This window comes from Anomalospiza imberbis, chromosome 2 (genome assembly GCF_031753505.1).
Source record: "Anomalospiza imberbis isolate Cuckoo-Finch-1a 21T00152 chromosome 2, ASM3175350v1, whole genome shotgun sequence".
Taxonomy (NCBI): Eukaryota; Metazoa; Chordata; class Aves; order Passeriformes; family Viduidae; genus Anomalospiza; species Anomalospiza imberbis.
This window is the reverse complement of record NC_089682.1, coordinates 66,524,970-66,585,917: the sequence shown is the minus strand read 5'-3', so window position 1 is coordinate 66,585,917 and position 60,948 is coordinate 66,524,970. Positions and strand designations below refer to the sequence as shown.

Here is a 60,948-nt window from a genome sequence, read left to right as displayed (position 1 = left end):
AGGGGCTGCTGAGTTAGTCCCCTTAAGTCAGATTCTCACTTCCCCACAGAGTCCAGGGAAAGTGCTAGGTGCCTTTGGAGGCATTTGAATGGGTAAGCAGTCCAGGGATGAAAACAGCCTGGGCTCACTCTGCTTGTGCTACCTTTGAATTGCTTTAGCTCTTGTGTACTTACAAAACCAACAGCAGTGAAATCTCACATCCAGCAACAGGGGAACTGGGGGCTTTAATTACTTTTTCCCTCTTATCTGAGCTCAGTTGGGATGAGAGAAATATGTGCTGCTGCGCAGCTCAGAACAAGGCCTCTCTGCTGGGAATCTGAGCTGCAGGATGAGAAGCAGAGCCTAAGGCTACTGTCTGCTTGTCTTGAAATGTGTTTGCACTGCTGAACAGGAATGCCAGGGATGAAGCTCAAGGGTCTGGTCCTTGCTGTCCTCCTTGTTCAAGTGTCAGATCATTCCTGAGCCCTGTCTCAGGACTTCTTCAAGACAAATTCTAGGCAAATAGTTCAATTCTAAAGCAACTTCCAAAAATTACTAGGGGTGAGACCATAACAATTTGGTTATCACCACCCTACCTATCCCTCCAACATATCCCATCAAGTTTTGTACCTTCAGAGGCAGCTGACGTGCTTTTAGAACATCTGATACGTGTTCTTATCTTCATATTATTAAAAACTGGTGACCCCTGACAGACCTGTCACATCATAATGTTTTTAACTGAAAAAAAAGCCTACAAAAATGTAACTATGTCTTAAAATCCTCATATCCCTGTGACCTTAGGGGCTAAAAGTCAAGCACTTGTACCACCACATATCTGGTCTGGATGGACCTAACCCTACATGGTGTGGAAATAAGCTGATCCCTTAGAGCCAGGAATCATTTGTTAGACCTTCAGTTATTTAATTGGTGCCTGGTTTCATCTGGGATACAGTTACTTTTTTCTTAGTAGCTGTCACAATGCCATGTTTTGAACTCAGTATGAAAATAATATTGATCACACACTGATGTTTTGGTTGTTGCTGATCAGTGCTAAGCCAAGGACTTCTCAGTTTCCCAAGCTCTGCCAAAGAGCAGGTGCACAAGAAGCTGGCAGGAGACATGGTCTGAACAGCTAACCCAAAGTGGCCAAAGGGATAATCCACACTCTGTTTACAAACTGTGGCAGTTGGCCAGGAGGCACTGATTTGTTTTGTAGATAAAGGCAATTTTTTTCCTGGTCAGGACATGGTGATGATGACTGGATTCACCTCTGCCTCTCTATCATTAAATGGCTTTGAGCCTAAGGCAAGAGGTGGGAAGTTTCATCACACCACCATGACTCAGAAATCCCTTCAAATTTGCAAGCCAGAGGACAGACTATAGGGGACATTGTACCCAGAAGAAAAAAGGATGGACCAAAGAATTTCCCTGTTTCTTTAATGCCAGTCCAGACCTTCTCCCAAGCTCACTGTTCCCCCCACCCAGGAAGGAGCAGGAGCTGCCCTTCTGTTGGGCTGTGCAGGATGGGGACAGCAGAGGAGAATCCCATCCTCATTCCCCTTCGGTGGCACAAGGAAGATCAGGAATAAGACAGCAAGCCACCAGCCACCAGCACTGGACACCAAGGCTGTGGGAAGGCATGGCACTCCCAGCCAAGCCTCCAAGAGCTATTAGGTGGTGTAGATGCTTTCATGGGTGCAGTGTTCACAGCCTGCTGGCTTCCACACAAGGCTGGCAGACTGTGTCAGCAGGGACCTGGCTGCGCTTTCACTAGCACTCAAGAGCTTTATGAATGAGGCAGATGTGGATAATAGTTAGTCTCCTGGGAAACTGCTATTCTAAAGCTCTGTCTGAGTGTCCACATGCAGTTTCTAGGTCAGTCTACTTAGAGGACTAAGATGTCCCTGGAGCTCTTGAAACAACTAAGTGCACGCATGGCTCAGTGCTGTGCAGATGTATCTGTTCACATCCAAGAGCCCTACAGCTTCATGCAGCCATTGCTAAGCCCAGCATAAGCTCCCTGCTCAGTAGCTTCAGTGCACAATTGTAGCCTGAAATTTGGAACAAGCAGACAAGTCTGTAGCTGGCAATGATATCATGGTCTGGTAGAGCAATCCATTCATGACTTCTATGCAGTTCATAGCCAGACTGTTTTAATCGTGATCTACCCAAACTGCATCAAAATACATCTTGAAGTTTCACATTTAATATGCAAATATTTGAGACTCCCCATAATAAAATATTCATAAAATATCCTGAGTTGGAAGGGACCCATCAGGATCATTCTGGACCTGCACAGGACACTCCAAGAATCACACCCTGTGCCTGATAGTGTTGTCCAAAGGCTCCTTGAACTTTGTCAGGCTTCCTGCTGTGACCACTGCCCTGGGGAGCCTGTTTCAGTGCCCAACCACCCTCTGGGTGAAGAACCTTTTCCAGCCTAAACTACCCTGGACTCAGCTTCATGCCATTCCCTCATGTCCTGTCACTGGTCACCAAAGAGAAGAGATCAGTGCCTGCCAGAGATAAAAACCATGTTTGTAGCAGCTAGTCATGGCTAGTTAATATATTCATTAAAGAAATTAGAAGTTTATGCTTCTCAGAAAACTGTGATTTTGAAGTCTCTGGATTCTCCCAACATTTTTCTATAAGAAGGGTGGAAGTAAATAAAGCTAGCTTAGAGATGGTGTCTGATATCCTTTGAAAATGCCAGAGAGACAATGGAATTCCTGGAGTTACAGGCATTGCTATCTTTTAAGCAGCTGCCTTTTCATCTCTATCAGATGAGAGAAGAAATTCATCCCACACTGACAGGAGAAGAGGTGGGCTGGCCTGCAGTCAGAAACAACACCAAACAAAGCTGAAGTTCCTTTCTTCTGTGCAGGAGAAATTTGTCATCTTTTCCTTGCATGATCTCAGTGCGCTTAGAAGAATTGTCCTCCTTTTATGTGTAAAAGCAAGAGGTGGTTTCAAGGATTTGTTTTCCCCTGAGCACTATTCAGAATAGCACAAGCTGCAAATACATCGTATTTGTTCCCTTACGAGGTCTCTGCATCTTTCTACACAGAGAAAATGAATAAAACACTAGGAAAACACATACAACGCCTGTTCTTGGGCTGTGCAGATCTCCTGCAATGAACAGCTGTTCAGTGCCATGTGCAACACCTCCCAAATTCAAAAGGTATCAAAAACTCCAGCTACAGCAGGCAAACACACACCAGATGGAAAATTGAAGATAATCTCCACCCTGTATGCTTGTCTCATTTTATCAATACTCAGATCCTCCCTTTACACCCACCGAGATGGCATCTGAATTCAGTTTATGCACCACTGGCTGTATTAGAACCCTCTGGTCTGCAAGAGAGATGGGGTAGAATGGAAAAATACCCATGAAGACTGGATGGCCAAGTTAAATTGCCCAGAGCATAATATTTTTGGCGTATTTTGCATCATACTGCACTTTGTGTGCGCAGAACACACCCCCCCCCCCCCACACTGATTTCAGCAGCACTGGTGAATGCCAGATGTCTGTCCAGAATCCTAAATCAGACATGAAGAAAATGAAAAATAGCTAATTATTGGAAATTACACTGTACCACATTAAGCACATTGTAGCACACACAGTGTATGATACACAGTTTCCAAGGACACCATTTCTAGGGCTTTAATCATGTCCCCCTCTTTCACGCTGTCCAAGTCTCTCTGAGACTTGTACCTCTGCTGGCCACCAGCCACTGTTCATTCCTGGACAGGCTCCTGAAGTTCACTGTCCAATCTATCTCTTGTTTTCCTTTTATCCAGTCCATCCTTCCCACTCCTTTGATTTAAATCAAACAGCTTCAACTTCCTGCATCCTCTCCTTGTGCCCAGATTCAGGATTGAGCAGAGCCTGGAGGAGAAAGGTTTGCCAGCCAGTGCAGGGGTGCAGGATCCAGAGCTGTAACTGCAGGAGCCTCACTTAGACCCACCAGCAGCATTTGAGATGGCATTTGAGGATTTTGTCTACTGGAGTTACAGCCATGTTCTTCACATATAGCAGGATGACAACTGCACTCAAAAATGGTGAATTTTAAGATGTTTCTTTCAGCTTCAGGAAGAACATCTTACTGAGGTACTCAGCATTCTCAGAGATTTAATTGCTAGTACGGTGCTGGATTCTGCTGTCGCTGGAATGGGGAGCATGGTTCACAAGCTCTGCACAATTGGGAAATTGAATAGAAGAATAGAATAGAATAGAATAGAATAGAATAGAATAGAATAGAATAGAATAGAATAGTTCATATGCAAGGGACCTACAATGATCATCCAGTTCAACTCGTGGAACAATTCAGGGCTGATGTGTTGCAAGTGTTGAGGGAGGAAATGGGACTTGGTATAAGGGATCTAAGAAGGCAGGAGGAAAGATTTGATTCTGCAGATCAGTGATACAAAATATTCTGACTTCAGAGGCGTTGATAAAGGGCAGTAAAATAGCACTGGATTCACAGTAAGAGGCTAATACCACTTGTGCAAGGGCAGGTTAGCTGCAAGGAGTGGTAGATATTTCAGTATCTTTAAATACTGAGGTGTGAAAACTCTGCACAAGGCTTAAAATTATGGCAGAACTGTAAGTTTATTACAGGACACTGAGAAACACAGCTTCACTTTTTTTTTCATTTATAATAAACATTTTTCTCACTTCACTGCTGAATGCTGCAAGTTAAATGTGGAATGGGTCACCCTGGTGTGATGTTCAAGCTAATTTCCACAGCACAAGGAGGTATTGTTTTTCTGTGCAATATAAGGTACAGTTTTGGAACACCGTTTTTTTTTTTTTATTCAAACCCATATTTTCTCCTGCTAAGAACATTAAGTTCTGAAATCCACTTCAGACAGTTGCAGTCATGAATTTTCTTAGCCACTCCAAATAGGGCACACCTCTGTTATCCTTAAATGCACCAAAATTGTACAATCACCAGAGGATAAGTTGCAGACAAATGCTCCATTTTTATTACTTGCTATCAGAGATACCATCTCTTCTCTCAAAGCAGTTAATTTATGAACTGATTCCAGAGAGCTAACTTCTTAGTTCATTCCAACTTCTTAGTTGGAATGAAATGTCCCAAATATCTGAAGTGACAAGTACACAGGTGCTTTACAGGTTAAGAGAGCAACATTCAAAGGCAAGTTAAACAGTCAAACTGTGTGATCCTTTAGCTGCAACTTGACAATGATGCAAAGATGTTTTGATGAAAGGTTCTAGTCCAAACCCATAGTAGAACTTAATTATCCCTTCTCCAGCTGTGAAAGGCATGTCCAACTTTTGGTATGTTTTTTGAGTTTAGTTATCTATTTGAAGAAAAATCATCTTGAAGAATAGGCATCCACTTTTCTTCAAATCTATCTTAGAAAAAGTGCCTGTGATGTAAGAGACTCCTATTTATCTATGTCTATCATATCCTCCACTTCTCTAAGTGTATTTACACAAAAAAAGAAAAAAAAAAAGATTTAGGGAGTAGATCTGTTCATTCATTCTGAACAGGACTTTTCAGACCCCAGTTCAGAAAGAATGCTTTCCTACCCAGCTGCACTGGATCTCAGACAGCAACCTAAAGGTCTACACTTCAACCATTTCCATGTTGCTATGAGGACACTCAGGAAAGGGGAAGGGAGACCTGATGTGGTGAGACTGTTGTTAAAACAGCAGCAAAACACACCCAGAGCCCTAGTTCTAAAAAGGCTTAGTCATGCAGGTAACAGCAACACACATGCAGAGAACCCCATCCTGCGAGCCAGTCCAAAGTCACCTTGACAAAGACAAAAGTTCCTTCCTGGGAAGAGTTTACTTTCTCCCCTCTAGGGTCTCCTCACCATTGTCATCAGCCTGCATCAAACATGCAGCTCTTTTATACTGCCTCCTGCAGAACTTGTTTCTTGGTTTTATCACCTGTTGGTGGCCAGGGCTCCACATCTTCCCACCATTTTAGCTCTTGCCAAATCTATGTGCAGTCCATGGCCACCTTTTAGCTCACAGCCACTATTGGGTCAACTGCAGAGATGTCTGTCTTTCCTGACTGCATGGTGGAGGATGGTGGAAGGACATGGGAGGCCTGCAACCTCTTGAAGTTGCTGTTTTCTGGCCAAGCCAGTCGGTAGGATGGGACTGTGGAGGGAAGCTGCTGCTCTGTGGGCCTGGGGGGTTTTCTGCACATGCTGAGCAAAGCCTTTAGTTCCGATCGGAAGCTGTCATTGAGCCAGCAGTAGATGAAGGGGTTGTAGCAGGTGCTGCTCATTGCAATCCAGTGGAAGGCGAAGTACAGGGCGTTGTTGGTGTGGATGGTCTGGCTGGAGAGGAGGACGACATAGCAATTCAAGGGGAACCAGCAAACTGCGAAGAGGATGACAACGAGCATCAGCATCTTGATGGTCTTCTTATTCTTTTTGCGAAGGACGAAGTACTGCTCAATGGTGACGTCCCCGATGACATTGCGCAGCCAGAGCTTCTTTGCCACTGTCATGTAGGCAGCGGAGATGATGACAAGGGGCAGGACATAGAGCAAAATGAAGGTTGTTAAATCAAGGTACTTCCAAAAGAGGTCAGCAGGATCGGGGAAATCTGGCAGACACAGGCACCGGGTAACATCCTCACTGCAAATGGAGAGATGGGACAGGATGAGAGGCACATATGGCCAGGCATGGCAGGATATCAGAAACAAGGGGGCAGCTGGGAGAAGGCTCCTGCCACAGGTCCTGAAAGCAAGCACTGTGTTTATCTCACAATTGTCACAGCTGAGCAGAGCTCTGCTCTTTGAGGATCTGAGCCATGGAGCAGCCATTGAGCAATGTGGTGATAATTTCTTATGGGCATTCATGACCTTATGATAATTTTATGAATTTCATCAATTACAAAATTTCCAGCTGCACATAAGCAGTTTTTTGTTTTCTGTCCTTTGGCAAATAGGAACACATTCTCTGCACATATTAAGGACCTTTCCCTCATTAAAGCACTTTCCAAATACTAAAGCTCTTGACAGCTGAGGCAAATTTAGCTACTTTCCTAGGGCTGAAGAGTAGATTAAAACCTGTTGGGTTTTAGTGGGTTTTTAGTTGGTTGTTAGGTCTGTTTTTTTATTTCCCATTTGTGGTCTGACCAAACAGGTCAGATTGGTATATGGCATAAAATGCCAGTGTATAGAAGTAAAGGGTCAAGCCAGATCCTCAACTTCTTAGCCTGTTTTGTGTGGTTAGTGGGACAGAATAAAGATGAAATATTTAAAAATAAAAAGGACAGGATATCAGACATTGCAAAAGGAATTGGATGAAAATTGTAGTTTAGATCCATGTTTGGCTGACCTTGACGTACGCTCAAGGCTTTCAGTAAAATATACCAAAGTATGACTGCTCAGAGTTTGGCCTCCAGGGAGACTGTGGAGGAAAGCAAAGCACATCCTTACCTGTATTCAAAAGTAAAGAGCTTTTGGTAGATAGCATGTGGTAGGGAAAAACAAGTTGCCATGATCCAGATTACAGAGATGTAGATAACACCTTTTCCGGTAGATATGCGAGGTTTCAGGGGGTGCATTATAACCTGTGCAAAATTAACCAAAATCTAGTCTGATTACATTTCTGGAAAAAAATCATGCTTTTTTTTTCATACAATCTTCCAGTCTTAAATTCAGGATGGTAATTTAGCATGCAAGCAGTACATTCTTCACTCAGCTCCCAATGACAGTAAGCTGTACATGAAAACCTGAATTTTAACACCATGAAATATGGTTCAAGTCAGATCCTAGTCCTATCCTCAGATTTCACTACTTTCATCTAGGTGGGACAAACTACATACCAGGATCTGTTAACACATGTTCATTACCAGGTTCAATTTCCTTAGTAGAAAAAAAAAAAAAAAAAAAAAAAACAAAAAAAAAAAAAAAAGAGAAAAGTCTCAAACTCTTCAGTTTCAGTATCAGTGACCCCAAACAAACAACCAAAGGGTTTAACCAGACCTCCATGGGAATGCTTCTGATAGTGAGTCAGTGCATTTTCTGGAAACAATCTTTCTAGCAGAAAATGTCAACTGTAAACAGTTTTGGGTGGTTGTTGGGTGACTCCAAGCTGATAATACCCAAATGTCCCCAGTCTTGAGCCCAATATCAACAGTAAGCTACAGCTCTGCTTGTGACAAACACCAGTGTGCTTCAGTCAGATCTCCAGTATTCAGGGTAACAGGAGGTGGGACATCCCAGAACATCAGGAGATAGAGCTGAGAAAATTAACTAGGATGTCCCTTACAACTCTGGTACTGGACAGACCACCCCAAAGGAGATGAATGGAGCTTTTCACATGAATTCCTATCAGGATCTTGAGCTTTCTCCTTGTTTGAGAGCTACTGGATTATCTACTGCATAAAAACTCCCTTTACTCAGCAGGAAGAGATAATAAGGTGATGGATACCTCCTTCCTTGCTGTGGGTTTGAAACTATTCTGAGAACAAGAATTGTCCTCCTACCCTGTCAGCTCCTCATGAATCTTATGGTACTCTGGGAGCTGAAAGGGAAAGGACATGAGATCATCCTTTCTTTGTTTACTTATGCCCTCCCAAGCTTTCCATCTCTCTGCTTCAGAGAGGTCTCACCTGGTGCCTGTCCACAGCAATGGCTGTAAGGGTCAAGGCAGAGACGTGCAGAGAGCAGTACTGTGCAAACCTACTGACATGGCACATCCCCTTCCCAAAGATCCAGGTACTGTTCACAAAACGAGCCTAAAAAAGAAGACCATTAGTTTTGTGCACCCCACAACTGCTTATAGGTACACCTCCAGTGTACACACAATTCCTTGTGCTGTGTAAAAGACACTTAGCAGGTTCTTTGTTTAATTGTATAATTTTCTGGCTTCTGAACACTGAAGAGGCAGGTTACTGCTGCTCAGTGGCCTCCCGAACAATACAGCAGGGCAGTACCAAAGATGTTTGTTCTGTTCTATTTACAGTGTATCCTTCTGCAGCCTCACTACTGAATCAATGCATTTGCTCTTCCTTTTAATCTCCACTTACGGGATAGGGCTGACCTGTACATCTTATCTCACTCCAGGCAAACTACAGCTTTTCAGAACAGCTTGTTAAACAATGCTAAGCATTGATTTTTTTCAAGAGCTTTATAGCATTGCTTTCAAAATACTTTAGAAAAGAGAGGGAAAAAAAAAAAAAGATCAGATGCTACAAAGTACTAAGTAATCACTGCAAGGCTATTACTGCTCAAGTACTATCAGGGCTACATTTAAAAAAAAAATGGGTAATTTCCAATCTTCAGCTAGATAACAGGAATCAGAGAAGAAAAATACATGTGGGTTTTTTCCAAAGGCAACTCCAATGGCTGTACTTTGGAGTGGGCAGGTATCTGCAGAACATCCACACACTGCCTATAGCAGTGTAAAGCAGGAAAAGCCACCAAAGCACCTTTATGGCAATGTAGAGGCCCAGAAAAATTTACTTTAGTCATGGGGTGGATTGTGTTGGTGCATCCCCCCCTCCCAGGCTGCACGATGTCTGAGAATGCTGAGGTGCTTCCTTTCCCTCTGGGGCGGGGCATTCCAGGCATCTCTGCCCCCTCTTACCAGCGTGAAAGGTGTGTTGAGGAGCGTGATCATGATATCGGCTACAGCCAGGTTCACAATGAACAAGCTGGTGGCAGAGTGCACGCGCTTCGTCTTGATGACAACATGACAGACCAGGACATTGCCGAAGAGGGCGAAGACGATGATGAAGGAGTACGCCGCGATGAGCAGGGCTTTCACCGTGGTGCTCTGCGACTCCGCTCCGTACCGGCTCCTGTCCACAAAGCTCTGCCAATCGGCCAGGGTGTCATTATCCCAGGAAAAGAAACCCGACGCGTTCGGGACTACAAATGTCTTCTCCAGGCTCCCACTGAGGGGCAACTTTCCTGGGGTCACAAAGGCGTTAACCAAGTCGGGGAGGGTGAGCCAGACAAAACAGGGTAACATCTCTGGAACGCCGCTCGGCTCCCCCAGTTCTGGAAGGGCTCATTCGCGGGAGCAGAGCTCGCCCCGGGCGCCGGGAGAGCCGCTCTCGCCTCGCTCAGCCCCGGCGCGCTCGGGGGCTGCGGACACGGCACACGAGCAGCAGGAGCGGGGAGATGCTGCTGCCTCCCGCAACGTGCTTCTCCCCGCTCAGCTCGCCGCTACTTTTGGTCCTTCAGCCGGGCTTATATCCCCAGACGAGCTCCGAGCCCGGATCTTCTGCAGTCATTGGGCTGCATGACATAATTTGTGCTCTGACGTGCTGCTTTTCCACGCAGTTGCGCTCCCGGGCGCTACTCCGAGGTAAGTACGTCTGTGAGAAAGGCAAAATAATTTTCTTCCGATGTCAGAATCTGTTTTCTCTACCAGCAGCCCAGCTCAAGCAAATCCCATGCTGTTTATACACCAGCAGCGTGCGTGCCGGCTCTGCTCTCTCTCAGGACAGGTCAAATCTGAGCTGTTTTACAGGTCTGGCAGGCAAGTTTCAGCCTATTTCTTAGCATAAATGAATAGAACAGAATAGAACAGAATAGAACAGAATAGAACAGAATAGAACAGAATAGAATGTAGCAGATGAACTGTAAATAACAAGCTGCCTTATTGTACTTAAGAGTATTTTTCCAAAGACCTTTTTTTTTCTCCCAGAGAGACATGGAAAACTCAAGTTTCCCATTGGCAGGTATTTCCTCTCAACCAAGAGTCTGATGTGAAACTGCTTTCTAGGGTTTGTAGAAATAGAGGAAGTTACAAAGATGTGATTATATAGGATAGAGAACAGGAACTGTCCCAGCCCAGTGAGTCCAGTATCCAAAGCAAAAGAAGCTGTATGCTGCTCCCAAGCACTGATGGGATAGCAGCATGTGTGCTCCCTCTGCCTCTCCCCCAAAACACAGTAGGAAATAAAAAATCAGGACCAGGAGACCAAGACCCACAAATCTTACACAGAAAGATGTGCCACTTCCCAAGTGCACATGTACAGTGCTGCACCTCTGCTGAGGACAGATCTGCTTGGGTGATGCCAACTAACCCCAGCCAGAGCTGGTTTTATACATAAAAGGCAGGCATTAATTAACCATTAATTAAATGACCATTACCCGAAAAGCTCACCTTATAAGCTGGTCACTCACTGGGGAAAACAACTCTTCCAAAAGATGTTTGTGACTGCCTCAGTGAACTGCTCAGGCTGCCTTCCCTTCACCACCCCTCAGGAGCTGGACACAATAGAACAAGCAGAATGGACAACCCACAGTGCTACTCTGCACACTGCTACCAGAGTCTGTTTCTTCCATAAAATAGTCCAATTTAAGCTCTTGAGGCAATTCAATTGTCTCAGAGAAAGCTTCCCAGTGAGCCTGTTGGAGCTGCTAAGGTGGCAGTCACACCTGACCATTCAGAGAGAAAAACATGTCCCACTCAGAAGCACTGTCAGGAAATCAGTCTCAAATAAAGGCCCAAGAAAATAGCAGAAAGTAGGACACAGCAGTGTTCTTATAGCTTTGGGATGAGAACAGAGGGGTCAGTGGCATATGTCCCCCTGCTTGCTACACTGCTCCAGCAGCTTCTAAGTCCCCCTCTCCCTTCCAGTGCTGCTGGCCAGTGCATAAGGGCATTCTCTCCTCTGCAACTCAAACACCAGCTCTTACTGCTTCACATCTATGACATCCTGTTCTCCTGTACTATAATCTGCATTTCAGCAAAAATTATCAGCTTTTCTTATTTATGCTCCTTGATTTAATTAATTTCTAGCAGGGTACCCTTGCATATGTAGCTAGAGCTGCCATTGCCTTTGAAGATGAGGTGCATCCAGGAGAGCAGGGCATCTTCTCACCTCCTAAACCAGGCTGCTGCAGGATGGGAATCTCCCCCCCAGTCAGCTCAAGGCCCCCTCCTCTCAGCTGCATTCTGTGTCTTGTGATCCAGAGGAGGTGGTCCAACCACACTGGGCAGGCACACCCAAAATACCCACAAAGTGTCATGGAAAAGCCCAGTGGAAGCTCTCTGTGCCAGGTGTCTCCCACACTGCTGGTGTGTCTTTCTCTGCTTCACAACACCTTTCTGATTTAGTTTTGTACTTAAAACATACTCCAGTATGAGCTGTTTAAGCAGCTCACCTAAGTTTGGTTGTTACTAGAGAACAGGCTATAGCAGATTTGGCAGCTTGGTACTTGCTCCTGCCAACTTCAACCTTGTTCAACAATCCCCAGCACTCCAAGAGTAAAACAGGCAGCTGCACAGAAATGTCAGGATTTGGCAGGCTGAATGTGGTTTTTATAAAAGGTACCTGTGAAATGATGCAATTTCTAAAGTGAAAAATAATGTTTGAAATAAAGCTATATGGATGGACCATGAATTCAGGTAATAAAGTCATCAAAAATACCTGCGCAAGAGTACTCTTAACAAAATTTTAACAAATTAGAAAACAGGCCTGGTGGGAATAAAAGATTATAACAAGAATATTAAAAAGTCAGTTAGACATGCCAAAAAGTTTGGAAGCATTCAAATAGAGGAATAATGCCTTTTTTTCTTTTTAAATACACAGCAAAGTGTGCTTTTCTCCCTGCCCCTGCTCCTGGGAACAATCTTTCACCACCATGGCTTTAATGAATTTTTGAGCTTTGCTGAATTTTTGAGCTTTTTCTGGGGCAGGGGAATTGAAGTTACATAGGTGAGAAGTGATTTTTCATAAACTATCCAAAGTAACCTCTGAGAAATCATGTTGATTTTTGGAGTATCTTGCCCCCTCGTATAACCACTCACATTAATGTTTAGAACAAGCATCTCTTTACAGTACAGTCTTTCTCCACACACCAGTTACATGTTTTCCCCTGAAGGCTGCTATGTTTATCTTCCATAGATAAAACAAAGCCACTGTGAATTTGACAGCTGACTGAAAAAAAAATTGTGAAAAGGGAGAAAGAGCCTTTGATATGACTCCTATTATTCATACACATTCAGCTAAAATCTTTTCCTAAGATGTGTGTAACATCAAAATACAGAGTCCCCGTTTGTCCTGCTTGAGTTGCAGAGTTGAATTCATTCTCACATACTATGATGTTTAATAGCAGTGCAATACTGGGTTTAAGTTCTCTTGGTAGAGTTGAAATCATTAGGACATTTTACAGCTTCAATACTGAAAACTGTATTCTTGTGTCCAATTTTGACTCTTAGTTCAGAGTTTTCAACTGTATCCACAGCAGATTGCAAGTAAGTACAAGTTCCACTGTACTGAGACTGTGTCCATATTCATACCTGCCGACTACTATAAATTTACTTCTCTGCAAAATCCAAACCAGAGATGGAGTTTTCTAGAAAAGATATAACTGTCATTTTTATTTTCATCTCAAAAAGAAAACAGAGTTTCAGAGCTTTAGAAAGAACTTGCACTTTCAGGCAGTACTTTAGAATATGAGACCTTCTAGCCTAGTGCATCCAGCAACGTAACATACATTTATACCAAACTTGGTGCCGCTGGAAAAAACCAACAAACCCAAACCAAACCGTTTCACAGAAGTGAAAGGGGAAGGCAAGCCATCATTTACAGAGAAATATCACACAGACAAAGTTTTGCAAACTGCTTTCCATTTTCTTCACAAACTTCCACAGTCTCTCTTGCACAGTGAGCCAGAAATCACTTAGATCTTCTTGATGTTGCAGGGCTCATGAATGGATCATCCTGCAGTTTGCAAAGAGATACACATTATTAAAATTAGCAGGCATTCCAAGCCATAAAAAAGCAAAGTCACCTTTACATTAAACTAGAAAGCCTGGCCATACAATTCTATGTTTTCTGACAGATCTGTTTTTTGTTGGTTTTGTTATTAAAGAGGTCATTTATTGACTTAAAATTCCATGTGACATATGTGCAGAGAATAGAAGTTTATGTCAATATGACCACAACTGCTACTTTGAAATAAGGAATAATCTATATTTCAGTTGTAAATGAGCAGCACATACCTCAGGAAAACTATGTGTATATACACATTGCACATCATAATTTACTAATATTTGTATGAATCAAAAATACTGTTTATTTTTGCATATTCAAGCAAACACGTTTTTATTTCAGGTACAAGAAGAGATAGCACAGTGAGGAGAAGGGACAAGAACATAGTATTTTCTCTGAGGTGGCCATCATCTGACACTGTTAAGGAATGGATTCTGTCCATGCTTGACAGATTGTGAAAACAAACTGCACAGTGCTTGACAGAATAGAGTGTCTTCTATTCAGTGCAAAACTGTGTAAAAAGTTCTGCTTGTTTAATTGTGGAAGAAACCATTTCCTAGCAGCTCAAAGATACACTGCAAGAACAGACATACTAGACTTGAAGACAGTGTTTTAAATGTTTTAAGAACTGTACTTAGATAATTTGCAACAATAAAATGCCCTGAAAACAGCCATTTCTAAATGCAAAAAAAAAAAAAAAAAATCTTCCTTTTTACAAGAATAAAATATATAATTAAATGAAAGGATATAGCTAAGCACCAGAAGAGATTATAATTACTTTCTCTCCCAGGCAATTCCAGGTCCACATTTCCAGTAATGACAATTCACTGATTAAAAATTGAAGGGAAAAAGGATCGGGTATTTTTCTGAGGTCCCTTCTAGCCTTAATTGGGTATTTTTCTGAGGTCCCTTCTAGCCTTATTTTTGATAATTGTGCAGGTAGTCTAATCGAAGTTGGTTGCAATAATCTAGCCCTGTTAGTGAAAAAAAAACAAAATCAATTTCACTCTGAATTGCTTTACTCAAATAGCTGTAAAATAGTGAGCTATAGAAACTTACATGAAATAAAACAAAAAATAGTACTGTATACCTCGTCTGACTCAAAATCAACTCCTCTGGATGCTTGGCTTTGTGAACCTCTTTTACTAAGTGAAGACGTAGGTGGCAACCTTGAAACATACAAAGAGAAAAAAATGGCATCAGCATGTTCTCAGTGACCAGGCATTCCAATAACTTCCCCTTTAACTTAAGAGTTGAACCACCAACACAAAGTAAAAATAAACAGACATAACAATAAGTAGCACAATACAAATTCTTAAAATAACCATTCTTCATATTAAAGCTCTGATCAAGTTTACCTCCATCAGTAATCTAATATTTTCTGTTACAGAAATATAACCCATATTAGAAAATAAAAATTTATATAAATTTATATAAATTCTCTAAGTAGTGTTATGATTTTCTTAAAAATTTGGTAGTCAATCAGACCCTTGGACTCTGCCTATTGCCAGTCAGAAATAAGGCACACATTGCATTCATGAAGCAAACATACTGACCTTTGATTTATTTTAGAAGAGGAAGGAACAAAAGAAGTATCTTCTGGATCAGAATCAACATCTATAATATCCTGAAAAAAATGTATAAAGTTTTTCTCTGTAAGGAATTTATCCTTACAAAGAGTGTGCATAATGTGTCAGCACCATAGCACAGAACCTCTGGGTTTTTTCCAACTATACACCTATTTAGTTAGAATAATACACACTTGAGAGGGCTCCAGGCTAGAACTGCACAAATTTGCAAATACAGTGCAAGTTTATCCTTCACATCTTTGACCTTGCACAACCCATCAAAACACTCACACCTTGTATCTTAGACTATGGTCACAAATAAAACATGGCTTTTCTCAGACAGACACCATAACAAGAAAGGATACAAAAGGTCTACAGATTAACATGTAGAAACTTAATGCTGGAACTGACAGCTTGGGAACATCCGCTGATTTAGGGTAAGGTTTTGACTGCGTAGTTATTTTTCAAATCAACAGTAAAAGACAGCACAACTTCACTCATACAACAAGATGCTTACCTCAGAGTAAGACTGGAACGAATTTGAAGAGTGGTCTGTTTTTGAAGACCTAAAGGCTGGAATAAAACATATGCAATACTTTTAAAATGCTCACACAATTAAATGCAAACAACATTATACACTTCTTTTTATTTAAGATCTGCCTAGCATGCATTTCCACTGCAAAACACCCTGTAAAACAAACAAACTAACCCAAAATGTAAATTAGGTCTGTCAACCCAAGGATATAACCGTCTGTGCAGCTGCAGGTGCTTCCCAGTCTAGTTGAAAAACCATCAGTAACGCTGTTGAAGAGGATGAGAAAAATACTACTTTAACTGAAATTCCTGTATACGGGCTAATTATGGACACATCTGCTAAAATTCATTTCTCTGCAATATTTCCTTTGCTGATCAATTTAAAATTAAGGTAATTTGCTGATTAATTTAAAATTCAGTCTACCTTGGGGTATTTTGTGGGGCGTTTATGTGTAGTAGTAAGCGGTATTTTTTCCTTTAATTCTCAGATGACCTATGCTGTTTCCTCAGTGCCTTTCCTCTACAGCAAGGAACAGCTACTCTCACATATGTAGGTGGCTTAAAGATAAGGTTTTCTTCCCTAGTAAAAACTGGCATTTCCAAAACTCACTACAATGTAAGGCTAAATGGATTTGTATTAAAGCTTAGTAACTTGTAAACATCAGTCAAATATAGCTTTTTATCCCCTGAGGAATATTCTGCCTAAGATATTAAGACATATTCTTTCTGTGCTTATTCCTTAAGAAACTGCATCATGTAATATGTTTCCTATTTGCAGTTCTAGCCAGAAGTTCCTAACACATTCCATTTTACCCCATGACAGAAGAATATCACTACTTTTTTTCCTTATCTTTTTTCTTTCTCTCATCAATGTTAGTTATTCTATTTCATTAGTGCTGAAAGGAACTCTCACAGCTGAAATGGACTAATACAATAAAAGGCAATAAAAATGCTTCATCATTAAACAAACACCTTCACTACAATTTTAGAGAGCAGATTAGAGTAACAGACAGATCACAGGCCTACCATCCATGATAGACATATTTTTGCCAGGCACAGATACAGGCTTGTAGGATCTGCTGCCAGAAGCTGACTCTTGGCTAGTGGCTCCTGTAGAGATAACAAAAAAAAAAAAATGCAAATCTGTTCAGCAGTTTTTTTTTTCCCTCTTTAGTCTATCATTACCGAATCACTTTAAAAAATCACTTTAAAAAAAATCTACAATCCTCTTTACCCCTCGCTTTCTCCTTGAATTAAAGCCCTCCTTACATGCAGAAAAACTGTTCTGGGTCAAGTGTTCAAAGGTCGCCAGACGCAACCTCTTAACACACACAGCTCTACTCTGATGGGATCACAACAGTGGTGGAGCACAGGCTCACAGAAGTAGTTTAAAAGCACTAACCAAATCAGACCCAAGATGACAGCCTTCGTTTCAACTCAACCCACTCTCAGACATTTGGGCATAGTACCGAGACAACTCAAAGGAGTTATTTTTATATATATATATATATATATATAGGCACAGTGAAAGTACAACTGTAAAGGAAGTATCACTACCACTGCAAAGTGTACAATCATACTCAGTCCAGGAGCTAGTCAACTCTTTTTGCTTAAGAAACACTCCCCATTTTTTCACTAGTCACTAGAAACATTGAAGTCTCTTGTCAATTACATTAGGATAGAGACAATCTGTACCTCCTCTTTACACTGATCAAATGCATTACCTTTAGCAGTAACAAAGATCTATCCATGCACTTCACTGTACAGACCTTCCCAGTAATGCATCTTTTAGGACTAGACAATGTTTCCACAGCTGGGAAGCATGATTTTTTTTTTCTTTTAATCACAATGAAAAAGTCCCAACTTAAGCCTTGTAAGGCAGTCAATTGTATGTAATAGGATATCACAAGTATTTGAGAAGAGTTTTTTTTTTCCAGTAGCAGTTCTTAAGCAGCAAATTTCCACTTGATGGAAGCATCAGAAGAGAGTCACCTTTTAAAGAAAAAAAAAAGTCAGGAACTGCAGTACAAAGTTTTTCTTACCTCTTCCTCTTCGAGATGAACCTCTTGCTGTTGAATTTTGTCCTCTTGCACCTCTTGCCCTACCTCTTCCCCTACCCCTTCCTCGGCTCAGTGTTGAAGAAAGGCCATCACTTGGATTGCTAGTGCCTGTCATCTCAATATCCATGGACTCTTCATCACTGGAGGCTGCAACCAGAACTTCATCCTCAGATCGGTGGGCTCTGGCCCTGATCATTGCCTGAAATGGAAAAATAATTACAGGAAAAAGAATCTTAAATCATGAAACCCACCATTGCTAAATCCTAGTTATGTACAATAAATATATAATATAAGTAAAAATGTGTAATTCTAAACCAGTGAGGCTTAGAAGACACAAATCCAGTGTCATGGAAGATGAGGACATCTGTGAAAATACTTATTTAATTAGATGTGTACATATAAAGTAGATCTGATAACAGAATGGAGCTCATTAATGTGTCACATTTGTCAGTGAAGTTTGGTGAACAACTTAGGTCATCGTGTGTCAGCTACATGTGTCTGCTCAGAGAAAGCACCCTATGGGCTCCACTGACCTGAACTTTATTGATGACAATGGGTGCCTAAGACAACTAGCTCAGGTGATTATATCCCAGATTAGGAGGACTGAATCTCACCCCAGGTGTCCTTGAACAAAAAATTCCATTCCAGTCTCACATAACTTACAAAGACAAAGGAGCACCCATGCTAACAGTGGCTGGCAATTTTCTTTGGAAATACATATGCAATCGAAGTATGAATATGTGAGAGATTTAAGAGATTGCTGATAAGGACACAGTACCTAAAGGTTTACCAATAGTCCCCATTTGTTCCAATAATACCATCCATTACAGTCCATCCACATGTCCACTGGTGACGAGATCACAAAGAGCTTAAGCTGAAAGATCTTTGAAACTCACCTGCCTGGTCTAACCTCAGTTAAAAGCAAGAAATAATGAACATTCAGGTTCACAAATTTGTATAAGAAAAGAGACCTCAAAAGCCAAATTGAGCAGTAGCTTAGGTACGTACTATTGTAACAAAGATTTTAAACAGACTTAGTAAGCCTTAAAGGTACATTTTGGCAAGGACAATGCTGAAGTATTGCTGAAGCATTGCTAAATAACTGCATTTATATGCAGAAGTCACCACTCCATTTTTCAGCCTATGTTCAAAACTCAGAGTAATTACCTCACGGACTTCCTTATCCTCTTCTTCAGTATTCTTTTTTCTACTCTCCCTGAATTTTCGCACCTGAATAAAAAAACAGTTCCTGTCAAAATAACAGTTCATGTCATACAATAATCAAAATACAGTAAGTGCAAAGCTTTAATCACTGAATCATTAAGTCAAGCTCATGTAAGAAGTGGAGAGTCCAAGAATAACTGAACAGTTTGTTTAGGGCCCTTTTGTGCTGTCCTATGGTTTAAGAATCTCACATTCTCTTAATAACTGGAGCTACATTGCTGGGAAGGAAGAAAGCCTGGCACATGATAAAGGAGATACTGTGTTAAAAAGGAGTATAGTAATTTTGACAATAAGGGACACTGAAATATGAATAACTGGAAAAAGAGGTAGAGATGAAGAAGCAAGACGGAAAATAACTATTATAAGAAGGGACAATGTTGCAGTACATGTACAACTAAGGAAGCTCAACTTGACAAATATGGAAAAAGATATGAGGCATGACAGAAAGAAGACATGAGTTCTAAAGACAAACAACAACAAAAAAATACACCCTGAAGTGTCACAGAAAGCCTGCAGGCACTGATTGCTTATTGTCTCTTTCAAGCCCTCATGAATTTAAGCAATCAGTAAGAAAACATGTATATGCAGCCTTCCTTCCCCACCAAATTATTATTTAAACAGTGCACAGATAAGCTACAGAACAACTACTTCTACAATATTGAATATTACTACTTCTACCATATTGAATATTTCAGCTGAATACATGGACTCATGTGAAAGCTCAACTGGTTGACAAAAATGTCTTTCAAGGGTTGATCAATACGCATAAACCAGGCCCGTCTCTAGGATACCCTGAGCTGCAAGCAAGGGTAGAAGCAAGTAGAGCATCTGAAGGATAAATTTCCTTAATGCTTGTCCTGTTCTTGTACTCTTCCCTAAGACAATACGAAAAAAGCCATGAAGAGATTATACCTACCATCTTTCTCACAACAGTGGTAAATATGTAGTTCTACATGTATTACACAGATGTTTTTTATGAACATGTGTGCAACCTAAACCCCATTTTCAGTATGAGTTTTGAAATCATGTATTTGAAACTTCACCATAAATTAATTATTCATTAATTAATTGCAGAAAATTACTGGAGGCAAGTATTGCCTCTGCTTGCGGCAACAGTTGCCTCAAGCACATGCTCCACACACAGGCAAATCTATTAAACTGTGTTTGAGCGCTGATTTTTCTACTGTCTTGACTTCTCCTGGGGAATCAAAATTAACAGAACACTACCTCCTCATCTATTTTTTCTTCCACTGCATCAGTGCGACGCTCCTTGAGAAATCTCTGTGTTTTTTCTAGTTGAAATTTCACCAGCTCTTCTATGGCATCTTTTTCCTCTTTGTCCACAAACTCTTGCACTGCTTCTCCCATTCCTCTTTCAGTTAGAAGTGAAAGCTGTACTTTCTTTAGAATCGGGGAAAACAATTTGTTAAGAAGCATCTGCCATTAGAGAAAGCAAGCAATATTCCAGCTGTTTCAGATAAATATCACATTAATTTGGTTGCAAAAACAGTAATGTGCATTGCTTATTTAAATCAGAGAAAAGCACAGCAATAAGCAAATGTTACTTGTCATAAACCAGTTACAACTCTCTTGCTATTAGCATGTCACATTACCTTTACAGAGAGTATTTTTCAAACTAGTCAAAGCAAAAGGCTTTATAAACAGTAAAGAAACCGCAATGCTAGTAATATCTAAAATAAAAACTTCCAGGAAATAATGCTGCTCAGAGTAATAAACTTCCTAGCTATTATAAAATAAAATGTTTAAATAAAATAAATATAACAAAGGAACATGATTTATGCTGTCCTAATACTGACACCTAGCATATGTCTAAGGCTAGGCAGGATGATGTAATTTGAAGGATCTTTACCTCAAGAATTCTTGCTCTAAAGACTTTCTACAACTGAAATAGCTTCTGCAAGTTATGTTTGATCAACTACATCAAGCATTTGTGCACCTGGCTCATTGATTATTTTTTTTATCTCATAGATGTTACTGCACAGGTGCTGGGAAAGGGAAATATACTAGATTTAAAAACAGGGTGAGAAGAAAGCAAATTATCAGGAGTCTCTCTTCCTTTTCCTTGCTCTGCTTTAAATAAAATGTGGAAGTGCACTACATCTGAGGACACAAATATACTGCCAAGTAACAAGTGACTCTAAGTCAGCTGGTAATAGTAAATGCTACAGTCTCACACTGGCCCTAGAGTAAATTAAGGTAGCTCTTCCCTCACATGCTGCCTCATATCTTCCTCCTGTACATGAGTACATGACACATGTACAGGGCACACACTGCAAGTTCACCTGAAGAGCTATCATGCTCTCAAACCAGTGTGTGTTCACACACCTAAACAACCTATACACAACAGTTACTTGCTAATCTAACACACACACTTCATGTGGTAATTCTCAGACAGTTATATGGGAAATAAATTCACTTATTGGTGAATATCAGAATCTTTTCAGGGCACACTACTTCCATTAAGAAAGAAAAAAAAAAAAGCTAAAAATATCATATGACATTAAAAAGGGAAATTATAAAAGGTAGAAAAATACCTTTTCTGCTGTCTGGAAATACTGCTTTACAAGGTCTTCCACCCTCAGCGTTGTTCCCTCAGCAGGTCTGCTAACCAATTTTCCAAAATTAAGATCAATATCTAGAATAGAAAAGCACAGTGGCATCATCCAGATTTACAGCTTTTAATTATTACCATCCCACTGACAGTAGCAGGAAAAAAGGTTAACACAAGCCTCCCAAGAATTGTGGTCCCTTTTATATGTAAAGTTTTTTTCTCTTTTTAGAGTCTATTCATTGGAAACATGGAGAAACATAATAATTGTGCAGACAACTCCACATCTAGCAGATATAAAGAGTTCTAACTAACATATGTCTGGAATTATATATTGAACACTGTGTTCTTAAAATTGAACTCTAGAATGTCACAAATGGAAGAAAATCGTCGGAGCATCAAAGCACTAAAGTTTTTTATAAGTAACCCATTTACTAGAAAAGAGATTCTCCTCCACAGCACGCTGACTGATTTTCAATAGAAAATGCTCACAGCGCATCCCCCCTTCTCAGGCAGCAAGGTAGGAATGGCAGAAGGATGAGAGGGATAATCATCCTGGGTTAGCACAAAGCACACAAATAACATAAAGCAACTATAGACTGCTTTAGACTATAAACTGAAAACCTGAAGTCTTAACATCACCTGTACTGAACCACAATGTGCACATGTAATGAAAACATTGAGTGCTTCATTAGCCACTTCCCTTGTATTAGAGGCTGTCTAATAAAGCAATGCAAAAGCCCCTTTCACATTCCCTTCCTAAAGCTGACATGCCCACTAAGTAGAAGAAGTAAGTAAGTGAAACATGGTGGCAGACGTGGTAGCTACTGTGTATTCTGAAAAAGTTAATGAGATAATACAACCATAAGAAAGGAAACCAAAGCAAAATAAACCAAGATCTATACAGTATAATTTTAAAAACGCTTCACTAAAAGCAGTTTTTATTCATGAAACGATGCTTTCAACTTCATAGAACTGACAGTATTCATAAAAACTGTCACTGGAACTGGACAATGCACTTGCAATGTAGTAATCCAAACTAGTAAGAGTTTTTTAGCACACTATGCTCCTGTACAAGCTGAATCCTCATTAGCAACTATTACAAATCCAGTATTTGGACAACACCTATTAACCATTTATTAAAAATTCTAGAAACAGTGAGATATGCTGCAATAGTAACAGCTATTGGTTTTGCACAAATATTTGAATAGAAACAAACCTGGAAGAGACAAGCCAAAAGCACCTCATACACACGATTAATTTGGGCAAACAAAATGCTATCCTACATCTGGATCTTTTTTTAAAATATATGAACAGCTCTTAAGCCCCTACCCTTCATTATTATTTTAGGTATGAACAAATTAACTGGTAAAAATAAAATTAAAATATAAAGAGAAAAAGCACTATACCCCCATTTCTTTTCCTTAAGAGTGTTCAAACCAAATCATCTTATTCTAAGAAGTCTTGGGAGTGAGCCACTTAATGCCTTTCATAGTAATTATCACTGAACCAAAGAGTAACTCAGTCTGGCATGGGGCTATACGTATTACTATAAATAACTCAGTAAGGTCTGAGGCCAAAGGAAAATGAAACTGTTTATGAATAACTGTCAGAAGATGCTGTGCTGAATATCAGAATTTTGGACAAACCCAGAAATAGAAAAGAAATAATTGTGCAATATATACACTTAAATAAGACAATGCATCTTTACTCCTCCTGTAAACATCAGATGGTAGACACCAAAATTTTGCAAGTGCTGGGCAACAAAATACAGACAGATGAATGAAAACAAAAGCAAGCCAATGATTCCTTCTTTCATAATCACCTTTTTTCTCTTTTTGTTCACGATGCCTGAAAAAGTGTATGATGTCTTTTGGGTTAGCCACCCTATGCATGTACTTCTGGCTGAAGCGATGGACACTGAATGGTTCAAAGCCACCTGCATAATCAACCTAAGTGAGGAAAGGACAAATTTAAAAATGAAACAAAAAGAAGTGGAGAAGCCACACAATTCAAAATAGATTTGTTATGCTTCAAAGGAAAAAATTAATAGTCAAAAGAAATAAGTCAACCTAAAATTAATGCTTACTATGCATAGTAAGTTAATGGCTAGTGACAGCCAGTTAATGCCTGCCACTATTAATAGAATAGTTAATGGCTAATGACAGCTAATAATAACATTAACAGAAAAGCTAATAACAGCTCATATTTATAACTTGTTCTTAATTTGTTTCATTTACTAGTCTTCACAACAGTTTCCAGTTGGGTTAGGAATGCACACAGGATAATATGACTTAAAAAACTTCACAGTAAATAGCCATTTTTGATGCCCTTACTCAGAACAGCAGTGAAGTACATTTATGACCAATCTCATCCTTTACCTTAGTGTACTAGTAAAAAGAAGTATGGTAGGTGATTTATATTGGCCTGTACACAGCAAAAAAACGTATATATTACGTCTTTACATAAAAAGCATGACTTTGCTTTGAAACTTTTCACAGTGACCTTTAAAAACAAAGCAATCCAAGCTGAACAATTTCTTACTCTTAATCTTATGATTGGCTTCTCTGGCTGGCGGGGATTTCCCAAGCGTTCTCTTTCTGCAGTGTCCAGCATCAATTCCACCTGTGAAGGAGAATTATAAATTCAGTTCTGCTTTGTTCTCTTACAGATACCCGAACACTTCAAGTATAACTTCAAATACATTCAGTTGCAAGGGGAGCTATCAAAATAAATCATTATAGAATGTGCTCTCATTCCTGAACACGTATGTACCAGTATGCAGCCAAAAGCCATTAAGAATGACTGAGAAAAACTTGACAATGAAAGGCTTGTCCTTCAGATACAGTGTAGTCCAGCAGTACCTACACCACTGATCTCTCATATTTTATAGCCACTATGCTTTGCTAAATTTTGAGTTCCAGGGAAAAGCAAAATGAGCCATATAAACCAAGAACTAAGCAAGTAATAAATTTGCTTAGTTACTTCTGCCACTTCAGACTGCATGGCTGAGCTCTCAGGGTTTAGGTCAATGTATTTATGCTGGTTCCAAAGTGCACATCCAACACTGCCCCAGTCTTAGGTGCAAGCTTTTGTACAAAAAAATCATATGGACACCCAAAAAGCAGTTCCAGCCTAATGTAAGAGGTCATCCCCATCAAGGAATCTGGAAGCCAAGGCTGCAGAGTGAATGTCATGGAAGTAGCTTCCTATGGAAACACTGCCTAAGTTCATTTTAATATGGGTAAGACACAAGATTTCTCATCTTCCAGTCTCAAAACCAGTAGCAGATCCCATCCCCTGTCCATACACTGATATCCATAAACTGTTAACATCACGAGTTACCTTTTCCATGCAGAATGCCTGTATTGCCTGAGTAACATTAGGATTGTCAGGATTAAAAAGATCTGGATGATCAGCTAGAACAATATCCTCTATATGGAAAGTTCGCACTGTCTCTAGAGCAATCTTCTCCATTTTCATTTTTTTCCCTTTAACATGCAGCAAACCAATGTGTCTAGAAGGAGAAAGGTAACTTACTAGAAGATAAGAGAACTATGGTATAAAGATTTGTTTTCAAATTCATGTTTACTTTTCAGGGACAAAATTTCAAAAGCCACAGAAAGATCTATACTTCAGGGTTGGCCCTGAAAACTTCCATTTTATTATACTTAGATTGTGCTTATTCCATATACAAGCACCTGCACTCAGTTCCTTGTATTCCAATTTAGCAGTACGTAACTCCTTTTAGCTAAGTTCCATTTGCTTCAAATGTTAGATTAAACTGGGAGCAAAGCAGAAGTTATACCAGGTACTCATTCCATCTACTTTGTTTATTATGTTACACTCTGAAGCTAATCCACACAGTAATACAAGTCTTTTCATACTGTATTCAAGTATTTTTCTGGTCTCAACAGACCATTTGAGACACGTAAAACAAGGGATAAACAAGAACAAAAAGAAAAGCTCACGCACTTCTTCACGGCTTCTCCAGGGGACAGAGATGTCACCACCGAACTTCCTGGCTGAGAAACATAGAAACGTTGCTGCTCATTTTGGAATGGAGCTATTTTGCACTCATGTTCATGACCCCACACAACAAGATTAATAAAGTCATCTAAAAACTGCTCTGGGATGTAGTTGGTAGCTCCATGTTTGCTCCTGTTCAACAGAAGAGAAGAAAAATGGATGGGCAAGGGGAGAGTGAAGGAGGAGAAAAACATCAATGTGATTTAAAATGATACAGGAACTCCAGCAATAATATCAGGCATACATGTCAGTTCTTCTCCACATTTATTCCTTACACAGTTGTTTAGTGTTTGGTTAAACAAAAGGGCAACTTACACAGCTCACTTTTTTACATAGCTCACTGTTTTCTGCTCCCCTCCTTTTATTTGGATATCCCTTTTCTTCTTACTTGGCTTGTAAGACTTTTGGGTTTTTTCTATATGAATGCTTTTATAGCATCTCATGGCAATCAGCTTTGGTTGTTTTTTGTTTTTAAATGGTGGGGGGAAACCAACTGAATTAAACAGACATGGGACAGTCCCCAGTCCCTTCCTGGAAGACAAGGGATATGGAGGAGTGAGTTCCTTCAGTCTACAGGACAGAAATCAGTACACAGGGTAACATGAGCTCTATTTGTTTACATCTGCCTCACCATTATTTGAGCATGAGGACTGCCCTCTTCTTCAGGAAAAATCAGAAGAAAGTATTTGGAAAAGAACTCTGCCTGTTCCTACTACTGCTGCTGGGAGAAGCCTGTAGGCAGACAGAACACGTTACCTATCTGTAAAGCACAGCAGTGCAAGGGAACATAGGGTACTTGCTGAACTATGGTTCAAACAAGGATAGAAAATAAAACATGAAGTTTGGTGCTCTGCCAGCTCTAACAAGCAGAAAAGACCTAATTATATGCATATAACAGTACAAATCCTCCTCTGCCTCTGACTATAAAAGTTTGGGAAGAGATCTCCCAACTCCCCAAATTCATTTATTTATAACCTTTTCCTTTACAATTCTTCTCCAAAAAGGCTGTAAAACAATGTTCTCAGTTGTAAAAATCTTAAGAAACCAGCTACTCACAAGAAGCATAAAATAACACAGCTGGCTTGTTCATCTATCCTTTTCCAGGCAGTTTAATGAAGTAACACAGTAAGTTGCTGTAATTCATTCAGTACTGTTACCTATTTTGATGAATCACAAACAAGTTAAACCAACTATCTTCATCTTCCTTTGGTCTCAGCATGGTTACTTGCTTATTGACAAACATACGATACAACCTCTCATCTGGAATTGCTCCTGAAGTGGACAAACAAACAAACAAACAAAAAAAAATTGTGTGGTAAACAAGTCTATTTCACAGCATTTTTACTAGAAACTCTATTTCAAAAAGCATAAGGAACAAAAATATAGCATCCTCCCAGTACCCAAAGTGGGCTTACAAGAAAGCTGGAGAGGGACTTTTCAGAAGGGAAAGCATGATAGGACAGGGGAATGGATTTTAACTGAAAGAGGACAGATTTAGGTTGGATATTATGATGAAGTTCTTTACTGTAAGGGCAGTGAGGCACTGGAACAGCTTGCCCAAGAAAGTTGTGCATGGCCCATCCCTGGAAGTCACTGATTATTTCCTTGATATTTTTAACTAGGTTAAAAAAAAATCCAAACTATCTTTAGCCAGGCTCATGATAGATATCAATAAAACCCATATGGAGTGTCCATATTTTGTATAAGAACAAATGCTGTCTGAATCAGAGAAAGTCAAAAAGGTATAAATAACTCTGGCACAAACATAAAGAAACAGATCAGTAACATCTTCATGCAGCAATGCTGGTACTTTAGAAAGTTGTTGCATTTCCCAGTAACAACTTTGGTACTGAAAACTTTTATATTTTGATATTAGAACATTCCACTAACTACTAACCTTTTAGACATCTAGCAAGCTTTCAAAGTATGTCATTAAACACACAAAATCATGGCCAACTAGGACTTAATTTAGAGCTATAAAAATTGCTTGGAATTAAGTGTTTAAGCACTCATGACTGGACAAAAAATAAGACCTTAATAGTTAACTTCTCTAGACAGAAAGCAGTCAAAAATAACCATTCTAAGTATGAAGTGAGGGTAGAGGCGAATTCAGTGGCGAAGAAACAAAGGAACAAACCTGAAGTTGGAAACATATCACAGAACCACTTTAAAGTATGAAACTCCTTAGTTTCTTCAAGGAAACTGAGATTACCCATGGCCAATGCTACTTATGAGCCACTTCAGACAGACACAAAAGACATTAGATTTCTGCTCCCACGGCTTATGTTTTTAAATATAACCAAAATGGCACATAAACATTGGGTGTTTAAGTGTTGCCTAAGAAGGATGAAATAAGCTTAATACACAACAGAGAGAATTTGAGAGTGTGATTGCTCTGACTTGTTACACCAGCACTGTGGTTAACTGAAGCACAGTTCATTTATCACCAATAAAAGTACAAAAATCAAGTTTAGGAAGATTTATCTAAATGAGAAAAAAAAAAAAAAACAAACCCTGTCAGCTAGCGACACAAAGCAGAAGGAAAAACCTGACATTGTCACAGAATTTATATGCTTTAATTTAGAATCATGTACACCTTCATGTTTGTTGCAGCCTTATACATTTGTTCCGACTTTATTTAGACCTATTAAATTTTAGTAATACATGAACAATCTAGTCACAGTCTGGCAGACAAATACTTACCCAACCCATACAGAGCAATTTTTGTTCTACCTTTACGCATTAAAATGGGACTAATATCTATTTTCTCCACAGAAGTTGAACGTCCAAAGTGATTCAGCAGTCCTGCACAGCTTAAAATATCCAATGCACACAGTGCATCTGCCTACAAAAAATATTAAGAAACAAATACAGAATTTGAATAGAACATCAGACTATTTGAATAGAACATTTAAACTCTCATGTCTAAATGGAAGTCTCAATAGTAAGAGAGAATATCTTTTCTTAATTAAGTTCTCCAGTTGAAAAGCCTCATAACATATATTAAGGGTTTTGCTAATACTCTAGAGTAGAAAAGCAAATCCCTTTTCCTTACAAGTCATACTTCATTTAAACAATATGAAATTAAACATTAAATCATTCAGAAAAACAAAACCACAAAAAACTATTCAAACCAACCAGTCTCTAAACTACTACAAAAATTATCTGGTTAAGGTAACTACCTTATAGTAAGTTCAAAGTTAAACTGCTGCTAAAACACTCATCTCCATGATATACTGCTATTTGATATAAAATGCAAAATTATTAATTCAACACATGCATTTTAATGCTTTCTAAACATTCTTTTCCTGATTACTTTCAATAGCTTGTTTTTAAGCTACCATTTCACTATTATTAGATTATCCTCCTTGCAAATGCATGATGCATATCGATTACATATGCACAAATCAAAATACCAAAATTCCCCTTCTTTAAGAAAGAAGCTTTCAGTCTCTACAGTTTTAGAAAATTTCTGAAAAACTGCCACTTCTTAGCAAGAAAAGTGATTCTGTTCTCAATGACTGAAACCTACATAAATTAAGAAATTAAACACAGTTCATATGGATCTCTTAGCTTATTTCCATTTGCTTTTAAATGTCACACTTACACTTAACTTGTTATCACTTATTAAGATGATTCCTAAAGATGCACAAAATAATTACACACAGAGTGGAGTAACTGACTAAAACTAGCGTGATCTCCCAGAGCTGTATTTCTATACAAGTTTCTATTTCTGTATCTTTGTAATGTAACAGTAAATTATTATATGAATTACCCCTGTGGGATCATCATGATTGCCATGAATACTAAAAACTGGAATAGAAATGTTGAGATTTTCATCCTGATAATTCACCCAAGGAAACCTGAACAAAAAGAGGAAAAGAAGTTAAACTATATCTGCAAATTTGTGTATGATTCTCAATATTCTCTTCAAATTAACTTCATCACAAAGAGATGTGGTAAAAATCAGAAAGAAGTGATTATGAATAAGCCTAAGCTTAAGCTTAAGCATATGAAGATTCTTACTCACAGTCTGGAATGGCACTTTCTATGGGGAATAGGCTAGCAAAAGAAACCTTTTTTCCAGAACAAGCCATGAAAAGAATTGTACAAAAAATTGTGTAGGTGGATTTGGTAGTGGATTAGGCTGTGCATCCTTTGCTTACATACAAGGAACTCTGCTGATTTTACCAAAACAACTCATGTGAATTGGATCACTTGCTTTGCACATGCAAAACGGAAACTATACATTACATAAATATATCAAGAGTCACAGCACATTCAGAAGTTTCTAAAAATATTGTACACATTTCTTTACAGACATAGATGACAGGTGAAGTTATCCTGTAAACTGTCCCACACAGACAGGCCTAAAAATTCCAGGTTCCAGTCATGGAGGATATAAAATAAAAATTACAACACATTCATGCAATACACAAACCAAGCCTTACACGATAATTTATAGTAACATACTTACTTGCTGTAATGAAAATTAACTGCCTGATCACTCAAAATTTCAAACTGAACAGGACGATCACCCATGCAGTATTTTCTTAGTGACTCCAAACAAGAGTGTACTGTTTTTCTGGAGGGTTTGTTGTCGTGAAAAAGGTCCCCACCTAACAAAACAAAGTCCACCTGTATGTAACAAAAAGCTTTATTATTTTAATATAACATTTTGTATTACCTTGAAAGACTTCTAAGAAAATTGTTTAAATTATTTATTCTAGGGAGCTCCACATACTTCCTCAAATATGAGGAAATATACTTCTAGGTAAAAGGAGTTAGTTGTAAGAGAAACAATATTTAACTTCCTTATGGAAAAAAAACCTAATTAAATTATTAATTAAAACAAAATCAAACCCAAAAAGACCCATTTATAAAGAGCCACAGAAGAAAACAACTGATAGTGATAAAAAAAAGATTAGTCTGCTATTGCAATAAGGGTCTCCAAATTGGCTCCCGAAATTTTTTTGACAGGCATGAAAAGCTACGTTTTTTTCTCACTGCTGCACTACCTAGTGTGGAGATAGCTACTGGTTAGTAGCTATCACCACATTATTTTGAGAGCTAGCTGCAGTTTCTGCATATATTGCACATATTTAGCTTTTGGTAAAGCATTAGGAAAAAACCTTACCAAAATTATAAAGAATCTGACTGATGATGCAGTCCTTAAAAATGGAATCACAGAATTGTTTAGGTTGGAACTCTAAGATCATCAAGCCCAGGTGTTAACCCAGCACTGCCAAATCCAACATGGAACCATGTCCCCAAGTGCCACATCCATACGTCTTTTAAATACCTTCAGGGATGGTGACTCCACCACCCTCCTGAGCAGCCTGTTCCAGTGCTTGACAACCTTTCCAGAGAGGAAATCTTTCCTAATATGCAGTCTAAATCTCTTCTGGTGCAACTTCTGGCCACATGCTCTGGTCCAATTGCTTGTTGCTTCGGAGAAGAGATCAACTCCCACCTGGCTACACTCTCAGGCAGTTGTAGAGAGCAATAAGGTCTCCCCTGAGCCTCCTTTTCTCCAGGCTGAACACCCCCAGCTCCCTCAGCCAGCCCTCATCAGACTTGTGCTCCAGACCCTTCCCCATCTCCGTTGCCCTTCCCTGGACACGCTCCAGCCCCTCAATGTCCATTTTGTAGTGAGGGGCCCAGAACTGCACACAGCACTCGAGGTTTGGCCTTACCAGTGCTGAGTACAGGGGGGGGACAATCACTGCCCTGGTCCTGCTGGCCACACCATTGCTGATACAGGCCAGGATGTCATTGGCCTTCTTGGCCACCTTGCACATGTTGGACCATGTTCAGCTGCTGTCAACCAACTCAGGCCCTGGGGATGCAACAGGCTTCCCTAAAAAGTGGAGCCAGTCTGCATATTGGGCTTTCTGTTCCCATCAGAAGGGGGTCTCCTATAGCAACTTTTTCTCATCATGGAAGGAGTTTTGATATTGGGCACAGGCAACAATCTCAGCAACACCTCTATGCTAGATGAAGCGCTGTCCTTGTTCAGTTCCACTTGCACAGCCTCACACCTGTTATGCCAAGGCACGTGGGGATGTGGGGCAGTCAGGGAGATGAACATGTTGTGCTGGGCAGGAACTTGTTGCCAATGCCCCCTGTCCCTTAATTCATTGAGTTCATCCAGAGGGAGTGAGGATAGGGAATCCCCTGGATCGTGTGTCCTCTCTGCCTGTCAGGCTTGCCCTAAGGAAAGTAGGGTATGATTCCAACAGTCTCTCTCATACACACTCCCCGATACTCCTCAACCAGAGCTGTGTCTGGACAGGGACTTCTGTCTGAGCAGCTCTATCAGCCGTGGTGGATGCAGAGAAAAGCCATGGCTTTCTGCCAGATAGATACCCCTGCTCCCTGCTGGAGCTGGCAGGGCTCAAGTGCTGTTCCCGCACAAAAAGTCATGCCACGGTATGTCTGTTTGCCATGTTGGAAGTGCTCCTGCTTGCTGCCACTCCCCAGGAGCTTCTTTTACAGGTGTGGGGGGAGGTCTTGGCTGGCTCTGCTCCGGACTCCACCCAGGTCCCATCAGCCTGGTCCACCCAGGTCCCATCAGCGAGCGCCGGGTGGCTCTCGGCTCCCCCGACACTGCCTCTGTTCAGGAAGCCCCTCTGTCCACCCCACTACAGGATTCTGCTGCCGATAGTGCAGGCACCGGCGCTGCCCGGCACCAGAACTGCTCACTTCAGCAACTCAGCACTGCACGACACTTCAAAAGCTTCTAACAAATCTCTGCTGATTTGCCAGAACTCTGTATATCGCTACTCTCGCTCTATTATTTTTCCTCCTCGCAGTGACAAACCCTCTCTAGACAGCACTGAAACCGGTGGAGGAAATCTAAAACCACTGCTAATGCAACCAAAGTCATGATTCAGTAAGAATGCTCTCACAAAGAATCAGGCATTCCTTTTACTAAATCAGAAATGAAACTGAATGCAACAAATAGCTCAGTCATTTGAGTCGGTATTACGAGAGACTGTACCAGGATTAAGCTTTACAGCTTCTGGCAGATTGGACCATATTTTCAACAGCCTCAGTCTTACCCTCTCCAAAATGTAGCACTTACTTCATTTTTTTGAGCATGGTCCAGAATTTCATTAAAAGTTACAAATGTATCATTTCCACGCACTGGATCCTTCTCCAAATAGCCAAGATGAATATCAGTAGCAACGAGTATTTTAAAAGTATCTTCATCATCCCTGAATAAGACAGGAAAATTAGTGTCAGAGAGCAATACACGTAGGGAATTTCTACACAGTCTTTACTAAGGTAAGCTTATCTCTCCAAAGTCATGAAACACGGAGATTTGCCATAAAACTCTACCAAGTATCAGTCCTGTAAGAGTCTCAAAATACTTCACTACTTGTATTGCAAACAGCACATCGCCAAACCAGCCACTTGGAAGATTTGTTTATCCCAGTCATTCTGCTCCAGTCAAGGGATGCAAGCACCCCCCTGAAGTATTTAATTAAAAACTCAAGAACCCTTTGTATGTTTTTTGTTTTTAAAAATGTTTGTTGAACAGTCTAATTCTCTCTTTGCACTGGCAATCTACGCGTGCAGGAAGGCAAACACGGTGATCCTAAGGACCAGAGGGAAAACACAACTGATGATCCCAGCTCTCCTTACGTCGTCCCAGACATACAAAACACTTGCTGCCTGATGTGTCAGGACTGCAGGGAGCTGCGGACAACGGGAGCTTACTGTGAGTTGATGGCGCTCATCCTGGTGCCGAGGTTCCTCACGGGAAGGCTCTGGCACAGCGCTGCCAGCTCAGGGAGTCAGCTTCTCTCTTCACAGACGGTACGCGAAGCGCAAGAGACCAAACCAGGCGCTGGGCCAGGGCAGGGGCCACGGCGAGGTGCGATCACGCCGGGCGATCACTGCCTCCGCTGCATCTCCCGCTCCCGCCGCTGCTCGGCCGAGCACCGCCCCCGGCCCGGCCCGGCCCGGCCCGCCCCGTTCCGTCACGTCCGGCGGCCGCGCGGCCCGGAAGCGCTCGCTGAGCCGAGCCGCGCCCCGCCCGGAGCCGCCGGCGGCGCTGGGACCTCAGGTACCGGAGCGGGGCCGGGCGGGGCGAGTGAGAGACCCGCGGGGCGGGCGGGGATCGGCCGGTGTCTGCGGGGCCGGGGGGCCTGCCCGGGGTGATGTGGGCCCCGCGGAGGGGAGCGGGGCCGGTGCTGCGGGCCGGGCCCTTTGGGCGGAGCAGAGACTGCCCCACAGCCCGGGCTGCTCTCCAGACCCTTTGTTAGTAAAGTGAGCAGCGTTTCGAGTGCACTCAGCAAACCCCCGCGCAATGTTGCACTGCAGTCTGAAGGTGGTGCCATTCGGGGGTTTGGGGTAACACGGTGCTTTTCTAGCGTGGATGTTATCTGCGAGTTCTGGCAGAGCTGGCAAAGCCCGGGTTAGCGGCGGATCACTGAGTTTTCCCTTGAGTTTTGCTGTTTGTTGACATCAGCATAATCTGTCAGATAGTTTTATTGATAGTGCACCGATAACAGTTACAGTTGGCATAAATACTGTTGTACATTTGCTGCTCACAGATGCTGACTGAAAATGAATAAAGACAAGCAAGCTGATGAAGACGATGATGACAGCGACCTGTTTGAAGACTTCACAGAGCATTTTAACCAACTTGAACTGCTGGAGACACACAGGCATTTGATTCCTGTAGGAACTCAGAGCTGTTGGTCAGGACAGTCTGATGATGATGATGATGAGCAAGAAAGAACAGAGGAATGGTATGAAATGCAAGAAAAGAAAATGGAAAAACATCCAGAGAAATTGCTACTCTGGGCAGCTGAAAACAATCGGGTAAGGCACTTGCTCTGTTCATATATATAATTTACAAGAATGTTATTTTGAGCACTTGTCTGTAGTCTCATCCACAAACAAAAATTTACCCATACTTTTCTTTCTTTCTCTGAGCTGTTTTGATCTGGTTTTGCAAGCCCCTGTATGTAAACCATCCCCCTTTGTAGCCCATACACACTAAAGCATCTCTGGATCTATTGGCTTTTAGAACAAATTTTGATTCCAGTTCAAAGTTCAAGTAACAGCACTTTAACTTCTATAAACTGAAAGCATGCTAGGGTCTTCATGGCAAATAAGCCTTTTAACTGGGCTGGGAAGACTATATCTGAGATTTTATAAGTGCTTCTGGCACTGACAGAAATTGCTTTTCCATTAAACTTCAGGACCATCAAAGCCATACATCTTGTTTCATAGAATCACGTGAAGTTCCCTGTTTTCTTGCAACAGCTGAGTACCGTGAAGAGGCTCCTGACGGAAAAGCTGGCTCCAGTGAACGCTCGTGATGAAGATCAGTACACTCCCCTCCATCGAGCTGCCTACAGCGGGCACTTGGATGTCGCACACGAGTTGGTGGCCCAAGGGGCCGACGTCCACGCGCAGACCGTGGACGGCTGGACACCCCTGCACAGCGCCTGCAAGTGGAACAACACCACAGTGGCCGCGTTCCTGCTTCAGCAGGGTGCCGACATCAACGCGCAGACGAATGGTCTGCTGACACCCCTGCACATTGCTGCAGGGAACAAAAACAGCAGGGAAACCCTCGAGCTCCTGCTGATGAATCGCTATGTGAAGCCAGACTTGAAAAACAACTTGGATGAAACTGCCCTTGACATTGCAAGGAGGACTGATATATATCACTACCTTTTTGAAATAGTAGACGACTGCATAAACACTGTGTCCCCATAAAAGCTTTTGAATGTGAGGTTTTCTGCCTCTTTCTTGTTAGTGTTCTGCATGCCTGTCGGTGGTGGTCTGTCTCTTTGCAACGAGGTTTTAACGTAAGATATTTCAGTATTCTCAGGCGAAATGTCACCTCCTGCAGTGCAGTTCTTTGAAGCATGACTGCTGTTAGTCAAGGTGGTCAGAAAATCTCAGTTATTTCTGTGAGTTTCTGTTTAATAAGTGCAGGTTTGGAGAGGCCTTTGTAAATTGTCTGTAGTGTCAAAGCAGGAAGGAAAACTGGAATGTTTACTTGATGTGAAAAAATTCTGGCTTGGTTATGCAGACTTTATTACAGCTCACTTGAAAATTATTTTTGAGAAATTCTAACTTTTTTAAAACTGCATGAAAGCTCAGAATGAATGTAACTTATTTGGGTGATACACAAAATGTTTAATGAACCTAATGTAAGGCTTATTATAAAATAAAATATTTAACCCAAAGTATTTTGTCATATTTTTAATTGAAAGCCCATTTGGGCTTTTCCAATACAATTGCTTGTTCATAAATCAAACACATTATTCATAGGATAGAAAGTAGTTTTGGTTTATTATTTTCCTGGTGCTTTTCAAGGAAGTGATTTTCTACCAAGATCCTGTTTACTTTTCCCTTGCAATTAAGTTGCACAAAGGCTAAATGTCAAGAATGTGGCATTAGTTGAAAAAATGAGCCACAGCCATTTGAGGATAAACAGGTAGCATACTGTCGTGTCTGATTTAGTTACAGGTAATTTAGTATTTTTCTTGCACTTTTGCGTTAGTGCACTAAAATTCTGCCATGGTATGGGTATGCAGTATGGTTTTCAGCTTCAGCTTTACCATCTGTAATTTAGAAGTGGAGAAATTCGCTTCTCTGTTAAACAAACTGAAAATTGAATGTAAGTGCTGAAGTACTGTCACTATGAGAGCTGTAGCAAACACTTCACTGTCCCATGCAGATGACTTACTGAGTAATCCCAAGCCCCTTTCCACTAAAACATCCGCAGCACAATTGTAGCAGTAGCAGCAGGGTTGGGGTATGTTGGACCACATTTGGTGCTCTGATCAAGCTACTGTGGAGGGTGTTTTGGTCACCCACCTTTTAGAAGCAGTATGTAATATTCAGCATTTTCTTTTGGAAAATGGAAACACAGCTTTTGAACTATGAATGGTGTAACATGATTTTAATGTTTATTATTTTTCAAAGTTTGGTTTCAGGACATCTGTGGAAGAAGATGAATAAATGTATCAAGGAATGATAGAGATGTGGATTACAAGGCCACTTCAGTCCAATAAGCAGTGTCTGAAGATGCCTCATTTTATGACCAAACTAGTACTTTTGAGTATCAGTAGATATACATCAGTAATAGTGGACTCTGCGGTTGTTCTCCTCGGCCCAGCATTGCCTCGGGCGAGAATGGCATGGCATCCTTCTGTAGGGCAGGCCCGTGGTGACAGCCCACAGTACAGGGTTTGTGATATGCGTGCCCTGAAACATAAACTTTAAGGGATTTAGAGATTTTAGAGGAGCTAAGATTTTAGTTAGAGGTAAGCCTTACCAGAGTTAATTAAAATAAATGAGTAGGCCTTGATGAAGTTAAGAGTTAGTAGTTAACTAATAATTGATTGCTTGTCAACACAATGTTTAGTTAGCTGGGTTTATAATGAAGAATATAGAAACTGACAAATAGCTTTTAGGAACATAAGACAATTGTGGGCCTCCTCTATTCTGAAACCAATTGAAGACAGGGAATGGGAGTTCTACCAAGGTTCATTTGTCATATTTGCATAGAAAAGGTAGAAAGGTCAGAATGAGGAAGACTTCATTTACTTCCTCATTTTGGGAGTCCTCCCCATGAAAGGGACCACCGACCCATTTCAAGGAACAAACTACGTATGCTTAATAGCTTTTGAAACTATTAGCATACGAAGCGAGGAATGGGATGTACCAAAATGATGAATATGAATTTGCATTTTGGGTACTCAATACTTGTATGGATAAAAGGACTCTAATCATCTGAAAGGCGCGGTGTGTATTTGGGAGCTATCCCGCACGCTGCCCGGCGTCGCAATAAACACACACTTTCTAACTTCAAACTGTTAGAGAGTTTTTGTCCGGCACAGCTGGATATCGGTACTAGATCAATATCCATATTTCTTTAATAAATCAGCCCCGCTCCCGCGGCCACGCTGGGTGACACAGAGGAGTAGCTGCTGATGACACCCACAGCTGTCCCCCAGCACACTCTGTCTGGGTGGACCCACCAGGGCCCTGTCCTGTACCATCTGCCTGTCCTGGGGAGTAGGGCCTGGCTGAGCACTGTCGTATGTTTGTTCACTGTCATAGATTTGGTTCACTGAGTATTGAAGACGGATGCGGAGTAGCATAGCTTGACAATTGCATTCAGCAAAGTACATCAGCATTCAAGGGATTTACAATAACTGGTTGTTTTGTAATATATTTTACTAACAGGGCAGAAATGTGTATATGTTGAGCCACCTAGGAGAGTTAAAGAAATACTGGGAGGAGCACTTTCATTTACAGGAAGAAGAATGCAGTGTTAATCATCCAGCTGCAGGTAATCCTCCTTATCAGCAAACAGCAAATGTTTGTCAGGGCAAGTGATTGTTTTCAGGAACTGTGGCAAAATTACAGAACATTTATGCAATATTGTGCAGAAAATTTAGAAACAGAAGAATTACATATAGTCTTTATTACTTTTTTCTCTTTTTTTTTGGTCAGAAATTATGAGACCAGAGAGAACACAGATAATACCATATGATATATCAGTTTAATAAAGCAGAAACAATTGCCAAGCAGTAGGGAGGTTTTGTTACCTTTTTTCTTTGAAAGAAATGCTATAGTTATTAGAATACTGTTTTTCTTGTGTAGGATTGAGACCCATTTCTAAACTCACTCAAAATGAATTTAAAACAGTTGGATTCACAGAAAAAATGTACCTAAATTAGGTGATGTAATCAGTACCCAGTGGATGTAAAGAACATTTCAGCCTGTAATTCTTATTACTATGATTAGGCTCTGTAAAGAATTGCAGCACACACCTGCAAATGACTGACTTAGGTAGCCTCTGTGTGTAGTAAGCAGAGGAAGAAAGGCTCTTTGGACATTCTTCTGACTTGTCCTAGACACCTGTCATTGCATGTGTCATGTTCTAAAAGTGCCTGTTCTTTTCCTGTTGACTGAAAAGGAGTCCTGAACACAGAGCTGTGTTGCAGATGTTAACACTGGTCTGCTCAATCTGCTCATGTGTCTAATTTTACTAAGAGCTGAACACAACCATTTTTTCTGCATTCATCTGCCAATGGATCAAAACTGTCTGGAATATTTCAGTCTGGTTGAATAAATGGATGTTACCTTATATGTTCTCATGACTTTTGAGGAGTGTACCAAAGAAATGTATGTTACAAAAGCTTAAAGTACAAAAATAATAGAGAAACACTACACAAATTTGTTACAGGACTGTATAATATGGATCTATATCAAGCTCAGTACAGAAATGGTATGTATAGCATAATGTTATAGGCATAGCATAAAAAAGGTAAATGATAAATATAGATGCTGGTGTACAGATTATTCCTTGAGTACTGAATTCCTTTTTCAGTTGTTTGGACAATTAGAGATGCTTACTAAGTGGCCTGGGCTCTGATAGGCAACAGTTGTCAGGTTGGATGGTTACTGATTTACACAGTTTAAACTACTAAAGTGTATTGTTTAAAATAAATTAGATGGCTAGTAAATGGTAACCTTTCCACAAAATAAATTAGCTTTTAATTTTGTTCTTTGTTTTTTTGTTTGTTTCGTTAGTTTTTGGTTTGGGTTGGGTTTTTTGGGGGTGGGTGTTGTTTTCTTTATTTTTATGAGGGCATTTGGTGTTCCAGTATGACAAAAAAGGATGCTGCCTGCATCAGTGGTATTACTGCTGTTTCTTATTTATTATAGACAAGCTATATCCTGCTTCAGTTGGGTGCCTGAGTAGTCCTAAGAGCTTCTATAAACAGTAGAGAGCGTTGTGCACCTTTGGCAATCTGAATTTCTCTCTGAAGATGTCAATCTGTTTTCATTAACTATGGGAGAATATTATTGTGTAGTTTTATATTAATTCTAGAACAAGCTGAAGTAATCAGTTATAAAGCTATTATTTTGCCAAATTGTTAACAGTGCCTCTGGAAGAAGTTTGGAATGTGAAGAACAATTTCTCCATTAGAAGCCTGAAACCAGTGTCACAGAACAGCAGTGACTTACTTTTACAGCCTCAATTCTACTCAAGACATGCAAGAATGAAAAGTAAGAGTCAATAATAAGAAACTTCCACTATAACACCTCATTTTTAAGTTGCAGGGCATCTTTCTGCAGAGCTAACCCATCTCTTCCTTTAGTAAGTAGGCAACAGACTTTGAAATCTTTGCAGAAGAAATCTGTTCAGGACTGTTGTGTTGAGTCACCTTATTTCATATTCTGAAACTTTTTGTAAAGGTTCCTCATCTATTTTGTAGAATAATCACTTGGTTCCTACTGATAGATGGTGAGTATTGGTTTCATGTTCTTTATGAGCCTTACTGTTCTTAGCATCCAACCCTAAGAAATTCAATTGTTTGGAAAAGCACTCCTCCAGAACACCTCCTGAAAAGAGCTTGATCTAGGTATTCTTTCAGAAATTTTAGTATTTGCCTGCAGTGGTCAGCTGGTGCTTTGGGAAATGTGTTTCTCTCTACAGTCTGTAGAGTGTGGCTTTCGTTGAGCAGACCTGTTCTTTATAGATTTTAGTTTAGTGTGTGCCCACATTCTCTGCTAACCTAACTCTCTTTAAACCCTAAGAAACAGAGCTTGTTTGCTTTTTAAGAGGAATATTTTTAATACCATGAGCTTGCAGAATATATGAACTCAGCATATTTTGCCATTACATGAAGCTCATTCCCACATTCTTGGGGGATAGTGGTTTAAAAATGACAGCACTTCTTTCTTCCTATCTTGATCTTGTGAGATCAGGAGATAGTGGCATCTTAGTTACAAGAGCAGCATGGATTAAGCTATTACTGGTATAAGAAGTGTTTAACCAGTACAGCCTTCTGCCACACTGCCTTTACTTCAGAGTTACTTACTTGTAGGAACATTTAGTTATAGAGCAGACCTAACAACTACAGAATGACTCAGAGTTTTGAGATGTTGGCATCATTTTTAAACTCATGTACCTCAGGCTTCTAGTGAAGGCAAGCAGAGTTTTCAAATATCATTATCTTCTCTATTTCCTGCTCATAACCATGGTGAAAGAAAAGCTTTAAAACAAAGCAGTTCATTCAGATTGATGTAGGTGCTGAAAATCTGTTGATTTTCCTTTGGGAATTTGCATGTACCTTCATTCTCAGGGACTGCTGCTAGAGACAAATGGTGCCCTCCTCACTAGCTATGCTGCCTGTTTTGCAGTGGGCAGGCAAGCATCACGAGAGAAGAGGTGGCAGAAAAGATACATAATGGGAGAGAAACTGGGAGCAATCTAGCTTCAGCTCCTGTGTTCACCAAACCATCTCCATTCATGCAGTCTTTTCTGTGTAAGGATCTGGGGAAGAAAGGAGAGACTAGTGGGGAGATGGAGGGGTACAGGCTATAGAAATGGACAAAAGGGAGGAGACGGTGACAGAAGATGAGCCTGCTGTGTTTAGTGCCAGAGGAGAGGAACCAGTGAAGGAAAAGGAAGAAGCACTGATTAGGGGAATGAAAGAGGAGACATACAGAAGGTTAGCAATTCCTGAAGGAAACAGAAAAGAGGAGAATACAGTTCAGGAAAACAGAGATAGAAACTAAAAAATAAAGGGAAAATATGCAGGAGATATAAACAGAAGAGATAAAAAGAAAAAAAATGTATTCATATTGCTGAATTTACTTAAGTAAATGCATTTTCCTTCTTCCTTTTACTGCCTTTCCCTAAAAGTGACCAGTGGTTTGGAGGGCTCACTATGTGGTGTCTCATCTATCCTTAGAGCAGATTTTGTCTTTTTTACAGATTGCTGAATGTCAATGCTGTGAAGACCTGAGCCTGCTTTGATGTGTCAAATCAAACATCAGCATAACTAGCTACCTTTGGAAATGCAGATGTTTATTTATAGGATTTTGAATAAAGTTGTAATTGAATATGGAACTATTTCCTTTTTGTTGTTTTATTCACATCCTCATACTACTTTTTAATCTGATGTTGTAAGTAGTCAAATCTGAACCATATTTCCACCAGTGATGAAAACGTCACAATCCAAAGATTACAAGATGTTCTTGCTGAAAAATGTGCAACTGTGAAAATCAACATTTTCATAGTTTTCTCTTTTGCAAAGTGACTCTAAGTTCCAGCAGATGGTTTTAATGTAATTGATGAAATGCCTCATAATGCTTTAGGCTGAGTTCATCCATTAAACTGAGCATTTCAAAGGTGTTGCAGTATGGTAGAAAAATTATAAAAGAAAGGCCTCATAAAATCAGGCCTGCTCTGTTAGATCAGTGGCTAGCCTGTCATTTCTTCTAAGCAAAGCTAGTGCTTAGCACGTTCCTGGTGTGATCAGTTTGTTAACATAACAATCTATTCCTGGGTGAAAAAACAACTAGCACCTGCATAAACATTAAATCTATCCCATGAGAATCATTGAAGAAAGTATGTAAATAATTTAAGAATAGAGAGATTTGATGGACAAGAAAAATACCTTTTACTAACCAGAAGAGTAATTGACAAGAAAGCTACTAACTAATTGGAGTCACATATGAGGTCTGTAAAACTGTGTAAAAAAGGAGAACAGGCAGCGGTAAAATAATCCTTTGATGTTCGGTGTGTCATTTCTGTCCATCTCTACAACAACAAGAAGGCAAGAGTTTGTGATTCAGTATCTAGCCTAATTTAATGAAAGTTCAACATAAATGAGCCTCTCTCCATGTAAGAGCTATCATATATCAAAGAATCACAGAGACAACATGGAACCTGAAATAACTTACCACTTTCACTCTTAAACCACTATTACAGTGAGGTAACACCAAATGAATATTAGTTTGCTTTGTATTATCATGCTAATTACAAAACAAATCTAGATCCTTTGTACTGTATAAAACCAGAAAATATATGGAGTCCTCCAGAGGCTGTTTCACCATGGATCTCTGTGTGCTACAGGGGCACAGCTGACTCACCATGGTCTTCCCCACAGGCTGCTCTGTCTCCTGGAGCACCTCCTGGAGCACTGACCTTGGGGTCTACAGGGCTGTTCTTCTCACACATTCTTACTCCTCTCTTCTCTGGCTGCAATTGCTTCTGTGCAGTAACTTCTCCTTCTTTAATTTGTTATCCCAGAGGCACTACCACCATTGCTAATTGGCTCAGCCTTGGTTAGCAGTGGGTCTGTCTTGGAGCCAGCTGGTATTGGCTCTGTTGGATGCAGGGGAAGCTTCTAAAACTTCCCACAGAAGTCACCCCTGTAGTCAGCACCCTGGTACCAAAACCTTGCCTAAGAGGTGGAGATGGGATTTGTTTCTCAGGCTCTCAGTTCCTCGGGAAGTATCTATAACACACTGAATATTTTTAAAAAGGAAGTCTTAGTGACAACTTTGTGAAACTGGACTTTGATTTCCTTTGGGTTTTTTCTACAATTATCTGTGAATTTGATTTTCTGGATCTCTGCTCTGACATCACAAGTTTGATTTTATTTTTGTATCAGTGAGAAGGGAAAAAGAGAAAAATCAAAACCAAAACAGCACCTTAGCAGGCTTCAAGCCAACTCTTTTCAGTGTTTCTGTTTGCCTTCTAAATGAAAAATGTTATTGTACTGAATATTGTACCTGAGGCACTAGAGGATTAGCTCCTTTTGAAAATACTGTTCTCACTTTTTAGATGCAAATCTGATCATGAATCACATAATAATGTTTGAAAAGCACTGGATTTTCGGACAGAGACTTCGATTAGGCTTGTTGCATCTTGCTTCTGATTTGTTTAATTTTTATCCTACTCTCCTCTCCTTGCTTTCCCATTCTGTTTCATAATCTTGTTTTAAAATTTTCTAAATAAGAATACTTTCTGGCTCTCTCCTGGATTCCTGCACTGGCTTGGTTTTGGTGCAGTATTTGGTGCTCATTTTCTCCTGCTTCCTTTTTGTGTGACCTTCTACAATAGAGAAATCCCTGTTAGATCTTTTCTACTGAATATATTACCTCAATTATGAGGCTGTGGTAATCCTTACCTAGTCTGATATATTCATGTTTGTGACCTTTTTATGTGTCTCCTCCTTTATTTGAATAAAACAAAGCAAATTGTTTAAATATAATATTGCATAATAATAATGTTATTAATATTACGGTGATATTTATAATATCTTTATAATATTTCATTAAATAGGGTGGTGGGTAATTTAAATTAACTGTGCTCACATTTTATCACAGTGACTTTTTACTGTCTAACTGTTCGGCTCTCCTTTTCTCTTTTCTTATTATTTCATTGCCAAACTCAATGCCACTGTTTTGAAAGACAATTGTTATCATTGCTTATATCATTACACCATTGACTGTATTAATACCAGTGATTAAACACTTATATTTTTCCAAGACTACATATACATTATTAAGTAATGAAGCACAACAGGGGAGGGTCAAATTATTAAAGCAGTTGGTATTGAGACCCCCATAACTAGATTATGTGTGGTTTAGAAGATTTACTTCAAATTAGGGGTAGTTTTGTCTCCTGGACTGAGATAAGATCCCAACCCCTGATGTTCAAAGATGTCCAAAGAGAAGTTTTGTCACAAGTCCTTGCTTTCTGTCCTGGGAGATGCTCATTGGGTAAAATGAGAGCGTCAGTGCTGGTTGCACATCACTGTCTCTTGCCACTGTGGCTGCATAGGATGAAGTCCAGTGCTCAAACAAACCCAAGGAAGATTGAAATTATTGATAACTGCTTACAAATACCCACAGAGCCAAATTCTGGTTTGCTGGTACCCACATGTGTGTCCAAGTGTCTGAGGATTGTGTGGGACTGCTAGGAAAATTTTCTGCTCTGATTTCTGCTCCGGTCTACACTGGTGAACAATATAGCTGTGTGCTTCAGTGGAAGACTGAAGAGTGTCCTGGACAGGATCCTTCATTCACAGTGTGCACAGCACATTTGTTCATGCCTGTGCCTTGACCTGGAAATATCAACTTCGCGTGGTTTTAATCCAGCATTGCTCACAGTCACAAATGAAACTGTAGCCAGACAGAATATTTTAAAATTGCCTTTGCTGCATATGCAGAAACATGAGTTTATCTGTTTAGAAACTGTTCAGGCATCACCTTTCAACTGGATCCTCTCATCGTATTTCCAAATTTTAAACTTCCAAGCAGAAAGATCATAATCCTACTTAGGAAACACTAGGTAATCATATTACAGGCATTTAAACTTCACGCTAAAATACAAAGCATATCATTTATACAGAACAAAACTTTTACCACACTTTTTCATAGAGAATATAGGTTCTTACTTGGAAAAACTTGCATTGAAACCATGGGGACTATTTATGAAGAAGAGACTTCAACATCATTCTTAGTGTCATTTTGGTACCAGACAGCATCCTCCTACGCTTTGAAGCTGATCACATTTTCTTATGATGAAAAACTTCACAAGGTTTCCTCGCCTAACAGAATGTCTGGGTTGATAGCTGCGGCTGAAAACACAACCATGTCTTACAGTACCTTTTAAACTGCCTTTGTAAAACAGTTGATAAATAGCTTCAAAGACTTTTCTAGGCTTAAATATTTCTGAAGTGTGACAAAACAGAGTGAGTCAGAGTAGAGGAGGAAGCCAGCTGGGAAGTTTCATATTTAAATTAAATAAAAAATATTTACTGCTGTTAGTGATGGCAAATATTCAACCTTCAAATAAGCAAAATATTTTTTATTTTGCAACAGCTTTATTACTTACACGCGGCGTATTATTTTAAATTCCTGACTATCAGCAACATGAGAACTTGCTGTGATTTCCTCAGAGCAGTTAAAGCACTCCCAAGCTGCATATATAGTGCCAAGAAGTCTGGGTGGTCCTCAGTCCATGGGGCTATCTCCTGGACTGGTTTATCTCCAAAGCAGACAAAACCAGATGTGTTCCCTGCGGGAGGTCTTCAGGCATCTGGTAACACTCCTCAACCTTCATCATGTTGTAGATCTCAGTGATGTCCATGGAGTTTTTCTGAGTCAGAGTGAACAAAACTGCTTGACAAAACCCTGCCAGCACAAAGTAGCTGATGTGATTGTGCCATGGATGCTCTGTGTATTATGGCAGAAATGAGGTAAACTGAAATTGACATGGGTTACTGCCTGGCTGGTGTTTATTTCTCCAGACAAGAAACGAGACATTTAAAAGGGGAGAGAAACATTTGACCTACACACAGATGTGAGGACACCTGACTTCCAACCTTGGTCCTGACAGTGAGGTCACTCCCTGTATCCCTCACTCTACAGCAACACATCCCATCTGGCTGTTGAATTTACTACACCAAGATTTCTAGGAGTCTGCTAGACTTGTAGATGAAGGCACAACTATCATTACTTTCAGCAGTGACTATGATGAATATCCAATTAAAATGTATTTCTGCTATTTTACATACTGGGAGGGTTTGAAGACAGCAGCAACAAAACAGTCATATCTGTGATTTGTAAATTCTAAAATATGTCTCAAATATACATTTAATCTTGATCTAGATATCAATTCTATAAAGATTTTTGAACTAGTGGACTACATACAATGTGTAAATGTAAACATGTATTTAGCTTCCACAGCAGCAGGTGTAACAGGAAAATTAATTTAAGGTGACAATATTACTCATAGAAATGATTTGGGCTACTGTCCTCTCATCTTGAAATTATTAAATTATTATTTGCCATAATAAAACAAATATTATTAGAGTTCTGAATATCTGCTTTGTATATACAACCACAAATTACTGTGGATTTCAGTAACAGCTTTTTTTTTAAGATGTAGAGATATGTAGAGCTTTAGCTGATGTTGTGTTGAAGAATACAGAAAGCCATGTTTTAATTTCATGCTAAATAATTCAACAGATTTGTCTCAATATAACAATTGTCTTAATATGGATGCCACTGAAGTGCAGATGAAAGTCACACTGAAATTTCACTGTGAGACTGCAAAAAATCAAAAGTAACTAGGCAACTCTTGCTATGAATCCTCACAAGGGAATTTTTTTTGGTTTTTTTTGTCGTTCAAATTTATCACTATTTGGCTTATAAAGATTTCTGTGTTACATTGTCCTGAAACATTTCATAAATGCTGAATTAATGTCAATATTTTTGTTGAGTACCATAGGCAGGATCAGGCCTTGCATCATCAATGTAACTGGTCAGCTTTTGAATTTGGAATGCTTAGCAGCAAATGCTTAGCAGCAATGGAAATGAAAACATGACTAGATAGAATTCCTCCAAAGTCACGTATCAATGCTGAAAGCTCCTGAAGAAAAATAAGAACTGTCATTGCAGTTGATATGATCAAATTTCTTGAGTGAATGAGAATTCCACAGAAGTCAATTGATCTCTCCCACTCACTTTCACAAGTCCCAGAATTCTCATATTATCAGACAAATGTTTGAATAAAAAAAAATAACTAATAGTTGTGGGTTTGAACCATTTTGAATCCTTGATTAATGCAGACTAGGGATTGTGGTCATTTCATGTAGTGTTCATTGTATCAGGTGGGTTCTGGATTGAATCCACATACAGCTTAAGGCTTCACAGGATTCTACTCTTCCTTAGCATTGCATTTCGGTTTTTTTTTTTTTGTTTTGTTTTGGTTTTTTTCCGTTTTCTACTTTAGCAAAGTAACTTTCCTATATTCTCATTTTGTGACTAAAACCAGTTATTTATCAAGACAGGTGCTAGTGTCGGCAATGATTCACCTCATCCAGTAGGGTGGACTAGTGTTCCCTGGAAATCCCTTCCAGCCAACTCCGTTTGTTGAAGCAGGCAGCCAGATACCAATTCCAACCACAGCTGTTGGCATGTTTTATATTTTATGAGTGCTTGCAGCATGGACTATGGCAGTACTATGCACACAGTATGGAATGACTATGTACAATAGGTTTATGGGTGTACGTGACTTAGTTTCTAACCTAACATCACCCTCACACAAAACTGTGCTTTATTTTTTTGAGTGAACAGACCTGAATCACTTTTCTTACTAACATAGACTCAAGTCACAGGGCCTTGACGTATGCGGTATGTAAAATCTGAAATCCAAACAGTGAGAATTTTTGCTTGGTGTAACTTTGCTGCCTTCAGTAGATATATATGAGAAGACCTTGGGTCAACAGCTGTTGGATATGAGCATGTGCAATGTCAGAGCTGGAAACTTCTTCAGTTCTGTACAAACACTGTTTGAACTGTGTGAATCAGCAGCCTCACAGTTCACTGAAGCAAATTGCTTAGGAAAAAAGTTTCGAGCCTATGTGACGTACTTTTTCACAGCAACTCTGTGAAGCAGAACTGGAAAAAGTAATTTTCTGGTAACCATGAGGTTTTGCAGTTTTTAAATAACTGTGAGATTTTCAAGTAAACATGCATGATTCTAAGAAGGCTGTAAAGGAGCAAAAATAATCCTCTTTTAACATTTATTTTCTTTTAGTTTTTCCAAATTGTTACTCCTCCTAGAAGTGCTTGAAACTGAATTTGACAAGAATTCAAAGTTATTGTGGCAGCTGTCACTTCTTTTTTTTTTCTTTTTTTTTCTTTTTTTTTTTTTTTCCTAAATAAGTTACTTATTCAAACTTGCTCTCTAAATTACATCTGTTTTTAAAAAAATCCCCTGCATCTTCCAAAGTACTTCCCTGTGAGGCCACAGGACACAGCATGTAAATCATAGCTCATCTGGTGTGGGAAAAACCTTTTGTCAGAGTTTAAAACCTCTGGCTGTTTCAGGTGTGGATTGGGAGAAATAAATGAGAATGCACATGGGAAGCAGCAGAGCAGTCCTGCTTTCTCATGGGCAATAGGGCAGGGGAGACCGGAGACTGTGCCTGCCTTCGTGATGTGAGTGGTGAGGGCTCTCCTCCCCCTGTGGCCCTCTGCCCTGTGCTCCTACATGTGCTCATGTATGGGGTTTGTGTGGCAAGGTTCTGGTACTGATGGGGTGACAGAGGTGGCTTCTTTGAGAAGGCGCTAGAGACGTCCCCCCATGCCTAGTGGAGCCAATACCAGCCAGCTCCAAGACAGACCCACTGCTGGCCATGGCTGACCCCATCAGTGATAGCAATAGCACCTTTGGGATCATGTACTTAAGAAGGAAAAGCGTTTCTGCACAGAAGCAATCACATCCAGAGAAGAGAGGAATGAAAATATGTGAGAGCAGACACCAAAGCCAGCGCAGAAGAAAGGGATGGAGGTGCTGCAGGGGCTGGAGCAGAGATTGCCCTGCAGCCCATGGTCCATGGTGAGGCAGGACGTTCCTGGGTGGAGGACCTCATGCCAGAGCAGGTGGATGCCCATAGGACTCTCCATTGCTGAGCAAGGTTCCTGGCAGGATTTGTGACCCCATGGAGAAAGGAAGCCCACGCTGGGGCAGGTTTGCTGGTAGGACTTGTGATCCCACTGGGGAGCCACACTGGCTCAGCCTGTTCCTATAGGACTGCATCCTGTGGAAGGAACCCACACTGGAGCAGCTCATGAAGAACTGGACGCCCTGAGAAAGACTCACGGCGGAGAAGTTCAAAGGACTGTCTCCCGTGGGAGGACCGACACTGGAACAGGGGAAGGGTGTGAGGAGTCCTCCCCCTGAGGAGGAAGGAGCAGCAGAGACATCAGAACTGACCGCAGCCTCCATTCCCCATCCTCCTGTGCTGCTCCTGGTGGGGAGGCAGAGAAATTTCGAGCGAAGTTGAGCCCAGGAAGAAGGGAGGGGTGGAGAAAAGGTGTCTTTCAGTTCTGGTTTAATTTTCCATTACCCTAGTCTGATTTGATTGGCAAAAAATTAAGTTAATTTCTCCAAATCGGTTTTGTTTTGCCCGGGGCTGTAACTGCTGAGTGATCTCCCTGTCCTTAGGTCGACCAGAGCCTTTCGTTGTATTTTCTCTCCTCTGCCTTGCTGATGAAGGCGGAGACAAAGCGGCTGTGATTATCACCCGGCACCAACCCGGGGTCAACCCACCAGAGGTGCCAGGGTGCGGGCGCCCTGAGACCCCTTGTGAGCGTTCCTACAACCCTTCCCGTGCGTGCTGGGGCCTGGGCTCTCACCGGGGATCCCTCCTGAGTGCGGAGACACAAATTCCCTCTGCAGCCGAGTCGGGCATGAGCAACCGAGCGGCTCGGGGCCGCAGCTCCCCGGCTGCGGGGGCGCTGCCGCTGCACGGGGCAGGCGGTGAAGCCGCGAAATCCCGGCAGGAGCCCGAGCACCGCTCTCCCCGAGGGCGGAGCGGAGCGGCCGCGGCGGGCGGGACAAGGCGGCACCCAGGGGCGGGGGCGGCACCCGGGCCGGGAGGCGGCGGGCGGAGGACGGGCCGGCATGGCCGGGAGGGGCGGCGGCAGCGGCGCCTCCCCGCCGCCGGGGCCGGGGGTGGGGGCAGAGCGGCGGCGGCGGCAGCAGCCCCAGCCCCAGGATGCGCTGCCCGGCCCCGGCGCGACCGGTGCCCTGCGAGGGGCAGAGCGGCGGCAGCGGGCGGCGGGGATGGATGCGGCCCCGCGGCGCTGCCGCGGCTGCTGCCGGCGGCGGCTGCGCGGGCGGCGGTGGGCGCTGGCGGCCGGGCTGCTGGGCGCCGCCGCCGCCGCGCTCGCCCTGTACTCGGCGCTGCCCGAGCCGGCCCGTGCGGACGGCGAGGCGGTGACCGTGCTGCTATGGTGGGAGCCCTTCGGCCGCCCGCGGCGCTTGCCCGACTGCCGGCGGCGCTACAACATCAGCGGCTGCCGCCTCAGCGCCGACCGCAGCCGGTTCGGCGAGGCGCAGGCCGTGCTGTTCCACCACCGCGACCTGGCGCGGCACGGCGCCGGGGGGCTGCCCCGAGGGTCCCCGGCGCGGCCGCCGCGCCAGCGCTGGGTGTGGATGAACTTCGAGTCGCCGTCGCACTCGCCCGGCCTGCGGGGGCTCGCCGGGCTCTTCAACTGGACCATGTCCTACCGCCGCGACTCCGACGTGTTCGTTCCCTACGGGTACCTCTACGTCCCGCCGGCGCCCCGGCCCTTCGTCCTGCCCCGCAAGACGCGGCTGGTGGCCTGGGTCATCAGCAACTGGAACGAGGAGCACGCCCGGGTGCGCTACTACCGCCAGCTGAAGGAGCACCTGCCCATCGACGTGTACGGGGCGCGGGGGCTGGCGCTGGCCGAGGGCGGCCTGGTGGAGACCGTCTCCGCCTACAAGTTCTACCTGGCCTTCGAGAACTCCCAGCACACCGACTACATCACCGAGAAGCTCTGGAGAAACGCGTTCTCCGCCAGCGCCGTGCCCGTCGTCCTGGGACCCCGCAGGGCCAACTACGAGCGCTTCATCCCCCCCGATTCTTTCATCCACGTTGACGACTTCCCCAGCCCCCGGCTGCTCGCCACCTACCTGAAATTCCTCGATAAAAACAAACCCAACTACAAGCGGTACTTTGCCTGGAGGAAGAAGTACGAAGTCCACGTCACCTCGTTCTGGGATGAGCATTTCTGCAAGGTCTGCGAGGCTGTTAGGACAGCTGGGAATCAAATCAAGACTGTTCAAAATCTGGCCAGCTGGTTTGAAAGCTGATGTTCCTGGCGGGCGAGGCTTGTCTGGACAGCCTGGGCCAAGTGTCAAGGTGTCAGGAAGGATGGGTCTCACGGAGATCATTAGCCCAGGTAGTCGGCATTAGCCACAGGAGACTGGCATCAGTTGGAGAAGCATACAGGTTTCAAAACAAGCTGTGAACAGCCTACGAAAGAAAGATTTTTATTAAAGTGAAAATTATGAAGGTATAAAGAGACATTATGCCAGATGATTCCTAAAGAGCAAAGTTAAGTTTCCAAAAGTCATACAGTTACAGAACTTTTAAAGTTCTGCACAGCTCAACACAAATATCGGATGCCAAATTCCTCAGCTGTACAGCTGAAACCAATTTTGGTGGCTATGACAACTTCCTGGACTGTGAAACTTTCCTCTGCTCACAGAAGATACATGATCAGTGCTGGTTTTCTGTAATACTAAGGCAAAAATGAATGTTTTAAACTGTTTTTTATGCGTGTGAAAGCTATTTGCAGACAGTTTCTGAGCTGCAAGTGTTGAATGTAAGAATTTTGCACAGTAGCACCTTTTAGCAAGGCTTGAAATTGCAGCAGCCTGCTAATAATGCTTTGAACCAAATAATTGTTCTGTTTAGGAAAAAGCATATGGAGGGGACTGAATCTGAGTGGACAAACAGCTCAGATGATGTAAACTATTTCTCCTACTACCTGCTGACACCATAGGCATATTTGTCCTCTATGAGAGTAGAGTAGAACTTTAAGTACAAGAAAACACAGACTGTAGGGAAGAAAGCTGGAACACTTCCACCCTCCCTTTTTTTCAGGAATTAGAAAATGTTTACAGGTATCTGCATGTTTTTCTCTGCAAAATTATTACCATACAGGAAAATGCAGGGAAAGACTCAGAATGGCAGAGGTTTTATTACTGTATTGACTATATACACAGAAAGGTTTACCTTTTTTCTCAAGTATGAGTAGACAGTGCTGTTGTCTAGCAACTCTTTCGATTTTTGGCATGTATTTTTAAAAATTCTGCTGAGGGGGCAGACTAGTCTTTTTGGTTTGGTTTTTTTTTTTTTTTTTTTTTTTTTTTTTTTTTTTTGTTGTTTTTAAAATAGTAATTACCAAAAAAATCCCCAAATCACTTCTATTCAGAAAGAAAATTACTCTAGAAAATAAGATCTACATTGTTGGTAAAATACAGATTGTGTGAGGAAAGAATATAAAAAAGGAAGAATTTACTATTTTCTCTTCCTTTGGTTTTGAGGTCTTTTTGTGGCTCAGTTTTTTAATCAATAAATAGATTGTTAAGGTGGAACTCCCTTTGCTCAGTGCCTGTCAGGAGTACTTACAGTAGTTATTCCTTTTTAGACTCCCACATTTTGCTGGAGCCATCCTAGTAGTGGATGTGTGGTTACTTTTTGGTTACATGTAATCTTGCCCAACCAAAGCCAGAAAGAAACTTCAGTTACAATTACACATCCTTGCCAAGCTCAGCCTTCCTGTCCTTTGCAGCTATGGAGTTTAGTGGCAAAAAAATGGCAATTTACAAGAGACTTGCCCACGTGATTAAGGTGTTTGTTCTGCTGCTTTTTAATCCATGCAGTTACTCCGACTTCATTCAGAGTAAAATCATGGGCACAGAACAGGGGGGGAAAGAAGAAAGTCAGTTGCAAATTAAGGATGGGCATCAGAGCAGGGAACCTTGCTGGCATTTGTGAGTCATATTTAGGTTAGGAAAGGATTAGATTTGATTTCAGCAGTATGGGATGTTGGATGAGTGCTTTTATGATGTATGAGCTGGCAGTCTACTGTAATTTATTTCTAGTTAGATATTCCCCATGATTAGGTACGCACAGAGCCAAGGATTATTGGAAAAAAACTAATAATAATGAAGTTCATTAATAATTTGCACAGTTTTATCAGTTCAAATCTTGCAGGCTTCTCCAATTGCTCCCTTCTGCTTTTGTGCAAGGAGTGTTGGCTGAAAGTACTTGATGAACTTTTTTGTTGTCAGTGCCAGAGCTGCTGTAGAATATTTACTGGGAAGGGAGTGAAAACCATCTATGCAATGTGGAATATAGTAGGGATGATTCCTAATGCTGCACTTTCACTCCAAGAGGTATAAAGTGATTGTTAAAAGTAAAAGAGTGTTCTTCATGGCATGGTCATCTGTTTCTCTGTCAGTAGTTACTACTCCCATAATACTGGGATACTGGGTTTGGTATTTTTAAAACTCCAATATAGGTATAGTATTAAGAGTAATACCTGAGTGTCAGGATGATAGGTTCCCTCTTTTCCTTTGAATGTATAGGTTGTTTTTTTTTTTTTCTATTAATTTTTATTAGAATTTGCAGAACTGTATACAAAAACCCAATCTTAAAAGTAATGAAATAATATTTAAGATTATACTACTTTTTATCAGTCTGCTGAATCCAGTGTATTTTTTCAATCCTTGTAATTTTTTTAGCATTTTGTGAAAGTTTCCAGGCACACAGTTCTTCTGTGTAATCATTAGTAATGCCACATGCAGAAGATCAGGCTGCAGGAGCATGGGAATTTCCAGAGATTGCAAACATTAATTTTCTTCTCAGCCTCTCTAAAAAGAGTTGAAATTTTTGAGGGAATATTTTTGTAGAATTCAGAAAAGAGCTACAAAGCAATTAAAGCATCATTTGAGTAAAGTGGTCAGAATTGCACAGTATTTGTAAATTGTGCATTGAGGATTTTTCAAGAACTGTACAGTGAAAACTTCAGATTTGTAGTAATTATTGTAGAGCACTTGCACTGGGAGAAGAGAAGCCTTTTCTAATTTCATCATTCTTACATGGATGTCGCAAATTTGTGGCTTTCCATTTGGGAATAAACTCAGCCCAGGCCTATAGCTGCTGAAGTCAGTATTACAGAATTTCTATAGATCTCTGGTTTTTGGTCATCCACAACATGAGCGAATAGTCTACTGTCTCAGGCAAAGGACTGGCTTTTGTAATGTACTTCATAGAGCTCTAGTTCAGTGATAGATGTAAAGTTTGCCTGAATGAACTGGTTTATACATTGGGTACCAGACTCCACAAGGCATTGCAGATGATGTATACAATCCAGTTGGAAAAATTGGGAAAAGCTATTTTCTATTTTTAGTAGAAAAGTTTCCTTTAATGCATTTTGAAAAAGTTTTTATTCCATGCCTTAAAATACTGGGGTGGAGGGAGAGAAAGGAAAGTCGTTGTCTTCTGGGTTTTATAAGAAGCATTCCCATTACTTTTTGGTTATGATATAAATGGAATAGAGAATTATGTGATCCCTCAAATTGCATATTGTATCTCAGGGAATTTTATACTGTAAGGTGTCTTGATCTTCATAGAATGAAGAAACTTTATATTATATAGATTGACACTCAATAAAATTAAAGTAGTGCAAAACGCCACTATTTTTTATTCTGTTGTCTGTGTTATGAAGGCTGAAGAAAACTGCTTTTTAAAGAGAATGTATGTCTTTTCATGTTTGTTTAATAAATAAAAGTGGCTGATTGTTCTCAGAGTAGTCAGACCATCTGAGGTTAGGCATGAAACCTGGTTCTGCCAGGAGAAAAATATTTTCATAGGAGAGTCTCTGCTGAGTTATTTTCTATATGAAAAGGTGCATTTATTGAAGTTGGGTGTTGGAAAAATGTCATTTCAAACAAAATCAAAAAACAAACTTTCTCTTGACCTACAGAGAATTTGAATGTGGTTGGATTCTTTTTGCCCCCCTTAAATTTCAAAATGAGACTATGTTTATTTTGGTATTCAGCATGTAGTGCTTTATCTTCCTTTTTAGCTAAAACTTTTTTTCAGGGTTGTTCATGGTTGTTTTCAACTGAGTGACAAAAGACCAAAGGCCAAAAGCTGTTTTCCCTAAGCTTCTGTTAACACTGGTTGCTGCCCAAGTGATGGCTTACCCCACTTTTTACTCATCTTCTGTATAGCTTGGTGCACAGTATTGAGAAAGCATTTCTGAAAATTCCTGTCCAGCTAGGAAGGGCTACAGACCTTGCTTTTCCCCCTGAGGTGATTGATGTTGTATCATTATCACATTTCACTTTTCGAAGTAGAGCTTAAAATGACTGCTTGCTTCTGCCTGATGGGGGAAACATTTTTTTAGCTCATTTTCCAGATGGCATTGAACACTGGGTTTGGGAAACCGGTTAAATATTTTTCTGACAAGTATTAGGTACCATTTGTTCAATCTTGTTTAGTGAGTGAGTGAGTGAGTGAATGAGTGAGTTATGCCTGATTAAACTCACACAACTCTCTCCAACAGTCATATAAAATGGTGTTTGTTTTAAAAGAGTAAATAACCCTTTGTAGGGTGCACAGAGCTGACTCAATCTAAAATATGTTGATGAAAACACTGTGACTTAATGTGGATTTAAGAGGTGTTTAACTAAAGATAACTCAAGACTCAAGTATAACAGCCTGTTTTTAATCAGTTAAAAAAGTCATTATTTGAATAACTTGCCTGTAACCAGCTTGGTTTATGTTACCAACTCAGTTTAACAATTTGCATAATTATGTATTTTCTTCTGTGTGGTCATTTAAAAATCAACACCCCAGGCCAGAATTTCTGTGTCTTCTTTGCATTCTGAAGATTTTTTTTTATTTTATGGTCTTGAGCTAAATACTTAAGCTTAATTTTGACACAATAGCAGCTGTTCCTGAGATTATCTGAGATAAAAGAGTCGAACCTGTTTTTCAGGAATACTTTGAGAGCTGCAGGGATTTCTCGCTGCTGGCTCTAAAGGTGTTCAGGAAGCATTGAGAAGCTGTGACCCCCTTTTCATTGAAAAAATTTCTCTAAAGGAGTACATTTCTGAATTCCTTCAATGATTTTAGTTCCTTATAATTGCATGGGTTTAATTTTTGCAACAGATTTAAAACTGGGCTTTATTTCAGGAATACTCATTATTTTAATAATATTCTTTTAATAACTATGAAAAATGGTCCCAAATTTGGAACTTGATTTTTTTTCTATTTATCAAAACATCTTTTGAAGTCAATCAACCCATAGGTTGGCTGTATGCATTATGGAAGAAAATTCTGCATTTGCATCCTTGAATTTGCCATTGATGTAAAAGACGCTGTAGATATTTTGGATTATGAGAAGCTCATAAAACAGGAAAACAGAACATTAGGAATGCCTAAGCTGTGGCCTCCTATGGCTCCAAGATCCTGATCATATGAATGCCTATGACTGGAAATTGGCCATCTTGCTTTTTAAGCAGAGGCAGAAAGATGATTGCAAATAGAAAGCATGGATTATCAGATTGTGAATGTATTTTGGTGCATTTGTAATATGCTGCCAAATAATTTCATGTAGTATAAACATGATTAATTTCTTTGAAGCAAGCACAACATGATAACATGAAATAACAGCAAAGTAATTGTCCTAAAGGCAAGGTTTGAGTCAAAATGGAAAAATGATACTGAAATTAAAAAAAAAAAAGGCATGCAATTGTGGCAAAGCATGGGTAGACATTTTGAATTGTTAAGTGGGAACAAACAGAGACTGTCCTTGGAACTGCTGACTCTAGCCCAAATTGAAACCAGAAAATATAGGTTCAGAGTCATACTGGTACTCATGCTTACATCTACTTCTGAATAGGAATGGCCTCCTGAAATTTAGGCAGAGCTCTGAACATTTTTGTTCCCTTTCCAGTCTGAAGTGTATGTTTTGCTTGCCTTATTGTTTGTTTCTGTTCTCTGTCATCCACATGTTTCTCCTCAAATGTGCACAGACCTGAGGATGTCTTCTTTAATGTCTTATTACTTTAGAGAAGGAGAGCTAAGAGGAGATAATATATGGATGGTTGCTGGGAATTTTGGTTGTATTTTGCAAGAGTTCTGTGGTAAGTGCAAGTAAGCAGTACAAACTGAATACAAAACAGAGAAGCATGTTGTAGGGCAGCATCTTGTTGGAGACTCCAGCCTGGTCTGAAACATCTCATCAGTTTTTAAGGCTGAGACGTTATGCTGTGAGTTTTCTATTTAGTGGTGAAGATTATTGCATCACGTATCCCCAGATAGTCCCACTGATGTGTTATCTCAGAATCAAAAAATCGTAAGATGGACTATAAACAGAGACAGTAAGTCTGTGCTGTGAAAAAATTTGTCAGGTTAATTAGAGCAGAATTTGTCCTGAGTTCAGGCTCTGATAAAGCATATTAATGAGAATCCTTAATGAAAAAAAAACCCAGGTTCACCACACTGTCTGTTTGTCTGTTACAGTGTCTGTGACGAAGAATGTTTTCTGTGCCGTCTTTACAGCTGAGTCATTTTTGTTGCTACTACTGAGGTATTTATTAAAGTGAGGATTGATCCACAGGAGTTGCTGAGTTTTTAGTAAAGAATTTTTTATGGTACTGCTGATACAGAGGAGGTGAAATATGGTCTCCTGCTCAGAGTCAAGGAGACAAGCATTCTGAGGCAGCCCAAAACAACCATCACTGCATGTAGTATGAGTGAGTAGCAGACCTGGGCTTGACTCCGTGTGGGAGATGGAGAAGATAAAGAAATGTCACAAAAGTAATGGGTTTTTTTAAAGCTACTGAAGTACTTTGAACCCCATTGCCTAAAGCATTTGAGAAATGCAAGGCACTTCAAAACAGAACACAAAAGGAGACTCTTTTGGTCACAAATATAGACTTTGCCATAGTCTGAACATGTTCCCATGGCTAAAAGCTGCAGAAACAAGCCTAAAAGGTCCCATAAGCTTTTTCCAGTGTAAGCAGCCAGAAGAGAGCAGAAGAAGAAAGCATGGACATCTCCAAGGCTATAAAAGAATTGTGTTAGTTGAAAAGTTTGCAGCAGTCTCACTGGCAGCCCCAGTGACCTGACCAGGACAGGGGCTAAGGGAGGGTTCCTCTTGGATTTCACATCTGGGAATAATTTTACCCTAAGCATAGAAGCAAGATATATGATCCTTTCAGCTGGGTTGAGTATCATCAATAGGGCACTGAGGAACAAGTTATGTGTTTCAGAAGAAAGATGAATTTCACTCCTTCTCTTGTAGGTGTGTGAGGCAGAGCCATAAGCTGCATTCCTTGCACTGGTTAATGACTTGTGACATACTGTGGGAAAAATATTTTTCCAAACATTTCCTTAAGGGCAGAAGTGGCTTAAGCCAACCTTTTTTTAAAAACAATGGTCTTAGAACTTGACAAGCTCTCACAAGTGTCCAGCCTCTCCAGCTGGCTGAGTTATGGACTCTTTAAACAGTGTCTGCTGGCCGTGGGACAGCTACACATGCCATTTAGGCATCTGAATAGGCTTTTTTAAATGCTCAATTTCTTCCTTTTGCTCTAGTGGTTGATGTGTCTACCTGTCACATTTCTGCTATGGATCAATCTCCACATTTTGCTCTCATTTCCCTCTCAATGGACTGCTGGCCAGCTCAGCTGCTTGGGCAGGTTAACTTGGGCCGGTGGGTTTTGATACTTAAAAGAAAAGTAGCATCATGAAACAAAAAGTATGTATGTGGTTTCTCTTTTGCTGGCCTTTTGGGATTGTGGGTAGTCAGGCTGGGGTTGGGCAGAGAAGGAAAGTGAAATGTAGAACTGAATGATGTATCTTCTTGCTTTACCTAAAGCTATACCCAAAGAATGTAAGATCTTCTAGAAGATATGTGTCTCTAAAAGCCAAACTGAAGAAATTCTCTCCATTTGTCCTGTAATGTTCCCCATGATAGTGGTAGAAATGGGGATGCAGAAATTTCCATTTCTAATTTTCTGAACAGCTGCTTCTCTGCAAATTCAGGTTTGATCCTTAACGGCCTCAGAGCACTCCCTCATCTTGTGTCATGGCTTGTTCACCTGCTTGATCCTACTGAAGTGCAAGGGGATCTGGACGGTTTTAACCTGCCCTTGAGGCCATCTGCTTTCCTCTGGCAGATGTGTAGGGCCTGGACGGGAGAGTGAGCTCTGCGTGTGAGTGCTGGCATCTCAGATCCCATGCTCACATCTACCTGGGTGATCTAGAGACAGACCTGACCATACTGTTCAGCTCCTTCCACGTCTCCTTATGCCCCTGCGTCTTGTAAATTGTCTTAATACTTGAGCAGTGTTACTTGCAGGCTATGCTTGCTCTGCACAGAAAAGCCATGAGACAGCAGCAGATCACATCTTGGCCCCTCAATCCACAAGCCAAACCCACAAAGTAGCCCAAATATCTCTAAGTACACCTTCTACAAGACATCAGATACTTCAGAAAGTCTGATATCTAGGCCATATCCTGTGTCTTTTGTCATTAATGACTTCATTTATTTTGCAAATGCTACTTTAAAAAGTCAGAGTGTTATACTGGCCAAAAAGAAAGTAGTCTGCTTTTTTTTCCCCTCACTGGAGTAGGTGCAGGCTGCCAAAAATTTCTGGTTGCTTGGGATATTGTTCAGCCACATGCTTCTTGTAATGTTCTGTCCACAACCATGTATCCTGTGGATTTCACAAGTGGTTTTGGAGTATATAAAGTGTCATCAGCTCTTATGCAAATTTCTGCATCTTATCAGTCTAGACCACAGTGTGTGCTATGAAGCCAGCAGCTGGAGCAAGACTTTTAAAAATAGATAACTTTCTCAATGTCCATCTCTCTTGGTCTAGATTGGGATCTGTGTTTTAAATCATGCTGGGACAGTACACTTACTGCACAGGTGCACTATGCCCTACTGCTTTTGCATATCTGGCACGGTCTAGCAGCTTTAGTCCTGCCACAAAAATAGGTGCAAATAAGCAAAGAAATAGAATAAATTTCACGAGTTCAGATGAAATTGTCACTTTATAACCCTTAGGTTTAAACTTAAGAATGCAGGGGGTAATTTCAAATGGTTTATCTGAAGTTACATAAATAAAAGGCAACTTAGGGACTGGGAACCTGTTGTCTTACGTTAGAGTGAGTCTACTGTCACTTCCAGTTAGCAGTCTGAATCTGGCCCTTTCAGCTTCCAGACAGACTGGATGAGAGCCTGTATATTAAGTCCAAAGGATTGGTTTGACAGAACATGAGTGAGAGCTAGACAACAAATTTCGTCACTTGCTCATTTTTGTGGCTCTTCAGATGAAACAGAAATCCTAACCAGTGCTTATTTATTTTCAGCTCTGATGTGTCATATTGATGCATATATTGATTCCTTATGGGTTAATTACAGACTTCAGTTTGAAGTGTGATATGAAAGAGAAACAGGGGTATAATTTTTACATTTTACAAATGTGTGCGTGTTGCAAGATGCTTCACCAGCAGAGATCATACAGGCAAAGCAGACTGCTGTACCACTAAGGTTTGGACACAGAAGGACTCAGGCATTTCACTTTATACTGAAATTAAACCTGATTTGTACATCTGTAGGATTCTGTGTTTAGATTAGGAGCATCTGCTTTGACTCCTGTTTCTGTCCATCCCTACTGCATTCAGCAGGGTGTTCTCAGGAATACTGAAGTACTCTCTTGGACTTGCAATCAGGTCCTGTGACTTGATTTACCTGTGCACACGTAAATGCTGAAGGAATGTGGCCTGGGTGACTGACAGGTGTGTAAGAGAACAAAAAGATGCCACTGCAAGGGAACGCTGGCTTTGTTCTCACTGAAGGGTCTGACCAAGTTGTTCCTCTATTTCTCATGATGTTTACAGCACATTAAAGTCTTCTATATTCAGCCTTCTGAAATGCTGCTTCTGCATCAAAGAGAAAGTATCCATTTGTTTCTGTGACATAGCACCTGTCTGGTTTTACCAGAGGGTTGCCAATCATCTGATTTTACAGGTAGTTCTC

General features: G+C 40.9%; 4 protein-coding genes and 1 long non-coding RNA gene across 8 annotated transcripts; 3 read left to right on the top strand and 2 right to left on the bottom strand.

The window, feature by feature from the left end:
* Positions 1-4,578: 4,578 nt before the first annotated feature.
* On the bottom strand, positions 4,579-10,008 carry GPR83 (G protein-coupled receptor 83). The gene is made up of 4 exons (XM_068181491.1): positions 9,568-10,008; positions 8,591-8,716; positions 7,413-7,546; positions 4,579-6,606 (listed from the first exon to the last, which is right to left on the bottom strand). The coding sequence occupies exons 1-4, from the start codon at positions 9,952-9,954 to the stop codon at positions 5,982-5,984; spliced, it is 1,272 nt and encodes a 423-aa protein (XP_068037592.1). The 5' UTR covers positions 9,955-10,008; the 3' UTR covers positions 4,579-5,981.
* Positions 10,009-13,291: 3,283 nt separating this feature from the next.
* Positions 13,292-33,583, bottom strand: MRE11 (MRE11 homolog, double strand break repair nuclease). 3 transcript variants are annotated; one of them, XR_010996339.1, is made up of 21 exons: positions 33,424-33,583; positions 32,786-32,918; positions 30,176-30,336; positions 29,474-29,561; positions 28,402-28,543; positions 26,856-26,970; positions 25,645-25,830; positions 25,015-25,186; positions 24,214-24,294; positions 23,495-23,621; positions 21,656-21,756; positions 20,328-20,501; positions 19,044-19,106; positions 17,859-18,075; positions 16,843-16,926; positions 15,800-15,855; positions 15,271-15,341; positions 14,805-14,883; positions 14,609-14,688; positions 14,493-14,554; positions 13,292-13,663 (listed from the first exon to the last, which is right to left on the bottom strand). XR_010996339.1 is itself a non-coding variant. In XM_068181487.1 (19 exons), exons 1-19 carry the CDS (start codon positions 33,441-33,443, stop codon positions 13,619-13,621), a joined length of 2,115 nt encoding a protein of 704 aa, XP_068037588.1. In that variant the 5' UTR covers positions 33,444-33,583; the 3' UTR covers positions 13,292-13,618. The 3 variants fall into 3 exon arrangements, 2 of the variants coding, with proteins under 2 accessions (XP_068037588.1, XP_068037589.1); XM_068181487.1 differs by lacking the exons at positions 14,493-14,554; positions 14,609-14,688; XM_068181488.1 differs by lacking the exons at positions 14,493-14,554; positions 14,609-14,688; positions 33,424-33,583 and having other exon boundaries at positions 30,176-30,317.
* On the top strand, positions 33,264-35,915 carry ANKRD49 (ankyrin repeat domain 49). 2 transcript variants are annotated; one of them, XM_068181489.1, is made up of 3 exons: positions 33,264-33,424; positions 34,263-34,533; positions 34,981-35,915. In XM_068181489.1, exons 2-3 carry the CDS (start codon positions 34,276-34,278, stop codon positions 35,437-35,439), a joined length of 717 nt encoding a protein of 238 aa, XP_068037590.1. In that variant the 5' UTR covers positions 33,264-33,424; positions 34,263-34,275; the 3' UTR covers positions 35,440-35,915. The 2 variants fall into 2 exon arrangements, with proteins under 2 accessions (XP_068037590.1, XP_068037591.1); XM_068181490.1 differs by lacking the exon at positions 33,264-33,424 and adding an exon at positions 33,700-33,772.
* A 1,968-nt stretch (positions 35,916-37,883) lies between these two features.
* LOC137469093 (uncharacterized) lies at positions 37,884-41,599 on the top strand. The gene is made up of 3 exons (XR_010996338.1): positions 37,884-38,029; positions 39,631-39,756; positions 41,471-41,599. It is a non-coding gene; the product is annotated as an uncharacterized lncRNA (long non-coding RNA).
* An 8,367-nt stretch (positions 41,600-49,966) lies between these two features.
* Positions 49,967-52,179, top strand: FUT4 (fucosyltransferase 4). Its single transcript, XM_068181486.1, has one exon. It carries the CDS (start codon positions 49,967-49,969, stop codon positions 51,182-51,184), a length of 1,218 nt encoding a protein of 405 aa, XP_068037587.1. The 3' UTR covers positions 51,185-52,179.
* Positions 52,180-60,948: the final 8,769 nt, after the last annotated feature.

Coding starts and splice junctions, on each gene's coding strand:
- GPR83 (XM_068181491.1), bottom strand. CDS start 9,954: ATGTTACCCTGTTTTGTCTGGCTCACCCTCCCCGACTTGGTTAACGCC. Junction 8,717..9,567: donor TCAACACACCTTTCACGCTG/GTAAGAGGGGGC, acceptor CTTCTTTTTTAG/GCTCGTTTTGTGAACAGTAC. Junction 7,547..8,590: donor TTGCTGTGGACAGGCACCAG/GTGAGACCTCTC, acceptor AATTTTGCACAG/GTTATAATGCACCCCCTGAA.
- MRE11 (XM_068181487.1), bottom strand. CDS start 33,443: ATGAGCGCCATCAACTCACA. Junction 24,295..25,014: donor AGGCATTCTGCATGGAAAAG/GTAACTCGTGAT, acceptor TCTCCTTCACAG/GTGGAATTGATGCTGGACAC. Junction 19,107..20,327: donor AAGAAAAAATAGATGAGGAG/GTAGTGTTCTGT, acceptor TTTTTTATTCAG/GTGCGAAAATTCAGGGAGAG.
- ANKRD49 (XM_068181489.1), top strand. CDS start 34,276: ATGAATAAAGACAAGCAAGCTGATGAAGACGATGATGACAGCGACCTG. Junction 34,534..34,980: donor GGGCAGCTGAAAACAATCGG/GTAAGGCACTTG, acceptor TTCTTGCAACAG/CTGAGTACCGTGAAGAGGCT.
- FUT4 (XM_068181486.1), top strand. CDS start 49,967: ATGGCCGGGAGGGGCGGCGGCAGCGGCGCCTCCCCGCCGCCGGGGCCG.